At 40.0% G+C, this 72089-nt stretch overlaps 1 protein-coding gene and 1 long non-coding RNA gene across 2 annotated transcripts; one reads left to right on the top strand and one right to left on the bottom strand.

Moving 5' to 3' along the window:
- Nucleotides 1–14972: 14972 nt before the first annotated feature.
- LOC116574458 lies at nt 14973–67836 on the top strand. The gene is made up of 6 exons (XR_004279322.1): nt 14973–15113; nt 17254–17358; nt 32088–32239; nt 55700–55820; nt 65881–66798; nt 67661–67836. It is a non-coding gene; the product is annotated as an uncharacterized LOC116574458 (long non-coding RNA).
- SLC10A2 (solute carrier family 10 member 2) lies at nt 26219–44793 on the bottom strand. The gene is made up of 6 exons (XM_032315217.1): nt 44225–44793; nt 37340–37458; nt 33043–33131; nt 31784–31959; nt 29287–29444; nt 26219–26898 (listed from the first exon to the last, which is right to left on the bottom strand). Exons 1-6 carry the CDS (start codon nt 44599–44601, stop codon nt 26771–26773), a joined length of 1047 nt encoding a protein of 348 aa, XP_032171108.1. The 5' UTR covers nt 44602–44793; the 3' UTR covers nt 26219–26770.
- Nucleotides 67837–72089: the final 4253 nt, after the last annotated feature.

Genomic DNA, 72089 nt, shown 5'->3' with positions numbered 1-72089 from the left:
TTGTCTTACGCGATAGCCTCAGGTTTGCTGACAGAGTACATCAAGGAATGGGGACCAGGTTGAGGACAGTTTGCACTGTCTTTAATCATTTGGTAAAAGCTCGGGAGGATTTGTTCAAATTCAGCTAAGAAAAACCCTCCACTTCACCACGTTCAGACGATATGAGAACCAGATGGGTTTCCACACGCCGCCTGATTGCTACTGTCTGATGTGGACAATCGGAATTCTGCACATCTGTGCCATGACATCAGGGAATGCCGCAGCCCTTCATTCTGCTTGGTAGACCACACTAGAGCAGTTTTTTTTCTAGTTCATGTGGGAACAAAACCATCATTCAGAAGGCACCTTGTCCTAGCCATTTGTAAATTAATTTGTTAATGAAACATTACATCAGGGTAGCACTTTACAGTTTACAAAGTGCTTTCATTTCCTCACTTAATCCTTAAAATAACCTTGAGAAATAGGCAGGGCTGTTGAAAGAGGCTAAACAGTTGAGGAGAAAATCCAAGTGCTACTATTCCTGTCTTTAAATGTTTGGTTTTCACTTATATACAGATTAATGTAGAATCATAGCAAAGAATAAAATAGTTCCCTCCAAATATATTTCTCCCTAAGGGAAATAGCCTCTTCTATACATCATTTAGGGAGCACTGGATTTTCAGACTTTCACATTGCTATCCACAACTTAAGGAATGACTTTGTCTCCCTGGGAGTGGGGGATGATGGGGTGGATGTTTGGGGGAAGAATTTGAATGGCAAGTTTTTAATCTTAAAATATCATATTGATTTTGAGAAATGTTTACCTGTTTATTTTTGCTGCACAATTTTGAGCAAAGTTGCTGTACCAGGAAGATAATCCATACTTATGTGAAACTCTGTCTCCCAGTTCAAGAAACTTAGGTTGTTTAGCCCATAATATTTGTTCAAACAAGAACAAGTTTTCATACAGTGCAAGGGGTCAGCTAACAATATTAGAATAGTATTGGGATGGATTTTCCTTCAGATTGTCTGGGTCTTTAGTGAGGCTTTGTAGTTACGATGATCACACTGATACAATGGCTACCGGAGCAATGGCGAGCTGGCCTCTCCGTAGGGAGAAACTACATATTCTTAGGCTCTGAGGATTGGATGCAGTTGTCCCAAGTCAGGGGCCTGAGCTAGGCCTTGCGGTGGCTCATCACAAGCAGATGTGGTATAACAGGGCACCTCTTCTCACAATTCTTAGAGTGCAGAACTAAGTCCAAATTTCTTTACAAGGATAACAAAAGTCTTCATCATCTGCCTTTCTGCCATGTGCCTATTTTCGTCTTCTGCCACTTGAATTTTTCTCTCCTCCCATACCGGAGTTCCTGCAGTCTCTGGACACGTGAGGATCTCTCACGTTTCTGCACTTTTGCCCATTTGCTCATACTATTCTCTCGAGCCCTCTCTTGCCCTGCTAATGAGAATGGCAAACTCTTCACCCTTCAAGTCTTGCCTCAAGCATGACTGCTTCCTGTTATATCTCTTCCTAACGCCCTGAAGCAGTCTGAGGTGTCCTTCTTTTATGTCTCTGCTACACTTGCACACCTCCCTATGATCCCACACATCACATTTTCATTGCTTGTTGGTCTGTCTCCTTAGTAGATTATTAAGTATTTGAAAGCAGAAGCTCTCTATTGTGGTGCCTGGCAGAGAGCATGCACTCAAGTAGTTGTTGAAGGAATGAATGACCATGTGATTTTGCAGTAGTCATTTCAAAGTGACCTTGCGGAGGTCACCCTAAAATAGCAGAAAAGAATGATATACACTTTGTTTTTCCTCTCAAAGTTGGAACTATATTATTCATTTTGAAAATTATTATCTTGAATATCACAGTCTTAAAAAGTGATTTGGCTGCACTGTTGGGTTCCACTAGAATGAATATTTTGATCAGATGCTTCTAAGAATGTCATATAAAGATAGAAGGAGATAAATGTCTTTACAAAACAAGTTTTAACAAATCGTAATATGCTCACTATGTTATCACCTAACTTATCAATTAGATGGCTTCATTGATAATAGGAATTATAGGTTAAGATAGAGAGATCAAGTTGTAGGAAATATAGTGTCATATAAATAATATGGGTCATTTTACCTAGATTATTTCTTCACTATGTTGTTGTTGGTAAGAATGGAACTAATTTCTCTCCATTCTTCTAAGATATATTATCCACTCACCTCTCCCCTATCCATTCTTCCACTCATATATTATCCATCCATCCATCCATCCATCCATCCATCCATCCATCCCTGCCTCCCTCCATCCATCCAACCATCCAATAAATGACCTAAAATATCTATTCTGGGAAAGCCTTAAATATCAGGAATAGACTGGATATCAGGAATAATCATTTGATTATAATTAAAAATAGGGAGACATCTTACATCATTGGGTAAAATGGTGTACATATTTTTAAAAAGTAGATTAACCATTGCAGTATTTCTATTTTCCAGGGCTTCCGTGAGGATTCAAGACTTAACACACTGAATAGTATAGCTTGGGGTTCTCAGAAGAAAGATGCCAGTGGAACAAAGAACACCACAATTAATGCTCTCAGTAACTTACAGTTATGACCCTAAAGAAAAACTAAAGCTGATAATTCAAGTCTGAAGTACTGAACTCCATAATGACTATCCTCCAGAGAGGAAGAAATGGAAGCAAAGTTATGCCAAAGATGATTTATTCTAAATGAAAAAAAGAAAATTATTTTTGACTGTAATAGTTTCTGTCTGTCCATAAGAATGGTTGAACATTATTGGTTGGCAGGAAGAAACTGAAGCAAGCTGCTGAATTTACAAGTTGCTTTTCAAAAACGTTTTATAGCCCAGGGAATTGGAGTAGTTTGTCTACTATTCATGGTCACTGTTGGAACTTGCATACTTAGAAATGCTGGGAAAAGGTGAGGAAATGAAGTAGTCTTTTAGGCTCAGGTTCAGGAAAGAAATCTACCCAGACTCTGGATGTAATGTCTGATAGGAAACAGTGTATTCCCTCACTGCTTGTGGAAATGCCACTTGATAATGAGTTTTGACCTAATTTCTTTCTTCATTGCAGCATAGTAATTTAAATCTTTGGAGACACATCCTGAAACCTTTTTAAAAAAGTTATTCTGGGGGTGCCTGGGTGGCTCAGTGGGTTAAGTCTCTGCCTTCAGCTCAGGTCATGATCCCAGGGTCCTGGGATGGAGCTCTGTATCAGGGGCTCTTCTCAGCAGAAGGCCTCGTTCCCCCCCCCCCCCCCACCACCAACCCCTCTGCCTGCCTCTCTGCCTACTCATGATCTCTCTCTCTCTGTCAAATAAATAAATAAAATCTTAAAAAAAGTTTTTCTGGGTTAAACAAAGATAGGCTTCTTAATCCAACCTAATATTATAGAGCTTCCCGTTCTCAGTATATTGTACTTGAGATTATTGTGGATTTGACTCACAAAATATTAAAGCTTAGACCAGTTGTCTTATAGAGTTTTCCTGAGACTCTTTCCTGGATGTTATATAGTCATGAAAATTCTATTACCATATTATTTGCAGACCATTTATATATATTCACCTAGATTGATTTTTATTTTCCCTCAGGTTCCTCTCACATTAAAATGTGATCAATAGGATTCTTAAGGCAGTTATTTCCTGACTGAAATTTGTTGATGTTTTCATCCTTCCTTCCTTCTTTCCTTCCTTCCTTCTTTACTCCATCCATCCATCCACTCATTCATTCTGGTGTTGGTTCCCCCACCCCCCTTTTCCCAAATAACAGAAGAAGAACAGGTTAGAAACACTGAGCATTCACACAGGGAGAGAAACTAAAACTTTTTACTCATTTGTGTTTTTTATAAGTAATTTTTTGGAATGTGCAATGAGATTCCCATTTATGTGCGGGCAGCAACATCAAATTTTATAAGGAGTCTCCAGTTTTAATTTGGATTGATTTGGAAGGAATAATTTGAAACAATAGAAAGAGAAAAGATGGGGAAATGTCTTTAGAACCAGTGGGATCCAGTGAAGAATGAATGATTGGACTTGTAGGCAGATGAGAGTTTAGGGCTGGCACTGACACTTTTACCAGTAAGGGTAGTCAAGTCTCAACTTCTGAGCCTCTTCTCCCTTATCTGTAAAATAGAAGTGGTACTTAAATGGGCCAGAGAGAAGGCCACAGAAATGTTTCCCCGTTTGCAGGTGGATAAGATGATGAATCAGATTGCTTTCACATTGATTTACTACCAAACTAGCAAAAAAAAAGAAATAGGAGCAGAGGATATATGCAGTCCTTTGAAGGTCCCTGCTGCCTACATCACTTAGGCTAGCAGTGTGAGGGGGCAGCTTCCCTAATGCCCTTTTCTTCTTATCTTTTAACTTGGCTCTCCAGCTCCTTCTGATCTATTCCTTGGCCACTTTTCATTTCCTATCTTCTGCTCACATGGTCAATGTCAGAGTTGCCTAGGGTTGCTCCTGCATGATGACCTGGCACAATTTGACAACCTTATGTTCCCATGGCTTCCATTGCCACCTACATCCAGAAAATACCCAAATTTATCTATAGTCTATCTCTTGATCCTTGGTGTCCCACTGGACACTTCTACTTAAATATCTCATAGGAAACCTGAAATCATTTAGTCCAACTCAGTCACCAACAGTCCAGACTCAATCATGATGGAGCTATCAACTGCTCCATTCTTGGAAGCCACAAGTTTGGAAATTACCCTGTGTTCCTCACTGCTCTGTCCTGGTTCAGGCTATCTCTATTTTTGCACTAGCTCTTTCTTGAATTCTTCCTATATTGTTGCTGCAGTAATATTTGCAATATTCAGATTAAATGGTATGATTTCTTTGTCCAAAATGCTACTATGACTCTCTACTACCTTTGGGACAAAGTCCAGATTCCAGACCCTCTGTAGTTGGACTGCTGCCTGCTGTCTTGTTATTGTCACCTGATACCCAGTGTATAGCAAATGGTTCTGTCCATGGACGATGAACCCAGTTCCCTGGGCTCAGCATTTCCTCCCTCACTTTTGTGTCTTCCTTCCTCTTGTTCCCTCTGCCTTAAATGCCCTTCTCCCTTTTACCCCCCTGGCCAAATTCCTCTTGTCTTCAAAATCACTCCATGATGTCTTCCTTGTTTTCCAGACTCTTCTTGGCTGGACTCCTATTTTCCTACCATGCTCTTGAAATACCTCTTTCAAAGCATTTTCCCCACTGTCTTTTTTTTTTTTTTTTACAGAAAGGCAGACTGCCCCATACAGTGCATCATTTGGATGTATCTGGAGCCTTGGAAGCTTGACTACCCTACATTCTCTGGCAAATAGAGGATTCTAGCAAGAGAGTGCAGCTACTTGCAATACCCTTACTGAAAAATGGTCCTCCTCTATTAGGGAAAGTTATTCTCTTTGACCAAGCATGGGAGGGATGCACACAGAATGTTGAGGGAGGAAGGGGACACCTGCCTCGCCAGCCAGACCAGCCAGATCAACCCCGGTGATCAATGTGGTGATAGGTGCTGCAGCCAGATCACCTTCACATCCTGCCTCACTGTCTTATAGATGCTGGTTAAGTTTTTTCTCTCTCTCCCTAGATTCTCAATGAGAACCTTGACAACTCATTCATCCTGAGTCCCAAGCTTATTGCCTGGCACATCATAGGAGCTAAATAATGCTTTTTAAAAAAGTGAATGTGTTTAATAAAATATCATCCTGACACATCGCTTGCATTGTTGTTTTGCAACTGTGTCACTATTAACATTTCATTTAGGATAAGGTTGTGTACACAACTACAACAAAAAGTCTGTGTGAGGAATAACTATGGGTTGTGATTTGTCATAGGCCCTCATCGTGTGCCAAACAGGCTCTTGATTTTTCTTTCTGGCAAATGAGTAGATGTTAGGTGCCTTAGAAAGAAGCAGATAGACAATATCACAAGCTGGTCTGAAGCTTCAGCAAGCCACTGTCACTCTCCTCTGTTATTGCTGCTGCAAATGAGGCCGACTTTAAAGGAAAGTCACCTCTATTTATGCTCCGGCTCCTCTACCATGGAAGCTGCAGGAGTAGATGGAGTAACGGATCCTAGGCCGTGGTTCCTCCAGCACTGATTATTAAGAAAACATCAGGAACATTATCATTTCCAAATGGGTAGTTGAGCGTAAGTGAAGGGGAGCAGGTCCTCCCGAGGTGTGTCGATCTGGCTTTATGTGGCTCAGTTTGATCAAGTTGTGGAGAGGATGTGGTGGCAAGAAAAAAGGCTGCCTGTAGGGCTGAATCCTGCTGGAAGCTGTGCAGGCCTTTACCCAGAGCCCAGACAGCACAGATACTTCACATGGTAGGGACTGTTTCCATAGATCTTTTCAAACGCAATTAGATGGATCTGAAATAGAATTTGAAGCTCGCACAACACTTTGACATCAGAAAACCATGAATAAATAAAATTACAAAATCAAAATGCAATTCAAAAGGATTCCATGTGATAATGCCTTTTTCAATAAACGCTGCAGAAAGAAAACTGTGATAAACCGTACCATTTCAATTTTCTCCTCAGGGATTTTATATCCATATGCTTTTATGTGGAAAAATTTGATTAAAAAAAAAGGGCTCTGCCACCATGACTCCTGACTCCCTGATAGGTGTTCACCTTGGGACCAGGTGTGAAGGGGCTGCAGGGGACCTGTGTGAGGCTGGATGCATTTCCCGGTGACATTTTCTGGGGCTAGAACAGTTCTGCCATTCACTGCTCCCTCAAGGGACTGACTGTTGCCTAACATTCTCCCTCCAGGGAGCATTTCCTTAGGTTAAGTTATATTTCTGGGAAGTTCAAGTTAAATTACAAAATGCTAGGAGAGACAAACAGTACACGAATCCGAGAGGCATGAAGACCTTACTGCAAAATTTTCTTAAAATTTGTATCTTACAAACTTGGCAAACACAGGGTTAAATAGGAGCAAATTCTTTTTTTTTTTTTTTTCCTAATTTTTTATTTTTTTATAAACATGTATTTTTATCCCCAGGGGTACAGGTCTGTGAATGGCCAGGTTTACACACTTCACAGCACTCACCATAGCCCGTACCCTCCCCAATGTCCATAGCCCCACCCCCTTCTCCCAAACCCCTCCCCCCAGCAACCCTCAGTTTGTTTTGTGAGATTAAGAGTCGCTTACGGTTTGTCTCCCCCCCAATCCCATCTTGTTTCATTGATTCTTCTCCTACCCACTTCCTCCTCTACCCCTCACTTCTTCCTCCTCCTCCTTTACCCCCTCCTCTTCTCCTTTCCCCTCCCCTCCTCTTCTTCCTCTTCTCCATTTTTTACCCTCTCCTCCCTTCCTCTTTCTCCCCCCGGACCTTTACCCTTTTACCCTTCCCTCTTCTTCAACCTCTTCTTCTTCCTCCTTGACTCTCTCCTCCCCCTCTTCCTCCTCCTTCTCCACATCTTTCTCTTTCTTCTTCTTCTTTTTTTAAAGCTATAAATTTCCCAAAGTCTTTAATGTACGTAGCGTGAATCTCCAAGAAAGGAACGTAGTCAACAAAATTTCCAAAAATTACTTGATCTCGATAAGCTTTTTATTTGTTCAGAGAAACGCAGCTTGGGAAATTCTGGCTACAACCTAATTTTGTAACAGTTAGGTTGTCACACTTGGAACCTGAAAGAGGAGATGTGGTAAATGAAGGCTCTGATGTCAGGTGAAGGAGGTTGGGGGTGCTTCATGCATGGCGGCTGCAAAGGGTAGGCCTGAGTGTGTCTGCATCAAGGAGGCTCTGGGAGCTTGGTAGGGGCACAGAGGAGGGTTTTGAGGGCTAAGAAGGCAAGCTTTGCTTTGCTTCTAATTTTACCTTCTGAGGAAGGCCAGATGGAGGGGCAGGTTGGAGGAAACAGGAGGCACTATTGGTTCTGGACTTCAGTTTCAGATCTGCTTTTGACGTCAACGCAGTAACTGTGTGAGAAATCTCATCTGAGATGAACTTGGTTCTGGATGAATTTGGGACTCCAAATCAACTTTTCCTCTTGGACGGGTGATTGGCTTGGAGCTTCTCAGGAATTTTTAAGCCCAGGTGGGCCTCATCCAGTTCTTCTGGGGTGGCTTTGGGTTCCTAATGTCACCTCCAGAATTATACGTTGGGAAGAAAACAGCAGGCAGTGTGACATGATGAGATCTTTTTTTCAGGGTTTATAAAGGACAGATTCTGAAACCCGGACTCGTGCTTTAGTCTAAACTCTTCCACTTATCCAAGAGATGGCCTTGTGAAATTCCTTGCACTCTCTTACCTCAGTTCTTTCCTTTGGTGAAATATGACTATGTAAGCTTAGGTCTCAATAGTTTCATCTGTCAGATAAAAACATCACACTAGATGATCTGTAAAATGATTTCTAGTTCTAATGTCTTGAGTTAGATTTCATGTATCTATGTCTACTATAAGTATGTGTGTATGTACATATGTGTTTATGTATGCATATATATATGTACATAAGAGTAAGGAGTTCACCAATTTTTAAGTAATGAAGAAATGATAATGTAATTGCTTTTCTCTGTTGAATAGAACATTTTCTTCTGCTTCCATCTCGGATATATTTTGAATGTAACAAAAATGCAGACTCTCAGAAAGTAAGCACAAAACTTTTAGGACTTAAATGTTTTACTTTTAAGTTCATTCTTTGAGTAACTGATGTATAGCTCAATAATGAAATTCTGAGTTATGATTCTTAAGGTTTCTCATAAAAAACTGCTTAATTTTTAAAGGTTAGTTGCTCTGCTGACCGTGAATACTTATTCATAATGGTCGTGTGTCTCAGCATACTAATTGTTATGTTTGCTTGATAATACTTTTGCAGGGTTCCAAGTATTCACATACTCATGTACAAATAAACTTTTGAGATGAAGAAGGGAGTGTTTAGCTCTTCCTATTTTACTAGATCTGGAAGCAGGGGCATGTAGCATGACACTCTGAAGTTAGACATGGGGCTTGGAATTAAGCCAAATTGAGCGTAGTTCTAGTCTCCTAATCTTTGACCAGGCCTTGAATAAAGACTTAGCGCTCTATGAAATAATGAAGAGGAATATGATTATCATACAAATGCTTGAGTTTCTTATTTTGAGCAATTCAACCCACTCATTTCAAACCCCTTTTGCACTTTAAAGAAAATACGAAGACAAGGGCCAAATTTAGGATTCAAGCTGATGCTTCCCTCTCTTTGTTTCCTATCACTGGATACTTTTGTGCATGTCTTAGAAATTGCCCATTGGATTCATTCTCTTCCTCTCAGTGCTATTTTCCAGTCATTGTTTTTATCAGACTATATATGGATTTTAGAAATAGTTTCCTGGCTTTCCTCTCTGCTTTCAGCCTCATTCCTTTCTGTCCACCCTGCACACCATTACCAAGATAATATTCCAAAGACACCCCTTTAATTTTGCCTCTCCTATCAGGAAACTACAGCTAAATCTCTCTAATTTTTGAGGCTTTCCATATTTGGAACCTGTTTTATTCTGCATGGATTGCCACAGGAAAATATTGTAAGCTGGACAGCTTAAACAACAGAGCTTCTGTTCAGAGTTCTGGAGACTGGATGACCAAGTGAAGGTTCCCGCAAGAGAGGTTTTATTCTGAGGTCTCTTCTGTTGTCTTTTATTTTTTATTTTATTTATTTATTTATTTTTTAAGATTTTATTTATTTATTTGACAGAGAGAGATCACAAGTAGGCAGAGAGGCAGGCAGAGAGAGAGGAGGAAGCAGGCTCCCTGCTGAGCAGAGAGCCCGATGTGGGACTCGATCCCAGGACCCTGAGATCATGACCTGAGCCGAAGGCAGTGGCTTAACCCACTGAGCCACCCAGGCGCCCCACTTCTGTTGTCTTTTAAACTGAGGTTTCTTCTGTGGTACTCTTTCTCTGAGTGCTCATATGACCCCTTTGTGTTCATGTGGGCAGAGAACGAATTCTCTGTATCTCTTCTTATAAAGTTACTAATCCTGTTAGACCAGAGTCCCACCATCTTGACCTCTTTGACCTTAACTACCTCCCAAAACTCCATCTCCAAATACCATTACACTGGGATTTGGGCTTCAGCATATGCCTTTTGGGAGGATGCCAACATTCAGTCCTTGGTAGGGCTCCTTCAGTCTCTTCAGCCTTACTTCTGCTTCTCCTGAGGTGTACCCTCACCTCCAGTTCCCTCACTTCTAGCACCTAGTGCTTTTATCTGTATGCACCTGTGTCTGTTTGCCCCCCAGCCCTCTTCCTTCTCTATCCCCTTCCTATTCTTCTCATTCAGAAGACTTTCTTCTTCCCTTGTACGTTCTCAAATTGTACACATCCTTCAAAGTCTACCTCAAGTTGCACCTGCCCCAAGAACACTTTTCAATCTTCTACAATTCATACAGTATCCTTTTTCTCTGAACTCTTATAGTCACAGCATAATTTAGCACTTAGTCATTCTCTAATTCTTTTATAATAGTAGTGAAATATCTTATTGGCATTAATACTGTACAGGGTACTTACATATCTATAGTTTTATGTGGTTCTTTCAAAAACCCAGGGAGATAGAAATTATTGTAATTTCTATTTTACACGCAAGAAGATTGAGGCTCAGTGAGGTTAAATGGCTTACCACTGTTAGAAAGCCAATGAGTCAGGAATGCAACGCTATTTTGTGCCTCTTAAGATTCATGGTCTCTCTACTCATTGCTTACTCCATTTTATGAATCTTTATTTGAGTTTTCTTATTTCTTACCCATTCAAACTTAGGTTATCTTGTGTTTATGAATCTACAAGCTGAATTTTACTCTTTTTCTGGGGGAAAATTAATTTCCATGAAAGATATCATAGTTAATTTCAATTAAGATTCTTTCCACTAAATCATGAATTATGTATTTCTCTGATAAATAGTAGTCTCTCCATTTAATAGTAGTCTCTCCATGAAGAAATGGACAGAAAGAGGACTTAATCTCTGCATACTATCTACTGGATTAGGCAATTCCTCATTATTTTTTTCCAAGTAAAAAGTGTTAATGAGAAGCTCTTGGCTAAGACAACACATAGATTCAACAAAGCAATATATCATTTTTGTTTTGCTATAATTGCAACATGTAGATCTAACTTCTCCAGTGCATGATCTCAGAATATTTTGGCCTCCCACACAGAAGATGAACTCTGAGGTTATAGCCATTAGATGGGGGTGAGGGGGTGTGAAATAATTTAACGGTGGAAGCCCACCAATCACACCTGACCCCAATCCATCCAGACATTAGTGCAGAGAAACCACTTACAAATTCCTTTAGAGTGATACCAAATCAGAAACATTTAACGTGCACTGAAAAAGCCAAGTTAAGAATCAAGTTCAGACATGCAGAGGTGTGATATCTGCAACCAGAGCCAAGTTCGAAAAGGGTTAGTCCTTTCAATGGCCAAATTAAACAAGACACAATTGAGGGTAACTCTTCCCTCTGGGCACTTATAAACCTGCATGTGGGAACTTTTGAAAATGAAGTTAGTGCTGATTGTGTCTTATTTTGCTTGGCCATTGAGTGGGCTAACCCTTTAGGAATTTGGCTCTGGCTGGAGATATCACACTTTTATGTGTCTGACCCCCCCCCCCCCCCAATCCTTTTTTTGGTGTGTATATATAGAATTTTAAAAATCAGATACGGTGTTAGATTTTTAAGTTTAATAAAAATGAAAGATAAAAGCCCAATATGGAAAAGAACAGAATGTGCTGGAATAACAATGTAATTGGACTACCAAGGACATACTGTTTCCCACCTCCCCCCCACCCCCCGCCCGGTATCCTTTATAGTTAAGAGGCAAGTAGCATAGAATTGGGTAAGGTCAATAATGAAGCTACTTGTGAGAGTTCCTGACCCCAACCTCACTGATTCATTGCTGATATATGGTGAAGCAAGGGTGCTTTAACGGGGACAGCTGAGTAAGGAGACAGAAGAAGACACGTTTGAGAGTCATGCAGTAAACAGATAATGCAGTCGAGTTCAAAGATGGCTCCCGTTCAGTTTCCTCTGTGTTTGAAGCTAACAGATTGTATGTCATTGCTGAAAAGCTGGCAGTTCCCGGGGCTGCACACATAGGTGGGAATGAAGATGTTGAGAACCTGATGAAAAAAATGCTTTCAAGGGTGTTTTCCTACCAAGATGTTCTATGTCATATCTGTCAGCAATCTTCCTCTGCTTTGAAGTTGTAAATTTAAATAGCTACTCGACAATGCGCTGTTAGCTGCATAGATTATCAAGGAAAATTTTCATGGCATTTGATTAACTTGTAAATTTTTATTGCAATGCAATAAAGAAGGCATCTTTACTGAAATCCCTTAAGCACCCAATTGTGAGCCGTTATCCCAAGTGACCTCATACTGAGATACATTTTTTATAGAAAATGGTATTTTTGAGCCAATGACCAAGTCATTATACTTTACCCTTATTTTAACAAGACATTCAGTTGAAAGGAACACAAAGCTTACTAAGTTAAGGTATATATTTACCTCATTTGTTTTCTGGAGTTAGGTCCTGCAAATTGCTCTTTCCCTTTTAACATCTATGTTTCTCATCATTACTGGGCCTACGTGAGTAAAAGTCCGAGCTGCTTTTCATGGTCTGATTTAAGATTTTATCCTGGGGTTGATTATGACACAAAACTGGTGAAATGGTATTTTTTACTGTCAGACATTAGGCGAGATTCAATGCTCAGGAGAGGGCGCTATAAATATATGCATTTGACTCTCTTTGCTCAGCTTTCTGACCATTGTGTAACTAAGGGTAATTCTCTTAAAAATTTGTTGGCACTTTTTATTTGGCCGTTTCATGCTGAGGTAAATGTTGGCAAATGAACAAACAGCTTCTGTTCCAGCTTCCCTATGGTTCTGTTCCAGGTCATTCCCAGGATTCTGGCATAATTTGAGAAATTTCTGTTAGTCTCCACCATTTCTGGCCAAGGAGACCTTTGGGAGGCCTGTGTAGAATGGTAACTGCTCTGCTGATCCACGTCTGTTGGATGACTAACTTGGAAACTCATTTTTCTCTGTGCGAATTTCCTGGATCTGTCTACTACTGAAATTCCTAGACAAATGACACCAATTTATGACTTGACCAGTCATTGTTGTGTGTGTGTGTGTGTGTGTGTGTGTGTGTGTGTGTGTTTTCCTTAGGAAACGGGGCTAGTTTTGTTAAGCATCTGTTAAATTAGTCTTAGTCTATATTCTCCAGGACTAACTTCTAAAAATCGAAGACCCCTCTGAAGTGGCTTACACTGCTAAATGACTAACCCTTTATTTTCTCTTGCCACGAAGCCCACACAATTTTTCTAGTACTGTTTAATGGTTTTATAACTTTGTATAATTTGTTTCTCTTCATAGCAAAACTGTTGGTGTGCCAAAATGTACACTAATAGAGAATGATAGTGTATCAGAAAGATCTTCATGTAGAAAGATGAAAAATTAAAGGAAATTTTATGCATTCATCAGGTATTAATTATACAGCTGCTCTGTGTAAGGTGCGTAGTAAATGCATATTTACATTTATATTTTCGAGTAGTCTGGCTATTGCATGACATTGATTGGAATGTACTTTATTCAAGTGGACATTGTGACTGAAACTATGTATAATAGGATTTCATAGGAGAAATGAGTCTGTTGCTTGAATTTGAGAAAAGCAGTCTCAATTTGGCAGAGATAGAGTAGAAAGAACGTTTTCCTAGAAGGGGGATGATGGCAAAAAATAGTGAAATAAAAGTTTTAAAGGAGTAAATCAAGTATGCCTTTGTGGTCCAGAAGCTATGACTAACTGACTTCAGTGAAGGTAATACAGTTGATGTCTTGGAAGTTGGGGAGGATTAGAGAATGGCAGAGAGGGGCTCTTATGGAACCCCTTCAATGACCATGGGCAGGAAGCTCAGTTGACCATATTGTTGCAAGTTTGATTTGAAATTGTTGCAAGTTTGATTTGAAACTCTTTTCTTTCAGTTCAGATTGATTTTCACCAGTGGCAGTGTGTTACTCTTTGATTTGTTAATCAGGTCATCTTAATTAAGTATTGCAAATATAAAAGACAATATAGAGGATCCTGAAGCAAAGCAATTGAACTACTCCCAATGCCTAGCACACTGCCTGGGATATCACATTTGCTCAATAATTAAGGAATGTTTAGATGAATGAGAGCTCAGGAGTAAGTTCACCTCCTGGGTATGAGCATTTGTCACACACACTGAATAATTACTACTCTATATTCTGTAATCCCACTCTTAATCAATTCATAGAAACTCAGAAACTTTTCTAAATAGAAACACTCCATCTGAGTGGTGATAAACAAGATGTTCAAGTCTGTATAATGGAAAACAAATTATGCATAGGAACTGTGGGCAATGACTTAGAAAGAAAAAAAATTCTGACATTTTTTAGCCCACTCCTGCTTCTTTAATTGTTTTGGCATGTGAGAATCAGAGATTCACTCAGGCATGCAAATATTAGCATCCCGGAGGACTGCCACTTGGCTGCCCATATCCATTTTGAGTGTACCTTTACGCTGCAGAAACACTCCAATAGCACAAAACAAGCAAATGTTGTTAGGTTTGAAATGACTGAATGTGGCTTTGAACCTCTTCACTGAAGCAAGTGTCATGGGTTAAAGACTTTGACCAAGACAGCGCTGAACCATAAAATCATCTCCAGAACCCAGCATATTGTTCATAACTAAGGTCGGATGCTCATCAACGATTACAAAGTGATATCTGACAGTAAAGACTTTCGCAGTATCCTTTGTTTGGGGTTTTAGGAGTGAGCATATACATTATAAATGTTTCCTTCCTTTCATTTTTATTGCCTTCCCATACTTTCCTTCTATGAGTCTGGAAGAAAAACGTCAGTAAAATATAGTGATAAGAGCCAGTGAATTTTTGCAGAGATGTTAATGGGACAGTCAAGATTTCTTACATGAAGAGTTGTCTCTCACCACAGACATGACCGTTCTTTGGGTTATGGTTGAGAGGAGACTGCTGGCAACACCACAACCTTGATGATACTGAAAACAGTACCGAAAACAGCTGACGATACTAGATGTCACAGATGAACCAGCTAAGGTTGGTGGAGGGTAAACAACAAAGCCCGTGTCCCACTGCTGCTGCCTGTAAGTAACACAGTGATAATCTGATTCCAGTTCTTTGAACTCTAGACCACTCTGTTGCCTTTATGAAACAGATATCTGAGCGCCCTCTTATTTCTTGGAATATGTATGATATTGCTTGTCTTGGTGGTTAATTCATATAGTATAGGACCTAGCCCAGCTCTTAAGAAGCTGGTTCCATTGTCAGGGACACAAGAAATGTCTATACACGCACTAACTAAAATGAAAGGCTATAAGCAAGATGTGAAGACTTAACATGAGGACCCCATACAAGAGAGTGGAGGCGAGATGTAAAGGGATAGGTAGGCATTTTAACAGGTAGGCCCATGTTTTTGGCCCAAATCACTTGTCCCTTGCAATATAAAACACAGTATCGTTCCACCAGGACAAACACACCTACTTGAGGAGAAAAGATATAGCACTTGCATGAATGCCACAGCTCTGCGGCATTACTGAGGACTCTAATCTGATGGAGGTGGAGACTCCACAGAAGTGGGGCTTGAAGGATGGGTGAAGTCTACATAGGTAGTGAGGCCAGAGGAAGATATTGGAGGTGACAGAAATGGTTCACATGGAGGTGTGGAATCAAGTAGCTATGAAGAAGGATTGTGAAATGTTGAGTGGACTGACCTTTCTGGAGAATAAGTTTTCTGCTGGGAAAATGATAGAAGATAAGACTAGAAATTTGTAATGACCCACAGGGAGCACCTGGCAGGAAGAGGCAGCAGAATGCAGAGGAAGGAGAAGATATACACAGTTCACCTCACAGGATGGCCTCGGGGTGGCTCTGTTCAAGTATTAATGTTTTTGTTGGGATCCTTCCTCAAAAACTCTGATTTTATTATTAAGCTCCAAAGCCAAATGAATGCTGAAATAATTATCTGAAATAACAGGGGATAAAGATTGGGGAATTAGTTCCATAAACAACAGGGTATTTCCTGAGGCCAAAACATGTGAGCTATTTCCTTTATTATTTTTAATACTCTACTAAATGCCCGCTAGACTTTGGAGGGTCAAAAAATAAACTTGATTCTTCAGTCATTCTTCTTATCTTTGAAACTTATCTGATAAGAGCATTTTCAACTTTTGAGTTGCAGGAACAAGCATCCTTAATAAAATTTTATGGTGCTTTCTTTGATATCTGATTTCTATCTCTGTTTATTGTCTTTCTTTTGACATTATTATTACTGAATGCTTTTAAAAAACAGGTTGCACATATTTGTTGTCCTTAAGTACATAGAAAGCCATTAAATTAAATAAACGTCTTTACACATGTATTATACAAGAACAGAAATAGATTTATATATATTTTTTCCCATTTTAACCTGACCACAGATAAAATAGTAAGTCAATTTTGGCTTTTTAGGAAGTAATAATGAAAAAGTAAATTGTTCTGCTTCTAATTTTGATTTTTCACTTGTCCACTCTTCTTCCTGGCTATAAATATAAGCATGTAAAAAGCTCTACTTATAAAGGTTCTCTTGGGTTATATGCTTCCTGTTAATCAATTGGGGTAGAAGGTGCTGTTTTCTCTCCTTTCAGGAGCCTTTTATGTGTAGATTTTGTTCTGCTTTACATTTTCTTTCTTTTTTATTCTTCACAGGAACTATACAAAAGTAAAATGAAGTGTGTAGAGAGTTAAAGAAATGCCTCATCCTTTAAATCATTGTAGTCAGTCAAGCAAAGACCTTAAGACATAGTGTCCGTCTTCCAGGATTATGGAAATCTAGCTGAGGGAAAAAGACAAATGTGTAAGAAATAGTGAAGTGTCAATGCAGATTAGAATGCCGAAATTTATTACTGTTGTATATGGAGTGTTATGGGAATTCAGAGAAGATGGATGGCTAATGGGGGACACAAGTCATTCTAGACACCTATTCAGGAGGTAATAGGGCAAATCTTGCATGTGTGAAAAGAGGGAGGGGTGCTTGCAGAGCTAGAGAAACTCGATTCTGGAAAGAAAGCTACTTGAGAAAGTGCAGTAGTTTGGACACAGTGGACAAAAGTTGGAGTCAGACTGTAGATAGATTTGAAGACTGAGTTGAGACCTATCAGGACAGGGGTGACCATTATGACCTAAATACCTAAGGCATATTTTCTGATAGATCGTTTACCCATTATCCATCCATTCATCCCTTCACAGAACAAATAGTGCTTGACTCCTGCTTGTTGGACATGCTGTCAAGTGTTGCATGGACAGGGTTTTGGAGGGAAAAGAAGCTGGAAGAAGGGAAACCAAGACGCTAAGGTAATTGTCCAGATATGAAAAAATTAAGGACAGTGTTCAAATATGGTGGTGGAACCGAAGAGGAGGAACTAGGTTTAGGAGGTTTCTTGCATCAATACTAAACCTATCATTGCAACTAATTGGCTCTAGGGGAGAAAGTAAAGGGAAAGGTAGATTCTCAAGTGGGGCTGACTTGGAGAATGCTACTGACAGAAAGAATGGGATTAGGTGAACGGATCAACTTTAGTAGGAAGAGCACAGACCTCACTTTGAAGAGGTTGTGCCCTTCATGCTATTAGAGATACAGGACCGGAGCTCAAATTAGAGCTCAGGGTTTGAAATATAGGTATTAGAATCCTCACCTCTGTAATGTTAGAGCCATTAATTTAACTTAATGAGACATAGTACTTATTTAGTGTAGTTGAAGATCATAGAGCCAAGAAATACATTTTTGGAGATGGCCACAGCTGGTATAGGGGACCATAGAAATATGAAGAGAAGACTCATAAGGAACAGAGTGATTGGAGGAAATGGGGAAAGGAAGAGCTTCCGATGTCAATATTGTCAGCAATAGATTTTTGTAGACTTTTATTTCACAAACATCGTTGAGCACCTATTAAGAGCTAAGTGCTATTTTAGGTGCTAAGGCTCCGTAGTTTGAGTTTTGACATCCCTGACCTCATGGAAGGTATGGATTGATGGAGGAGTGTAAGGAGGTTGAACATGCTAATGCCATGCCGTATAATCGTAGACATTTTAAAGAACTGATATGTAATATGTTATGAAGATTCAAAACATGGGTGCAACCTCCAAATAATATAAAAGATATATATATATTTTTTTAAACAGAACATTTTCCCCCTTCAGGTTTACAATTCAGTAATTCCAATGACAATAAAATAGAGTCATAAAATAGAGATAAGATGGAGCGTGGAACAAGCAGAACTTCAGGATTATGACGGATGTACATAGTCATTGTTAGATAGAGCACAATTTCTTTACAAGTCTATAAAATGCTCAAGTCCTTGAAAAAGGGAGTTGCAGAAGAGGTGGGGCAGGGACTAGGTACTGAAGGGATATTACTTTGAGAGGGAAGCTGCTGACTAGATTTTAACTACAAGACAGGCCTTTTCTGAATTGTCAGAGCAGAATGTCATAAACAACAGGAAGGAACTGTCAGGAGACAACAACACATACTAAAGTTATGATCAAAAGCTCTCTCCTTTGCAAATATGTATCTTGCCTTTACAAAGATAGTATTGTCTCTCATGCACGACATCTTCCCCATAAATATCAGGATCTTGTTTGTACTAATTAGGCACATGAAATGCATAATCAGTCAGTTTGCCCTTTGGTAGCTACAGTAATTTCTTCTAGGTCCTTCTAAGGATTTTGTAATTTAGTTAAGTGTGAGATATCCGCTGTAGATAAATGCTTGTTTGTTGATCCAGGAAACACTGGGTATAAACAAGGAGGTATAACTGTTAAGTGGGCTAGTGATACCTATGTGCGGAGCCAAGGTATATTTTATTAGTCATGAAATAATATGTTGTGGGACTAGCGGTTTTGAAACACAGAAGTAAGAAGTCTTTTGCCAGGTGGTATGGAAAAGGAATGAAGTCACTCTGAATCTTCTAAAGATCTATAATACTTTAAAATAACCATTATTCAATGAATATTCATCAAACCCTAACTCTTGATGGGGCTTGGAGAAGGAGAAAGAAAAGTAACCAAACAAGTCTTTGGGAAGTGCCGAATCATAGTGCAGATCACAAGAACTGTGAGAGGATAGAGTAATAAGGAAATAATCAAGTCTGAAAATTAAATGATTTTCACCATCTTAGTTGATGTGATGAGTGTTATGTAAGATGTCGGTTCATGGTGGGCAAGGGCTTTTATTCTCACCTCCTCAGGCTCTAAGTAGATAGAGAATTCTCCCAAAGGGCATCTGGATTTAAACAGTGGACCTTGTCTAGTGGCCTGCAGGAGGCATGACTGGTTTGAGGAAAATTTCTCAGGTTTAACAGGAGAATGCCCAGGCAAAGAAGAAAGAGACCATTTCTAGTGTGACTGGAGAGGTGGGGGCTGGAAGTGTGGGAAGACAATGTATCGGGCATTTAGACACCAGAAGGTAGCAAAGCTCTTTGTAATGTTGGTGAGTCATTCATGGCCCCTTTTATATCATGAGAATTAACACCTGGGTTATAAACTTAATCCTATTTTATCACTTCAACATTTTGTAGAACGTCGTTTGACACAGAACCTTAAAAGTCTCTGACATGGGGCGCCTGGGTGGCTCAGTGGGTTAAAGCCTCTGCCTTTAGCTCTGGTCATGATCCCGGGGTCCTGGGATGGAGGCCCGTATTAGGCTCTCTGCTCAGTGGGGAGCCTGCTTCCCTCTCTCTCTCTGCCTGCCTCACTGCCTACTTGTGATCTCTGTCTGTCAAATAAATAAATAAAATCTTAAAAAAAAAAAGTCTCTGACATAAGGAATATATGACATTGGGATTCTAGTGAGGTCTGATGAATAAATATAACATTTAAGTACATTCCTAAGAATCTACTTGATAAACCAGGTAGACTTACTCTTAATAGGTTGTTCTGGTTGGCTGAATTAATAATGAATGCTTAAAATCACACCTAATGCGTATTTACTCAATAGTCAAAGAATAGTCTGAATGATGACTCCATGGGCAGTTGGAAACCCAACATAATAAATATGTATCTAAAAGCTTTAAAAATGGCTACTGCATGCTAGAATTATGTAGCTTTGATCTTTGTTTTCTATCCTTCCAATTCCACCTGATTGCTATACGGCAGGATTTCATTTTTGTTATAGCAAATAATAAATAGTGTAATTATCCTTTAAAAATTTTAATAACCTAGGGAGAATTAACAAAAATTATGATCATGCCAGGTACAAAATGAAATATTATAACACATAACTTGGGAATAACTGCTTGAAAATAATTTAGAAATATTTCCTATTCCCTATATCTACAACTTCTATTTATTACTTTCAGATTTAAGTTTATGGGGAAGATTCTTTTGGCTTGAAAATGAACAATATTTTTCATAATCTGACTCAGGGCCAATGTATTCAATTTCACAAGTATGTATTGAGCTGCTTTTGTGATAAAAGATATGGCAAATTGAATGTTATATTGCTTTTATGGAACTTGCCACCTTGTGTCCCAAGCAAAACTTACATCAAGAAACTGTCTTGATGGTTCCCTACAACCATTAGCCTTCTCTTGTCCACCATCACTGCTTCCTCAGATGCTTGTATGGGGGACTTTTTACCCACGGCATCTCCAGTTATAGTAATCACCAGGTCTAGAAGTTAGGAATGCTTATAGTTGAGACATATGGTTGTGTTTGCTTGTCTGTGTATTTTATTTCCAGAAAGGGCAATCATTCTTTAGCTTCCCCTACCATCTCTATACCACTGACCAGATTTTCATTTATTTATTTATTTTTAAAAGATTTTATTTATTTATTTCACAGACAGAGATCAAGAGTAGGCAGAGAGGCAGGCAGAGAGAGAGGAGGAAGCAGACTCCCTGCTGAGCAGAGAGCCCAATGTGGGACTGGGATTATGACCTGAACCAAAGGCAGAGGCTTAACCCACTGAGCCACCCAGGTGCCCCCTGACCAGATTTTTAAATGCAATCCTTAGGAAGTTAAGAGAAGGTTAGAACACTAGAATTTAAAACAAACAAACAAAAAAGAAAAACAAAACAAAAAAGAAACAACAAACTAGATTGCATAACCTCTAAATAATTTTTAAAACCTCTGTATACCTTGTACATTTTTAGGTGACATTTGGCATTTCTCATAATAACATTAAATAGATGCAAATTTAATTTCTGACAATAGTTACAAATACAATTTTGAAAATACTGAAAATTTTAATTAAATTGTCACATCACTTATAAATATATCTAATGTATCTAATCTAAGCTTCATTCCTCATAGGTATGATACCCATTGTCCAATTAAAAAAAAATGGACAAGTTCTGCTTTCATATTTGGTAATTTCACATTATTTGTCTTCCTACTTGAATTTATATTACAATTCCATCTCCACTGTAGAGTTTTATTCTAAGTAACACATTTATGAAATATTAAAAATTCTACGTATGTGGACAAATATTATCTAGTGTAGTACTGTGGTCAACAGTACAGGAAATAGAGCCAAATTTCTCAAGTTCAAACCAAGTTCCACACTTGCCACCTGTGTGATATGGAGAAAGTTCCTTAACTCTCTGTGCCTAAGTTTTATCATGTATTTTGTTCCCCTTCTTTGTTTCTCTAGGTTTAAGTGCTGATCAACCTTGTTTCACGTAAAGAGGTAGATGACAATGGAAGGACTTTTGGTATCTATCGCCCCTCAAATTTGAACTTCCTCCAAGTTCAATGCCAAAAAGTCACAGTGGTCTATCCTCAAAACACTTTTTTTTTTTTTTTTTAAATGCAAGAGTTGACAACTGAGTGAGAATATTTTTCAGTTTTGCTGCAAGAAAAGAATTGAAAATACCTGTTTCTCTCAAAAGGTTTCTGGAACTTGAGCTTTTAATTTCTAAGAAGTATATGAACAAAGGCTTTAGTAGACTTGTCTGACAGCTCTTAGAGCCTGTTACCCTTTCACTTAGAGGCTCCAAATTTTACTTGGTGTTCTCAGAGGGTCAGGAAAAATGTAGTAAATTCCCTTGCTACATCTTGGACAATAACATTTTTAGCCAGCTTTATTAATAGTATAATTTACATGGCACAAAATGCACCAATTTAAAATGTACCGTTCTATGCATTTTGACAAGTGCTTGAAATTGTGTAACCACCACCAAAGTCGTGATTTAGAGCATTTCCATCACCCCAGATGTTCCCTTGTGCCTCTTAGAGTCAAGGCCTGCTGCAAGTTCCTGGCCCCTGAGCTCTGTCTTACTGTGCTCTACTTCTAGGAAATGCATAAATATCTAAGAGTGAGTTTGCTGTTGTATGGTTAGTGGATGCTCAACTTTATAAGAAACTGCAAACTGGTTTGGAAAGTGACCATACCAGCTGCAATCTATGGGGGTTACTGTTTATATTCTCACCAGTACTTGCTATCGTTACTAACTTTTCATTTTAGCTATTTTATGGGTATTTAAGTAGTACCTTATTGAGGTATTGCATTTATCTAACTATTAATGATGTTGAGCATCTTTTCCTATATTCATTTGCCATGGCCACGTGCTTATTTGCTTTACAGTCATTCTTTGCCTGTTTGTTCAATTTTTTTTGCTCATTCAAAAAATTGACTTACCTTCTTATTTTTGGGTTGTTAAGAGTCTTTATATTTTCTAGGTCAATTATTTTAAAAATATGGTTTTTGTATTATTATATGTTTTTAATATATTTTTTTAAACCTTAGAGCTGCAGATTTAGCTCATCTAATTTATGAAAAGCTGTCCTTCATATGTCCTAACTGGCAAAACAGGGGCTCTTGTTAAACCAATCAGCCAAATCAGACTTTTTGTCAGAAAAAAAAATCTGACTTCATTTTTTAATTCTAACTAATATATCAATATGGGTTTGGATTATCCTCAAGAGAGAGGTTTTTTTGGGGGTGTGTATAAAACATTGGGGATGGAAATGCTAGCATGTTCGTGGAGATTTTTCTTCACTCCCACTCTAGAGTGTTTATATATTAAAATATTCCAACCCAGGTAAAAAAAAAATACCCTGTTCCTATTAAAAATAGAGCTTCCCTATGACCCTGCAATTGCACTACTGGGTATTTACCCCAAAGATACAGATGTAGTGAAAAGAAGGGCCATCTGTACCCCAATGTTCATAGCAGCAATGGCCACGGTCGCCAAACTGTGGAAAGAACCAAGATGCCCTTCAACGGATGAATGGATAAGGAAGATGTGGTCCATATACACTATGGAGTATTATGCCTCCATCAGAAAAGATGAATACCCAACTTTTGTAGCAACATGGACGGGACTGAAGAGATTATGCTGAGTGAAATAAGTCAAGCAGAGAGAGTCAATTATCATATGGTTTCACTTATTTGTGGAGCATAAGGAATAGCATGGAGGACATGGGGAGTTAGGGAGGAGAAGGGAGTTGAGGGAAATTGGAAGGGAAGGTGAACCATGAGAGACCATGGACTCTGAAAAACAATCTGAGGGCTTTGAAGGGGCGGGGGCTGGGAAGTTGGGCCAGCCTGGCTGTGGGTATTGTGGAGGGCATGTATTGCATGGAGCGCTGGGTGTTGTGCATAAGCAATGCATTCTGGTAAGTAATTAAAAAAATAAAAAAAATACAAACAAAAAAAAATGAAAAAAACCTTTGTTCCTAAAGTCTTAAATAAATATGTATGTAATCAATTAAAAAGATAAGAAGCCTTTCACAGACACTATTATTTTGAATTATTCCTGTAGCTGGTGCTTGAGTCTTGTCTTTTCCCCTGGGCCTCTCCACCATAGGTAGATGAGGGGTGGCTAGAGTAGGCTTTTCCTTTCAAGGGGAGAGCCCTGCCAAGAAAGAGGAGGTGGAGAGGGGGAACCTAAGGCAAGTGCAGCCCTGGGGCATCTCAAGCAGGGGAGTTTGGGGAAAGCACACATATGGAAATTGAAGAAATGGAAACTGATTCCCTATCCTTGCCTGCATACCCCTTGGACAATTTCAAGAACTCCCGGGAGTATCCATAACATAGTATAAAGACTCTCGTGCTACACTAATGTGGTTTTTGAAGAGGCAAACACGTGAGAGGCAATGGGTTGTCAAATATTCCAAGAAAGATAAATTGTTTCCTGCTGGAAGGGAGTCAAGTTTCCTAGAGGGACAACCAGAGTGATGTCTTTGAGGAGTCAGATGAGGCTCATATCCAGAATTTCTTCAATCCAGTTGGTGAGAGATTTTTAATGTACTGCTACCGTAATTGAAGTCTCTTTCTCTGTGTCTCTCTAAATACTTATGTTCTCTCTCTCGCTATATACATGTCCATATATATTCATATTCATGTTTATACATTACGCTATGTATATAAATGTAAAATTTTCATAAAAGGTGATAGTAGTCTTATTTACCAGTACATGTAATACTTTTATTATTATTTTAAATGGTTGTCATTGTCACACTGTTTTTAAGTCTTTGATTAATGTTCCCCCAGTATGATTTGCTTGGGGACAACCTCAATCTCTATCTGTGGGAGACCCAATTATTAGAATATTTAATTAAGAGTTTCTTTCAGGCACTTCTCAGAGAACAATCTAATATTAGAGAAACCCCACCTTATTTATATCTCTACAATTGAACAATGAAGAAATCTTGACAGTTGTCACAAAGACTCACACAGACCAAACATTACAAAAATTATTTTCATTTATTTAAGCCTTTAAAATAAAATATTCATTTAATATGATACTCGCAGAGGCAATAAAATACATAATTTAGTCGGCTTTTCAAACTCATTTAAAAATACAGAGCTGTCATTTTACAAAGCTCAGCTATTTTTCTTCCCTTGAGCATATCAGGAAAAAAACCACAACTCACAAGATACCATTCCATGAAAGAAAGCCAAGTTTTGCTTCACATATCTGGATCCTATAGGGAGGAAAAGTCTGCTTGCTTCAGCTGCTGGCATCCAAACCCTCGACTCTGGGTATGTTGAAATGATCATCTGAATTCACTGTGTGGCTTCAGTACACCTGCCTGTTTTCTGTTTGATGAGGAAAGCACAGGAGGTACTTAACAGACAGACCAGTGTCTTTCTTATGCACCCTCGGAAGCGTATTCTTTGAAACTGCCTAATGGAAAATCTGTACCATCTCTCCCCTACTGGCCTTTAATAAAAATCTTTAGTCCTTTTTAATATATTTGTCTAATGATGAAAAAAAAATATAGGAGCTTTATTCAATTGTAAATGTGACCCTCCTATAAAAAGGCATAAGCGTTACAATTTTAAAAGCATATTCCCTCACCCTCCATTGAAAGCTCAGAGGTGATCTTCGTGTTCTTTGAATGCTGAGGAACACCAGCAGGATCTGAACTCACCTCACCCAAACGCAAAAGGCCCTTTGGAACCCAAACACTCGAAAGGAAATCTATGAGGCAGGGAAAATGTCCAAATGGAAAACAGAACGAAACCACTGTGATCTGAGTTAAGAATGTGCCCGCTTTTGCTGCAGAATGAAGGAAAAGAAATTCAATTAGATCCAACACGTGGCCAGTTGTTTCCTCCTTGACACGGAACCCTGCTGCCACTGATCAAATCCTCCCTGCTTCCTCTGGTGACACCTACTCACAGCGCGCAGACAACCCACTGGGCAGGGCCCACCCGACTTCTGGGCCCTGGGCATGTCCTCTTCTTCAAATACTGTTTAATACCCACTTCCCTCGTGGCTCCCTGGTTTCATTCTTTTTTTTTTTTTGGTAACATCTAACTCACCCTCATCATGCATTTCAAGTGGGCCTTTATTATCGGTATTTTTCCTTGCATTTCCTATCATCTCCCATGGAACTGAACCCACTCACTAGAGCAGGGCTTATTTTTGCAGGACCTCTGCAGTCTTTGAGCCTCCTGGCGCCTCCCTGCTCCATGATGCTTACTGTGGGGTCTTCCCGCGAGCTGAATAGACCTGCCTCCTACAGGCAAACCTTGAAGAAGCCCTTTTCTAGGGCTTGAAGAGCTCTTTGCCAAATTAAGACATGGGAAAGAATTCTGCTTTTCCTAAAAAAAACTAGTGGTGTCATTGGACTCCGGAGGCAGAGCAACCAATATATAGGGTCACTGATGAGTATGGGCCAGATTCTAATTTGGTGATTGAATTCTATTTAGTAACTCTTTTCTCTTATTTTTGCTTTTGGGCTGTCCCTGGAGAAGACTGACTTTTTTTTTTTTAATACAGGAAGTCAGGCATTTGTCCATGTTATACAACAAAGTTATATAAATAAATAGGTTACAACATTTTCAAAGTAGTAATTAATATGTCAGTGGAAGATGTTCATTTCAATCTTTTTACAATCGTAAATACTGAAGAAAATCTTGATCATTTTATAATAATAACAACAATTCATTGCATCTATATTAAGATACGAAAAGTCGGGTTATGAGATTCTGGTTAAGAATCTGTTCAGGAGTTAAGATGTTCTCAATGTCAGTTTTAGTTGGAGGTCCGAGGATATTTCTTGGGCATATTTCAAAGACAGTATATATATATGTGTGTGTGTGTGTGTGTGTGTGTGTGTGCATATATATACAAATATTTGTCACATTAAGGATTTGAACCATCAGTCACTTGGTACCAAAACCAGTGTATGGATTCAACTGGAATTTAAATTTGCACTTTAACTTTTTCCTGCCAAATACCCCATCAAAACCAACAAATCTTGTTAACAGAAGCATGTACTTTTGAGTTTTTCTCTTTTGTCCAGTCGGTGTCTACCTTCCATCTGGTTGAAATCCTTCATTCACCTTATGGAGCGATGACCCGGAGACCATTTCGTCGTCTTTGCTCTCTGAAAATTCCACATTATTTTTTCCATGATATTTCTTGTATGCCACATACGCTAGAAAGTAATACACAGGAGGTTAGTGGAGTTTCATAATAATTAGCTGAAAGCTTTTTTTTTGGGCAGTGATTACAATCTGTGGCTCAAAATCAGCTTGCACTTTCTGTAGGCTGCATGTTGCTTAGAGAAAGTGGAAGACGTTCTTTAGTTCCACAGCCAGCCATGGTGGGAGGGATGGTTGTATTTCCTGGCAAGGGAAGGTGAGCAGTGTATGTGTGTATACATGTGCAACGTGCCCATGAATGGGGTGGTGAAAAGGCGTGAATCAGCCCATGTGGTCGCAATTTTGAGCCATATTTTCTATATAAGTTTTATCTGTAATCAGAGTACTATTTTTTAATCTACACAGCTGATTTTTCTTCTACTTCTCAATTAGTTCCAAAGTCAACAGAGGGAGAGAAAGTATTATTTATTGGAACTTCACACTTATAATAGGTATACTAATATTGTCTATCTCAGAGGATAATTGTGAACCTTCAAAAAAAACAAAACAGTAAGATGCCTAGTATGGCCCTGGGAGAGTAGATACTGCTCAGGAAATGTTCCCTCTCATGATACACAGCTGAGAGAGACAAGGATCTGCTTCAGAGATCTTAATATGTCACAATCCATGTCTCCTTACTGGTCCCTTTAGCAATATATTAATTTTGAAGCCACTGAACTATTGAGTCTATTGAACTGAGCTTGTGGTTCATTAAAATAGTCCAGCAGTTTTATTATAAATTGTTTTCAGCTGGGACTTCTTCAACACACACCACTTATTTTATTTAACCAAATTGTTTATTCTCTTCTTTCCTTCTTCCTTTCCTCCCCTCTCTCCTCCCTCCTTTCCTCCCCTTCCCCTTCCTGCCTTCTGTCCTTCCTTCCTGCCTTCCTTCCTTCCTTCCTGCCTTCTGTCCTTCCTTCCTGCCTCTCTCTGTTTCTTCCATTCCTCTTTCCCTTGTTCCAGAAAAATTAAAGCTTCTAATCCTTTTACCAAAATATGTTTCCAGGCACTGCATGTAACTAATAATGATGACTTCCTCATCTTTATTTTTACTGATAAAAATGTGGGAAAGTCCAAGACCAATACCAGTACCTTCCTTCCCATCATTCCTTTGGCTTATTTATGAGTCTCTTTTGAGTTAGTTATTCAACGAGCAAATTCACTGAATTGGTCTATCAACCAGTCTGCTTTCTCTGGCTTTCTGGTAGACATCATTAGCTAATTATTCGGAAAAATCTCAAGGTGTACCGAATTGGATGTATGTCTATCATACATGACAACAAGGTTATTAGACCATGGACTTCTGTCTCCTGTGTGAGTGATAGATCAGTGGAAAGTTTCCGAATGGATCCGGAGAGTCTTATATGAGAAGGAAAACTCTGCTTTGAGAATAGTGTTCTGGACAGTAGCACAGAGAAGAGTTAGTGCTTACGGGCAAGTGCAATACCTACTGGAGTGAAAAACAAAGCCAAACCAGACACAAACAACACTGGACCACTGGACATTCTACAACTTAACACTGCCATTATTTGTGTCTTTCACCTTCACTACATAACCCTCCTTAAAAATCAACGAGCTTAAGGTATCAGTCTCTTTATTTAGAAAAAAAAAAGTAGACTTTAAAAATAGAGGTTAAACATATCAGTCCCTTGAGAAGAAAATGCAAGGCAAGCTTTAACTAGGTGAAGGCAGCAAGTAGCAGGTGCTAAGGACTAGAGCTGGAAACTACAGTAGAGGAAAATGAAAAACCAGGTTAGTTATCCTCAGGACTTGAAGTAAGGATGTGTTTGCTTTGACTGTTTCAATTATATGGATATTACACAGTGTAGGCACACATGAACACGCACTCATATCTATCTTCCAGTATAACTCAGCCTGATAAATATCCCTTGTATACCACTGTTTTGGATAAATAGCCTATATTTACAAAGCATATCAAGATGATGATCTGGAAAAAATGCCCATCTTGGGGTTTCTGGAAGCATGTAGAAAGACACAATAAAATTCTCCTAACAGGTTAATATGTCTCCCTAATTATTGAGTAACAGAAAGCTGATGGAGAGAATTGACCTCTATTACTTATCATTTAAAAGTAATAACTGTATAGGGTATATAAATATAAAAATACATAAATATATAAAAGTTACATAAAATATATAAAAATAAATAAATACTCTTTACTAGAACCTTCTGATAAAATTGCAATCTTCTTGGGACGTCATGGTAACATTATAGGTGGCTTTTCCCATCCATTTTTTTTTTTTTAACTACCAGAAGGGAGTTTAACTTATGTCATTCACTGCCACAAAATATTATTTTAAAAAAATGCTATCTTAGCCCCCTGAGGCTTTCTCAAAGAGCAACATCATCAATAATATGTGATTCGCATTACTCCTTACTTCCTAGGAATATTGCTGCGAAGGCAAGCTGGAAGATGCTGTAGATGAGCGGGAAGGTAAACACGAGGTTGAGTTCCTCCTGGGTGAAGGAGAGCTGCACGATGGTGGAGCACAGCTGAGTGTTCTGCATCCCTGTTTCCAAAGCAACTGTCCGGCACCTATGAGACGTGTTAAGAGGAGTTACCCTTTTGTTGTCAGTAGTTTTTACTTTGTTATTGAATAATGCTGGAAGCAGATATAATGTGGGAGCGCCTGGGTGGCTCCGTTGGTTAAGCCCCCAACTCTTGATTTCAGTTCAGATCACGATCTCAGGGTCGGACATTGAGCCCCGTAGGGCTCCACGCTGGTTGTGGAGACTGCTGGAGATTCTCTCCCTCTTTCTCTGTTCCTGCCCCTCTTTCCCCTTTGCACACTTGCGTGTGTGCTCTCTCTCTCTCTCAAAAAAAAAAGCAGACGTAAAGAGAACAAGTACATATATGTGTATATATTCATACCTGCTTTGAATGTATATATTTATTCAATATGTACTTTTACTTAAACTACATAGATATATAACTTTTTAATATATATTATTATATACTATATAAATATTCTTTATATATACATAGATAATATCTGGCCCTAGTTACCGCTTCTTCTTTTTAAAGATTTACCCTTCCTTTCGACAGAGAGAGAGTGCGCATGAGAGTGCGCGGGAGAGAGGCAGAAGGAGAGGGAGACAAGTAGACTAGCTGCAGAGCAGGAGTCCCCATGTGGGCTCAATCCCAGGACCCTGAGATCATTACCTGAACCGAAATCAAGAGTGGGATGCTTACCCAACGGAGCCACCCAACTGTGCCCACCCTACTCACCTTTTATGGTTGTTATGATATTGAGAAAATGGATATAAAACTTTACAAAAGTTAAAAAAGCATATGCAAATAAAACCATTGTTGTTACTGTTTTCTCATTAAAAAATAATTTAAAGGTAATTTTTTTTTTTTGTCCAGACAAACAAAGAACACCGACTCACTTATTTAGTCCCCTGAGCAGTGGAATAGATCTATATTTGGGTCTATATATTATATATCTGTGTATATCTTTGTATCTGTACATATGTGTGTATATGTATGTATATATACTTATATACAAAGACTATATTATGGCATAATCTTCATTAGTAGGTAATATATTCAATATAAATAAAATTACATTTTGAATAATACATATACATTTAAAGCAGACATTTATAAATTAAAAATACAGGTATGAAAAGAGCAGGATCATTTACATTAGTGTTCCATAAATTCAAAGTGGGCTCCTTTCACTCTTTTCGATTATGCCCTTGGTAACTGTGCAGAGCACAGAGCAGGAGCTGAGAAAACACTCAAGATAGAGTATTTGTTAGAGTTCTTTCAGTTTTAAGTTGGTATTGTTTTTCTGACTAAATCTTGATTAAAAAAAAAAAAAAGTCTGCCAGGTAGATGTTATTGGCCCAGTCTGCAGATGAGAAAAGTCAGAGGAAGAGTGAGTGCCTGTCCTGAGGTCCCAAGGTCAGTAAGTGGTAGGCCCAGGTCGGCTTGATGACATATATGTAACACTCTCCACTACCCAGTCCTGCGCATCTCCCAGCCTCATACATGCCCTGACGCTGACACCTGCTTTTTTTTTCTGCCCATGGATTCAGATGGGCTGGTAGGAGAGGAAAGGTTTCTACTTGGGACCAGACTCATACATGCTAACCCCAGTTCTAACATCAGTGCCTTGGGATGGTGAGTCCATCCTGCCGCTGGCTGGAGGAGCCCTTGTGAGTGACAAGGCCAGCCTGAGTGCTTTTGCTGAAGTTACTGTGTTTGGAAAACAAGAGTGTGAGTCATTGAAGGGGTCAATCTTCATTGTGTGGGGAATGGTCCCCAAGCATTTGAGCAACAGAGAGGCTGTCAGTATTTTCTTTCTGGGGGGCTTATATAATTTAGAAATGAATGAGTCTATATCATGACATAGTCGGAAACGGGGTGAATGTTATTAAGGGTGAAAAATTTCGAATTTTTAGCAGTATTTACAGCTATTATGGGTTGAATTGTTTCCTCCCAAATGGATATGCTGAAGTCCTAATGCCCAGGACCTCAGAATGTGGACTTATTTGGAAATACAGTTATCACAGATATGCTTATTTAAGGTAAAGTAATGAGGGTGGGCCCTAATCCAGTACAACTGGTGTCCTTATCATAAGGGGACATTTGAATACAGAAACATTCATAGAAGAAAGACAATGTGAAAGCAGCCATCTATAAGCCATGGATACAGGCCTGGGACAGATTTCCCCTCACAGCCCTCAGAAGGAACCATCCTTCTGGCTTGCTGATCTTTGGACTTCTGACCTCCAATACTAAGTGAAAGTAGACTTCTGTTGTTTAAACCACCCTGTCTGGGGTACTTCCTTACAGCAGCCCTAACAAATGCATACTACAACTCTTACAGAAGAAAATTTCCAGTCTGATTTACCAAAACACCATACCTGTGCCAGGGTTGACCAGATACTCTAGCCAGTAAAAACCCTAGAGAGTATCCGGCCAAAGGAAATAGCGTTCCTATGATCCACAGTTTGGGAGCGATGATCCAGGCACTCTGGTATAGGATTCCTCCAACGACAGCTATGAGCACAATAAGGATTGCGCCTGTGATGGACCCGATCTGGAAGTAAGACACAAGCAGACCCAGCAGCTGAGACAGTGAAGTCACTGTGCAGTGTATTCCCCTCCTGATGACTGTGGTCAGCTCACCAGAAACTGCGGTGTTTGTCCTATGTTCTCATTTTTTAGAAAATATCAAGACCTCTAATGTCCATGCTCCATTAGCCTGAAGAAGACGTTCTAGCTTGGAAATGATCCTTGTTGGAGAGGAAGAAAGCCAAGTCAGCAAGAACTGGAAGACCTGGCCTCCAGATTCAACTCCTCCTGCTCTCCTTCCTTTGGTAAGTCATACAACTTCTACTAGTCCTGCTTTCTTCATCTGTAGCTGAAGATAAAATGTTGCCCTAGACTCTTTTCATGATGATGATAGTGAGACAAGGGATATAAAACTCTACAAAACTTAAAAGAGCATATGCAAACAAACTACTGTTATTACTGTTTTCTCCTTTTCACATTAAAAAAAAATTTGAGATTATAATTTTTTTTTTTGGTCCAGAGGAACAAAGAACACTGGCTAGCTTATTTTGTCTCCTGATCAATGGGATATATGTATGCCTGCATCTACATCTATCTATACCTTTATCTGTATTAGTATCTGGATATTTATATCCTCTGTGTCTTTATCTTATCCATCTCACCTAGGTAGAATACAGCAGGTGAAGGGGAATGCATGGTTACTGATTACTAATGGGTACTGACATCTACCAGTTGCCAGGTGCTGAACTGGCCATATGGATTCAGAGATAAGAAACAGATGATCTATTTTCAAACAGCTTTCTTGGTCTATTTTATAATACAGAACCACAGAACAGAGATCAGAGCCAAGTGCCATGCGAGTACAAGGTAGAGTAAAATCAGGAGGCAGTATTTGAGTTGAGTATCTCAAAGTGGGCATAGAATTCTGCCCTGTAGTGGGATCAGGAAAGGCATTCTAGAAGAGTGGATGGCATATCTAACAACATCAATTCCCCCTAGATGCAGGATTATAATATGATGAGAAAACTGATTTAGAATTCACCAGAACCAATTTGGAATTCACACTGTGGAGCATTTGATTTTTCAACCTATGGCATGGAGCACTTACCTTAAGTATGATCTTGGCTTTATGGGGCCATTTGTGATTAACAAATATTCCAATGGAAACAGGAACAACAAGAGCGACCAAAGATGTACCTAAATATGACAGAGGAGACATTTCATCAGCAGAACACAGAGCACAGGACAGAGGAAAAGAAAAGAGTAGCTGCTTGAAGAAAGCTTGGTCGGTCTCCCTTCTTGAACACCCAAAACAGACTCCAGCAAAACAACAATAAACTCTCCATCTTTACCCACTTCGGTAAATAATTTCATACTGCTGATACAGCCTTGATAATAGGGATGGTATAAATCCTTTTTGGTGCTCTTTATACTGATACTTTGTTAGTTTCAATTTATTGGAATCTTGGCTTCTTTGCTCTTTGGATCTTTATATCCTAGGAAAAATACCTCTTTAAACTTTGTGTATATGTTGATGTTTGTGGGGTACACACAGATATTATACATCTCCCTGTTACTTCCCCATAGTAGAGATAAAACAAAAAGTTCAAAATTCTCCAGGCATTCCATGGGCTAATGACTTCTGGCTCAGACTGAGCTCGGTTATTCAAATCTACGGCAGAGAGGTGAGAGAAGAGGTTGAAAAAGCGTGCTTTAAATTTTCTGTGAGATAATATATTTGGCGACCTCTCAAGTAATTATAATTCTTTGCAGGAACGTGCTCACCCAGCCAGATAAAAGAGTCGTACTTCAATTTCTCTGTGTTAGATTTACTGCTGTTCCCATGACATGTGGTTTGTTCCCCCATGTTACTTAACACTCATTGGTCCAATCACTGCTTTTATATAATATAGTACCAACAACTTCGAACTTCTGATGGGCTGTTTCTTTTTCAAATATCCTTTTAAAGCAGTAGGGGAAAGTGGAATGGAATAACGAAATTTCGAAAGTGGTTTTTACTTAGCATTGGAGTAGATTCAATGAGGACTGGAAAATGGATTCTAGATTGCAGGGCTGTAAATATGAATTTAAAATGAACACAACAGTGATGAAGACATAATTTCTTTGTAGCCTTCTGGTCTTCCTGGCAATACAAAGGTCAGCAGTTACTTTTTCCCAGAAATTACTCCAAGGGATCAAGGCATGGCCAGGAGTACCTGCGGCAGGAAAAAAGGAAGACGGGGGACACATGGGGAGAAAATGGTGGAACACAGGATATGGAAGAGTTGTTGGTAGATAGGCTGCTGAGAGCTCCCAGAAAAATCCCCTTTGGGAGGAAGGAGACTTCTTCCCTGGGGTGTCCAGACTATTCTCTAAATTGTGTGAAGTTTGTAGGCCTTAAATTACAACCATCTTGATATGCATTGCTTGTAGTGTGGTAACTTAAATTGGTGCAAATGCTGTGCTTGGAATGTCAGTGTGGTTAGGTTTGGGTACTGTGTACTTTAAACGTATTGGCTCTGTGAGGGGAACGACCCTCTCTCCCCCTGCCTCACCATGGTCGGGCCCCTCATGCTGAGCCTTTATCTCCTCCCTGAGGCTATAGGATCTCCAGCCTAAGGCTATAGGATAAGCCTGCAAGCAGGACGACCTGCCCAAATCGTGTTTCCTCTCCTCAACAAAGGAGGCCAGGGACAGTTTTTCCGGGACTAGAAGTTGACCAGAAAAGACACTCTTTGCCCTTCCTTGCGCTCGGAGTGTGCGCGGCTCCCACCTGAAGAGGTGGGTTGGTGTGACTCTTGACTCCCCAGTGGGGTAAAGATTCTCTTTCTTTCTCAGGGCTGTTTTCCCTCTTCTTTAAGTGCCTGCACACCGCCACCAACCACCCCCCCCCCCGCCCCGTGTCAAAAAGGCCTGTCCAGTTCCACCCGAAACCACTGCTTGCGGTTGCACCACCTGAACCATAACTCGGCCTTGACTGAGTTTACAGAGCACATATAGGAGGAAGGAAAGGTGGATAAACGCGAGAGGGGGACAGTCATAGTGGGGTCGTGGAGCCAGGTTGACTCAGAGTGGAGCCCTACAGGCCGTGGGGAGGGTGCAAACCGCCCAGCCCCTCGGCGCTCTGATTTCCCCCACTTGTGAAGTGGGTAGAGTTATGTCTAGCTTCCGCTGCTGCTGGGGGAATTAGGTGATGAGGCAGGTGCACAGTGCACGGCGCTGGACACCGTCCAAGAGACCGCGGAGGGGGAGGCAGGAATGGCAACCGGTGGCAGCTCTTTTCAGCGGCGCCGACTGTGGGACTGCCCTCCTCCACCTCCACACACCCATGGGAGAGCTTAGCGAGGGTGTTTTCCCTTCAGAGCGAGTGGGCATCGTGGGGGGTCTGGGTTTGGGGTCCTGCCCACAGAGAGCATGCGCAGCCCAGGGGCACTTCCAGCTCCTTGCTCATCTGGGACAAATGAAACCTTTACCCTGGGCCTTAGCTCCCTTCTCTAGAAAGTGTTGAGAACAACTTGTGAAGTAATCAGGTTCCTTGTTTTCTTAAAGGTCTAGACAAACCAATAGCAGGAAGGTTAAGTTGGAAAGCAAGCCTGGACAAAATGGTGAATAAGCAGAGTTAATATTTTTGTTTCTTCAAATTCATCATCATTATTATTATTATTTTAATATTTTCCTCTTCTTTTCTTTTGTTTCCTATTTTCTTTTCTTTTTGTTCTGACCTCTTCTCTGATGACTTTTACCTCCACTGAGGTGCTAATTACTCTTTCTTATGTTTTTGTCCTTTCAAAATTTATTCACATTAAAGGGTGTGGTATAAGTCATTCATACTATAGTTCAAATTATTCAATATTACCATGGAATGTTTTCCAGATGGGAATGGATATCTAGAGGAGAATATTTTAAAGCTTAAAGTATTTTTTAAAAGATTTTATTTATTTATTTGGCACAGAGAGACACATATTTATATATTTGACAGAGGGAGACACAGTGAGAGAGAGAAGCAGGGAGAGAGAGAAGCAGGCTTCGCACTGAGCAGACCCTGGGATCATGACCCCAGCCGAAGGCAGACACTTAACTACTGAGCCACCCAGTTACCCCAAGCTTAAAGTATTTTTTAAAACAATAAGTAATACAGAATTAAGGTCCTTACTCAGCAGACAGATTCTTTGGGAGACCTACAATGCACACCATGCAAACAGTCTACATTGTTTGAGTTGAAGGAAGATGCCCTCCTGGGGCGTGGACTGAGAGTTAAGGAGCATGAGGCCTAGGAGGTGACTGATTCTGCAGGGTCACCCTAAAACCAGTTTGTGGGTGATTATATCTGGTATGATGGAGTTGCCCAGGTCAGTAAAAGGAACTTGTGCAGAGAAATCCCATACTGAGGAAGATATGCCAATACAGGTCGTCCCTGATTAGTATTTTCAAAGTTTGCTCAAATTCAGTTGTGTAGGCCCCAATCCCATTTTTATCATGGAAACAATCTTTTGTAGAAACAAAGGATTTTCGACACAGCTGTCCAGCTTCCCATGCCAACAGGAATTCCTTTACAAACATCCTTCTGAGTCCTGACTTAGCTTCGTTTACACGAAGCTCCCTTCAGTGAACACCCACACCTCCCGAGGCAGCCGGTCAGCTGAATAATGACTATGTAGTGTGCCGCGTACCTGGCGATATGTACTATCTCACCTGTATCTCATCTTTTATGACTATAGCTCTGTGAGAAATGCCTAGTTTGGGAGGGCTGGGAAGTAGTTCATCTTACCCTGGATCCCATGTTACACAAATGACTTAATTTCCCACTGTCATCCGCTGTCCCAGAAACAGAACAACAGCCCCTTTGGGGTGGGGGTAAACATCTGGGAGCAACATGAGTGGAGACAGGGTCATGACTAGCAGACTTGACTCCTGCGCTATGGTAAACGCCAGTCACCTTTCCCTCTTCACAGTGGCTCACAGTCAAGTGTGATCTACAGTATGTCTCATCTGGTAGTTTCCAAGTGCCACACTCATGATTGCTTACTAGGTGCCCTAATTTCAAATCATTGGTAGATTTTTTTTTTTTTTAATATTTCTTCGATCTGAATGTCTGGGAGCAAACTCATGTTCCCACGAGCTAATTGTACTATGGGTTAGGTAAAGGACAGAGCCTTTTGTGTCCCAGCCATCTTGGCTTCCTGAGGTCCAGACAGCTAAGTCTTCAGTCAGCCCCTCTACCTGATGATTTCGATGGAGGAAAAGCAAGTTTTCCTGTGGGGTCAGGGTTTGGCGTTGGATTCTGCCAACTTGCATTGAAATGCGGCGTGAGTTGTAATGAAATCGCAATAGGGCTGGTGCAAGCTGGGGCTGAGCCTGGCCTGAAGATAAACAGAATAGGAGGGGGATATTCATGACTTACTTACCTATGTTATTAAAGGGAATGACGATCGTCCCAGAGTTGACCCACATTTTGGTATAGATAAAGAGGCACAGCGGCATCATTCCCAGGGCAAGCAGCGTGGAGCATGTGGTCATGCTGATGCTGAAAGGAAATGGGCAGGTTGATTCGTCCACCTGGGTTTTCTACGGCAAGAGCTTGCTTCTTGGTGCAATTTGGGATTAGGAAGTCCCACAAAAGATGCTCCGACAGCAGCAGCATCCAGGCTGATGGATGGACACAGACATGCGCCCATCTCTATGCAGGTCCCAGCCTTGGGTAAAATGCTGAGATCTGGATTTGTTTTTCTACTTTGTCTTGGGTCATTCCTCCCTCCCCATGGGTTCTCAAGGATCAGAGAAGATAGCTAATGTCTGCTTTAATTTATTATTTAGAAAGGTGCAAAGTGCTTGGACACTCCACCGTTTGGACTTTCCGCCAGAGAAGAGCAAACACATCTATACCAGCCAAGACTTTAGGGGCTTTGCTGTGTTTGCCTGAACTGAGACGAGTTGGGTCTCCCTGGACCTTTGGAGGAGAACACATACCCAAGAGAGGGAGCCTTGGTGTCTTTTTTGAAAGCAGACAGATTATTTTCCCAATGCCTGTGGCCTGAGAAAGAAAGAGGAACTGAGCAGGCAGGGGAGGCCTGGATTCTATTTTGCACTAAGAAATTTACCAAACGTGTATCCAGAAGAACCAGGGTTTGGTACTGTTCCTCCTGAGAGCATCTGGGTTTCAGTGAGTGGACCTGGCTGGGTAAGCGGACTTTGGCTTTTGACATGGAAAAATACATGGAATGGGGCTATTTTCAGCAATGTGACAGTGGACGGAAGAGAGGTTTTTGGGCAGTGGGTCTTCCTCGTCCCGTCTAAGGGCCATGAGCCCAGAGGCACATTCTCTTCCTGGGATACTGAGCTGTTAAATGTCTGGGCCGACATTAAAGCCAGACACTCTGGGTTGGAAGCAGGCGTGGCCACTTACTACACTATATTCTTTGGGTAATTTACTTGACTTCCTTTTGCCAGCTTCCTTATCTGTGAAATGAAGATAAAATTGTCGCCACCTCATAGGCTGTGAGGACTAATGACCCAATGAGTCCAGTACTTAGAGTAATGCAAGGCTTTTATTAAAATTCAGTTACTGTGTAGCCATCCAGCCATTGTGTGTATGCATGTGTGTGTGTGTGTGCGTGTGTGTGTGTGTCCAGCCATCCAGCCATTGTGTGTATGCATGTGTGTGTGTGTGCATGTGTGTGTGTGTGTGTGTGTGTGTGTGTGTGTCCAGCCATCCAGCCATTGTGTGTATGCATGTGTGTGTGTGTGTGGGGGGGGGTTCTGGCATAATACAGAATCAGGAAACTGGAGAAATTTTTCTGAAAGTTCTTTCTCCAAAAGTTGTAGCATTGGAGACTATCAGTGTAGTAATTTCTTAAAGATATTATATGTGGACTTGAAGGAAAATGTGAAATTATTTTTATCACCTGTGCCCTCCCATTCCCCTGCCCCCCACAAACACCAACAACCACACTACACAAGTGTTAAGGGAAACAGCTGGAGGTAAGGAATTTCATTTTAACGTATGAAACAGTTTTGGCATGAAAATAAGCGTTGTGGCAATAATGTTTATCGGGGCTTAACTTTCTTAATAACCATTAAAAAAAAAGCTGTAGATGATCTCACTTAAAATGTGTTTAAAGATTTTAGGAAAAAAAAGTACTAGTCTTAGTGCAGCTAAAATAATATAACACCAACCAATGCTAGGGATGCACGTAAAACATTTCCAAGAAGTTCCATCTATTTATGGTGACAGGTTAACTTAATTGAGATACAAAAAAGGGACGCTAAGGCAGAATCCAAAACCAGAACAATACTTTTCAGGAACAGTCCTACTTATAATTAAAATACTGGAGTTTATAAACTCTCTCCCTTCCTTTGACATTATCTTTTTTATTTTTATTTACTTATTTTTTAAAGATTTTGTTTGTGACAGAGAGAGACACAGCAAGACAGAGAACACAAGCAGGGGTAGTGAGAGAGGGAGAAGCAGGCTTCCCGGGGCGCAGGAAGCCTGAAGCAGGCTCGATCCCAGGATCCTGGGATCATGACCTGAGTCAAAGGCAGGTGCTTTACGACTGAGCCACCCAGGAGCCCTCTTTTTTATCTTTTATTTAAAAAACAAATTAGAATGGATTTAAGGTTAGGGCCATGATGACATCCCTTTTATTTCAGAGTCTAGTGTACTTTCCAGAGTGAAGAGGACAGGAGAGGGTCCACGAAAGAAAGTGTTTTCTACCTAGATCAGAGAGCCAAAAGGGGGCCAAGAATTTTCTTGTTTTAAACTATGAGAACAGCATTTCAAAGGCAGTCTGTTTCTTTCTTTGTTTTTTTTCTTTCAAATTTCTGTGGGAAAGCTTCAATTTTGAATTATTGCTAAGACAACTTATGAAGTTGTATCATGGTTTTGAGTTTAGCAAGAATAGTTTCTTAAAGAACATGAGGAAGGACAAGTCAACAATTGGAGAACGGAATGGTCTAGCTTTGGTGGGCCACCTTGACCATGAGGCATTGCAGAGGTACAGGAGACTAGATGGCCCAGAAGTTGATGCCATTTAAACTAATATGAGAACAATATCAAGCCACTCAAAATGAGATTAAAAACAATTTAAAGGAATAGTTTTAGGGAGCAATATAGGGGGATAGATTAGCAAAAGAAAAAAATCATTTTACTTGAATGAAATCTGAAGTTTTATAAGAAGCATAGGTGTCAACATAGAAATACTACCATGAATTTTTATTGGAATGAGGAAAAACATAAGAAAAGCAAAAATGTCTCTTGTCTTTAATTTTTGGGTTTAGCTCTATTAAAGGTTTTCTTTTTATAAATAAAAACAATAAATGAGAATTCAGTAAGTGTTGAGGAATTTGGTGACGTTAGTGATGAGGAAAGCCAAGACTGTTATCATATTTGAAGTGAAACACCAAATTTGAAAAATCAAAGTGTATACAGATAGTGCTAGTAATTGGGGATGTGGTAAGTGATAGAAACAATGTTGAACAGAGGTTAAGAGTCTGGGTAGGGATAACTGGATAAGTCTGGATCCAAATTATAATTTTGACATGTACTGCCTTTGTGACTTTGGTGAAGGTTATGAGCCTTAATTTTATCATCTGTCAAGGGCAGAAAATCATAGTATTATCTCAAGAGGATTGTCTTGAGGGTTGAGTACACCAATGTATATGGAATACTGGTACTGTGCATGACTCCTAACAGTGCCTGGTCAATGCTGGCTAGTAAAATAAAAATAAATGCTACATGAGAGAAATAAAGTTTGGTTATCAGGAAAAACAGAAAAAGTCGAGTACTGTTAGGTTAGCTCAGAGTAGAGAGGAGCTGGACATCTATGTGGTCTCAATGGGAGAGATTGCTTCACATTTATGATAAGCCAGAAATGTGGCTTATCTTGATCTTGAACAACTGAATTAACCATGAAAACTGATCTGGAAGATGAAAAAATGCAACAGTCTTTAGTCAGAGAACAAAGGACGTGGAAGAAAAATCTAGAAAGTATTAATATTAGAAAATAGCTAAAGGGAGCGTAGCTAACAGATGGCAGGGAAGGAATTGGGGGCAGTGGAGGAAAGGACGCACGAGCAGGGATTCTACAAAGATGAAGTCAAAAAAGGGAAAATAGAGGAAAAAGTCCTTGCATGGTGTGGCTGAGATCATTGCTCAGAAAGGAGGCTTGAAAATGGGGGATCTCTGGGAATACAGCAGGCACAAAGGAGACAGACGTCTCTGTGTCCCCTGAACTCTGGGTCCTGTCCCCAGCAGATTCACCTGAAAATGTCACCTTCATTTCTCCCAGAAACATTTTGCACATAGGATACCCACAGCCCAGCTAGAACTGGTGAAAATACTTGTACGCTAATGAGATTCTTGCAACAATTTTCTAGGCTGGAGAGATCTGAGAAGGAGCTGAAATATCACTTGCTCTATTTCAATGAGTACAGTCCATAATTTCGTTAGGGATGGCCGTCTGCTTTTGCTGTTGTTGTGTTGTTGATGTTTATTCTTTTTCACTACAGGTTGCAAAATGTAGCGGCGTCCTAGGTTCAGATGAGGAGGGATGAGGAGGAGAGGAGGAGACAAGGGTGCGAAGGGGGGACAGTGGGGACGGGGGATGGGAGTGGGAGTGCGAGGGGGCAATGGGGGGAGGGGCGATGGAATTAGGGGTGGGAGGGGGGAACAGGAGGCTCTGGGGGGAGATGATTTGGTTTCATCTCCCAGAAACCACAACCAGGAAAGTTGCTATAGATGGAGTAGTTTTGTGGCACTGTGTGGTATCTGTCCGAGCAGCTAGGAGGCAGTACAGATACCTGTTGGTCTCAACAATCCTATCTTGGTCGCCATTGCCGGAGTTCCCAGTTTAAATGGAGAAGGTGAAGTTCTCAGAAGAACGGAAGAATGGAAGGTGTTGGAAAACTGTTTCCCAATCGCTGAGGTGATAATCTCTTAATTTGTTTTAAAGAAATATTTGAACGGTTTTTCCTTTAACATGTACGATGCATAAGGTCATCATCTTACGTAGTGGCATGATTGAACTCCTTTCAATGATCATGAGCTGTCATGATAGGCATCATGATGTGCTCTGCTAAAATATAGCAATGTCCTCTGGATGGTTGTGTTTATAGAGCCACTGGGCTCTAGATGAAGTGATGCAGAGGCTCCTGTGTCTTGATCGCTTTGCAGGCATTTTTTGGTCTTCTCTCTTGAGGTCAGGCTTTCTGGGTCACTTGCTGCTGTGGGATAGGCCTTCCCCTCTGGTGCCTCGTTCCCTGCTCTTACCTCTTATTTTCACTTATTTCACTTATTTCAGTGCTGGAAAGTAGCATGATAGAGCTCTAGGACTAGGGGATGAAAAAGGTCCTGTGTAAGGAACATTTGTCAGATTAAGCTGGATTTATTTTGGCTGTGTAGAGTCTTTTCCTGGGTCTTGTTTGAGTTCTGGATAGGTCGAGTTGCCGGCAAGGTGACTGCTGGCCTGGAGAGCCATTGGTGTTATTTTGTTATTGCAAGACAAGGGGGATCTGTGGAGTACACATTTTCTAGAACGAAAATTAAAAATTCCAATGTCGTATGTCCCATTCAGGGATAATTCTGACTTGTTGCACCTTTCGTATACACTGATTCAGCTGGACGTTTTCTCCCAAGGTTTCATATTCTACTTTGGTTGGGTTTTTTAAAAACACATTTTTAATTTTTTGAGGAGTTGTTATATAAGGTAGGTAGGATTACATAATCATCTGTTTCAAGACCAGTAAGATTTCCTTAAGACCACAGAAAAGTGTAAGTTGGAGCTTTTAGATTAGGTCCCTACAGTTGTAGCCTGCAGAAAGAAATCTGTTTCAATAGCCAAATAACCCAGCACCGTGCATACTTTTCCATCTTACAAAAACGATTACACATGTGGCATTATCTTGAGGTAGAAGACTCTCCCATTTTGCTCAAGAGTTACAAATATTATGGAAAAGCTGGTCAGCGGGCGTCCAAGTCCCATATTCAATTCAGCTCACTCCCCGCGCTGTCGTGGGTGCTGGCTTTGAGACTTGAACAATTCCAGAACAAACTAAGGTGAAGTCTAAAAGGACCTTATTGCTATGTGGTGGTTCACAGATTAACTAAACCTGAACAACAGTTGCCATCCTTTGTTCTTTACAGGACTTCCTTAGGGGAAAAAAAAATCTCTTGCAAGGAGGATATGGTATTTCCTTAAGTGAAAAATACGTGAAGTGCAGACACATCATTTGTGTGGCTTTTCTGAAGCGTGAGACGGAGGCTCCCAGTTACTCAGTAGGCACCGGATTAACATGGAATACAGTTGTACACTTTGCAGCGGTTACATTTCTATACTTTAAGCTTCTCTCTTCTGAGTAGAGTAGCTGGTGATTAACAGAGCTGATTACCTACCGTATAGTATTTAATAAGCACTCGTTTCATTAACTCCTGGCTGCTTTGCAGAAATGCATACCTTTCCCAGGAAATGAGGAATTGTCAGGGAAGGAAAAAGACATTTCTTTATTCAACTTAAAGCACTAACTTTCTTGGTCTCATCACATTAATGCTTCGTCTTACTTCCATTAGTTTTTTTTTTTTTTTTTTCCTCAGTGCTAGTTCAGACTGGCACGGGAAGAATTGGGCAAACATTGCAATTTAGATTACTCTGTGGGAAGCAGAGAAACCATTTTCTGTTTATTTTATAGTAAGGTAAGCATAATTAAAAAAAAAGCTACTGTAGGTTTTTTTTTTTTTTTTCCCTTTCTTTTCTTTCTTTAAATGCCAGCAGAATGAGGCAAATGTACAAATTCTTCCTTAGGCTTTATACCAGGAAAACGCTTCTTCAAAGATCTGGCTTGATTTGTGGAGTTGACCATTGTCTCAGCACAGATTCTACTGTTTAATGAACAATTTGATTTCATGATTGCGCTCAAAGCTTCTCATCACCACAGAGAAAAGCTGTTTTGTTTTGTTTTGCTGGTACCAACAAGGAAAACTTTTTCAGGTACACGTGTGGCTCAGAAAGAATCTCTTTTTTGAAAAACTCTGGATCATTTCCCAAAGATAAACAGCAGTTATCCAAATGCCTGTGGGCTGAGTTAGATTAAAAAGCACAAGTACAAAGTATAACTCCCAAATTCCAACAGCTAAGCAGTTGTACAGGAAGGTGAGCGAATCCATTTAGTCTCTTCTGTTTAATTCCTCAGTTGTACCCTAGATCAGTGGCAGATCAGATGGACATCACAGTGACATAGGCTTCTGAAAAGATTAATTCATAATATGATCGCAGTATGCAGAGCTTTAGATATCTTACCTCAAGTCCATGTCGCCATCAACCCAATAGGCCAAGATATTGGAGGCGGTTCCTCCGGGACAGCATCCCATGATGAGTACCACCACGGCTTGGAGCGGGAGGATGTCGAAGGCCACTGATAGGATGAATCCTGTGAGGGGCATGATTCCAAACTGACAGAGGAAGCCGACACAGATGCCCCACGGCCGCTTTATGTGTCCTAGGAATTTCTTGATTTCCACGTTACATCCCATGGAGAACATCACCATAGCCAAAAGGACGGTCAAGACAGTACTCAGTACCACACTGAGAATGTCATTGAAGTTTTTCTTAGTTACCACACAGGACGTGCCATTGCACACAGTTGCACTGGCCGGACAGCCCGTTGAATTATTCATTGCTGGATTTGCTGCTCAGATGGTCACAGAAGTCCGCAAAAGCCCGCAGAAGCCCACAGAAGCACCAATCTTCTGCTTCTCACTAGATAAATAATGCCTAATCCAAGCACATCAAACTTTTAAACCCTTCTTAAACATGTGTCACTTGGTTTTCTCTTTCAGAAGCCACCTGGGAGGGGCAATAAAAAACAATAAATGCTAGCATGTCAGTTTTCAGAGGTAACATTACAACACAGCACAAGTTATGAATCATACAGTTCCTGCCAAATTATTGGTCCGGTTGGAGAATTGTAATTAATCATTTATTGGCATGATAATGAACCACGCCGTAGAAAAAAAGCAGTGTTAATGTTTAATGCTGGGAAGGTTTGTTGAATAATGTCAGTTAAGTGACACTGAGAAACAACTCAGGAAATGACAGAACATTGGAGGGTTAAGCCAGTACCTTGTTCACTCACCATTCTTTGAATGGGGGGTGGTGCTGGATCTTGAAAAGTCGAGTGTCCTATGCCAAGTTAAATTGCAAATTAGTGTCAGGCTCTGAATTGGGACCCAGACCTCCAGTTTCCACCCCGAAATCGTCTTCCTACCGTATCAATCAGTCTGCTCCTACTGGTCTATAGTGTTCATAAAGTATATGTAAGTTTGAGAAACACGTAGGGTCTTGGAGCAAACCTATGGTAGAGGAACATGCAGGAGCGTAGAATGTTTTCTGTCTTGTGTGGTGGGGAGGGGGCTGACTAGTGGAGTCACCCTCAATTACACAAGCGATTATGTGTGTGTCGTCATGGTAACAGAGTGCTGTTTGAGATAGAGACAATACAATTATTTAGAGGGATGAACCTCAGAGGATTAGGTCAGAGTGACAGGAGCTCTTTGTGCTTGGAGTCAGGAATTGAAATCATATTTTTTATTTGTGGTTGGGGGCAGTGGTTGGAGGTTCCAAGGGAGGTTGATTTTTGTAAATGTCCAATAGTAAACCTCATTGTAGGCAGAAAACTGTACTCGGTATGTAAAGAAGATTAAAAAAAAAAAAAGGTAGAAGAGAGATTGTTCTTGTTCTCAGGAGTTATAATCCAATTATTCAGCCAAGATGCAGCGTAAGAATAAAACCGAATATTTCAATCAGGATTCTCAGTTTATAGGACGAATTCTAATTGGTTTACATTAATCATGTTAAATCAAGTAGGATGAGCATGCCCGTTTTACAGATGAGGACTTGAGGGTCAGGAAATGAAGTGCTTTAGTCAATGTCACCCAGCTGACAGCCGGACCCTGCGAAACTCAGTCTGGCTTGGTGAAAATTAGGAGAAGTACCTGAGAACAGAACTTCTCAAAACACATGAATCGTCCAGGGATCTTGTTACACTGCAGATTCTGATTCTGGAAGCCTATGGTGGGCCCCAGCATGCCTGCATTTCCAGCATGCTCAGAGCTGATGGTAGTGATGCCGATCGAGGGGACCACACCGTGCGTATCAAGGCCATAGCACACCGACGTCAGGGTGACGACCATGGCACTGAAGCTGGTGGAAACTGAGCTTCCTGGTTACAACTGAGAACAGCATTTACAGAGCAACTCAATATGGGGAATTACCTTTTTCGTACTGTGAGTAAACGCGGGCAGTGGGCACCAAGCCGAGGAGTCAGCTGTGTCCGAGGTCTCCCCTCCCCACTCCCCCACCCCCAGCCCGGCCCAGTGCTGGGGGCCTAGAGATGCTGTCCCTTTAATCTGGGATTGTGCTACTGGGAAGACGTCGTGCCATGTCCCTAAGGGGGTGACAGGGATTGGCCCTCATTGCTGGTGCAGCTCCTGTCCCAGGAGAGCCCCCCTTCAGCTGTCATGCTTCACGGCTGCCTTTGCCGGCATGGGTGGGCCGCCATGAGCGCTGTCTGACTTCATGCCAGTTCCTGGGAAATCCTCTCGTCCCTGTCATTACCCTTTCTGCTCCCACAACGAAATGATTAGCTAGATAATTCCCATAAGGACTCCCCTGCCACTCCCACACGTGGAATGACTTGGCCCTGGCCTGCCAGGCCCCGGCAAGCATCTTCTGGGACTGACCTCTGACCCACGTTCTGGTGAACGCTCCCTCTGTGGCAGCACCCTGGCACCTGTCAGTCCTGGCTCTTCCCACGAAGCCCATGTGAGGCCGTGTGCACGGACGGGCTTTCAAAGCAGCTGCCCTGCTTTAACCTCAACCATCACTTGAAAGTCAGAGAGCGAGCTTAGGACCTGCCCACCGACGGCCGCTTTCACTTCCCCGGGTCTGGCCTGCGGGGGGGAAGCAAGGCTTTTGGATTGGCCGGTGATTTGGCTTGGTCCCTGGGTGGCCTTCCTGTTCCGGACCCTGCTTCCTGCCGGCTGCCAGGTGAAATCTGTGCTTAGCCTTTTGTCCACACTGCTGGAAGCCGAGGAGAGAAAGTGAAGAGAGGAGAGAGCAGGTTCAGAACAAAGCTGTTCTCAAATTTCAGACGACTTGCTAAGGAGATTTGAGGCTCCCAGGGGCAGAACGCTTTGCATATAGACAACTTGCAAATGAGCAGTCTGTTTGACTAGACAGAATGCTACATTTCTGGTTAAAAAAATGTGCCAATGCATTTCTAATTTTCACATTGTTTTTACATAAATTTGCACATTAGGCTCGAGAGGCCTCATATTCAAGTATTGGAGTGATTCACAATTAATTAGTACCCTTAACTTCAGCTGCATTCAAATTCAGGCATCAGACCAGGATAAATGGAAAATATCTAAATATGTAAAAATCATCCTTTTTAATGACAACACAGAATCAGGGAACAGATGCACACCTGAGCGCACTGTCAGGGAAATGGGGCTTGATTCCCACTGTCATCCTCCTTGGTCTTTTCTGCTCATTTTTTCTATGCACTGAGCTCAGGTACAGACCGTCTTTAAGAAACCAGCAGCAGGTTCCTGCTCCTGGCCTCCTGGTCGGAGACGCAGCAGGTCTTGGGTCTATTCAATTGCTTGGGCTTCCATTTGGTGTCTGTGGATCACACTGGAGTAGTGAAGGTTTAACAGCTTTCCAAGCAAAGTCTTTGCCCTGAAGATCACTTGAGAAAGACAAGCTTTCTGTTTCCTCTTGTGGCCCTATTCAGATCAGCAGTCGTTGGGGATTTGGGTGATTTTGTTGAATAGTTCCCCCAGGCTGAGATGAACTCTCTTACTCCTCTCTCCCGTTCCTTCCCACACTCTGAACTTTTATGGAGCCTGCAAGTCCTATAGTCAGTGGCGTCTCCACTGACCCTCTTAGAGGCAAAAATACCTTGGGGAGTATAGACCAGGACCAGACTAGCTCTCGATTCATTGAGTGGGATCAAAGGCTCCGCCAGGTGCCCCTGTTGTATGTCAATCATGTCAGGAGGCTCGTGTTCAATGGCACTTTGTAAAACAAAGTTCAGGGTAATAATCTCTTTAATAAAACCTATGCTGTCTAAAACTGCCACAGCGGGGTTCCGGTAAAAGATCTCTGCAAGTGGCAGGCCAGCTGATTAAGCAGATGAAGCAACAGTGGGCTATGCCCTTTGGTCGTGCTTCCTTTCTCCGATTTTATCCCTTCGTTTCGCCTTGGAGGACCATACCTTCGCTGCCTCTTCCCCATCTCCGTGTACTGGACCTCCTTTCAAACTTCCAGCTCAAGGGAACACTCAAACAAACAAACAAATGGACAGACAACCCTTCCTTGTTTTCCTCCGCACCTCTGAGACAGGTTGGGCTTTTTCAAAGGGAACTTCAGTAAAGACTAAGAGAGCAGAAAACAAAATTAGCAAAAGGCAGGAGAGCCTACCATGAGCAAATTGTCTGGACTTTTGAGAACCCAAGCCTGGAGCAGAGGCTGGGGAGAGATGGGGACTGAGGCAGGAAGGCGGTCAAGGGCAGATTCTCAAGACATCTGAGCGATGGGTGGAGGAATTTGGACTTCCTCCTGCGTAGGGTATTTGAGCGCAGCAATGGAATTGAGGAGCAGAATTAGATTTGAGATGCTAATTAAAATTAAAAACAGAGAATGCTTGATAACTAGTACCTTGTTAAGACAGGAGTCAAAGATAAATTTAAATATCAAGTTGCAATTTGATAAGCATGCCTCATCCTTCATGACCCATAAGAAAACAAGGTTGAGGTAAGAAGGATTAAGGCCGGTCCTTGAGCTACTTTTGGGACATTTGGGGATGGAGCTAACTCATTAAGGAAGGAAGTAATTTATCGTATAAATTTCACTTTATAATTTTTACTACTGATAAATATTTATTACAAAAATTTTACTTAATGAAAAAAAGATTTGAAGAAGGAAATTTTAAAAAATGCCCAAATTGTTGGGCATTTTGTTAATACTAAGGGATCATTGGTCCAAATGTGTCCTTTTGCAGATAAATGAAGGGAATGAAAAGGTTGGTCTTTCTGTCAGTATAAGGTAACAAGCTTGTGACAGTGCCATCACATCTGCATGCTCTGGTAAAAATTAGATGTATTAAAATAATGGCATATGAATTTAACAGAAAAATATCAAATAAAGGAATGATATAGCTTCAGATAAATATTGAGAGGGTGTTATGGAAAACATAAGATGTTGAATGCATTTAAAAACATATACTGAATTTTATGCAGTGTTAACTCCCTAGCATACAAGAGAGGAAAATGGACATTCTCACATTTCTTCCCTGTTTGCCTTCCAGCTTCCAAATTGTTTGAATTCATATATGTTGAGGGCCTACTCTGAACCAGAAACTCTTAGGTGTTTGGGATACATCCGTGAATGAAATGGATTCTTGCCTTTGTGGAACTTACAGTCTATTCAGAGGGAGACTGGAAATAAATAATGAAGGCAAACATAATAACAATTTAGTAAATAAAAAATAAGCAGAAATAGAAAAACAAGGGTTCAAAGGACTAGGTGTGCCCTGTGTGGGAGTGGCAGAAGAAAGTTGGAGTCCAACCATTCGTTACAAAGGCAAGGTGGGAGAAAAGGGTGAGTGGAGTTCGTCAGGTGTCTGAGGTAACCATTCTAGGCACAGGGAAGCTAGAGTGAATCCCTAAGGAACGCCTGGTATGTCCAGAAACCCTGGGGAGGCTGGCTAGGCTGGAAGAGAGTTGACGAAGAGCAGAGTAATGGAAGAGGAGCGGAAGTGTGCAGGATGGAAGGTCACATAGATCTCTTGTAGGCCATTACTGTTCTTTTTCTCATTGCAGTCATTATAGTATTTACATTCTGCTTTGTAACTATAATCTTCACAGATGTTTAGTCTTTAAGAATGACTTTAATGCTGAATAGTAATCCTTCTGGATGATCTGGAAGGGAGCTGTGAGAAGACTTAGCCGCCTGGAGAGGCCTTCATCTCAAAGGTTGCTAGTCCTAAAAGGCTGAGCCTAAAACTGGCACAGTACCATTTCCGCTGAAGATTCCAGGTAGAAGGAAGAAAACTCCCATCTTTCTTTGTAGACAATGAAAAAAAAAATTATAGCCAATTTTAATTCATCAGAGTTGACTTCTCTATTATTTTTGAGTTCTCTTATGTTTTTTTCTTAATTTTAATTTTAATTTTTGATTGTGTGTATTCCACAGACTAGTTTTATCTAGAAGGACTTTAGGAGTTTGCATTCCCTGTGCTTTTCTATTTATGAATGTGTGTTTTCTTTGGCCTTCCTATTGAAAAGTAAAATATTCTTTTTTCACATTACTTCTTAGATCTTTATGGACATGACTATATTATCTTCTGGCATTGAATGTTGCCATAGAGAAGTTTCACGCTAGATTATTGTTTTCTTCAGTGTTTTTTTTTTCCCTACCTGAATACTTCAAGAATTTATTCTTTGATTTTGAAGTTCAGGAATCCAATCAGAACATGACTCTGCAACCCTCAGTTTGTTTGTGAGATTAAGAGTCACTTATGGTTTATAGCCAAACTATGGAAAGAACCTAGATGTCCATCAACAGATGAATGGATCAAGAAGATGTGGTATATATACACAATGGAATACTATGCAGCCATCAAAAGAAATGAAATCTTGCCATTTGCGACAACATGGATGGAACTAGAGCGTATCATGCTTAGCGAAATAAGTCAAGCAGAGAAAGACAACTATCATATGATCTCCCTGATCAAGGAAGTGGTGATGCAACATGGGGGCTTAAGTGGGTAGGAGAAGAATAAATGAAACAAGATGGGATTGGGAGGGAGACAAACCATAAGTGACTCTTAATCTCACAAAACAAACTGAGGGTTGCTGGGGGGAGGGGGTTTGGGAGAAGGGGGTGGGATTATGGACATTAGGGAGGGTATGTGCTTTGGTGAGTGCTGTGAAGTGTGTAAACCTGGTGATTCACAGACCTGTACCCCTGGGGATAAAAATATATGTTTATAAAAAATATATTTTTATAAAAAATAAAAAATTAAAAAAAAAATCTGAAGGTAAAAAAATATAAGGATATCACTTCAGCTTGCTTGGTTCCATATATTAGTGACCAATTTTAGGATATTGCCTCCTCATTATCAGAGAACAGATAGCTGTCGGGGAACAGGTTTAGGAGCCCTGCTACAACAGGATCTAGGGTCTTCTTTTCCTCACCTTGGATCCTACATGTTGAAATCTTAGTTTTGGCTTATGTATCTCTACTTCTTTGTTTCCAGATTTTTTTTTTTTTTTTTTGGTGGGGAGTGTTGGACCTTACTATATTTTGAGGTAAAAGGAGACATTTTGAGGTCTATTCCTAGGCATCATTACTTTTCCTCTTGAGTATGGGTCACATTTTCTTGTTTCTTCATGTATCTAGGCTTTGTTTTCTTCAGCATATGCTGGACATTGTACACTGTATGTTGAGAGACCCTAACTTAGGAATCATCTTCTGAAGAGTGGCAGCTCATACAGTTGACCAAAATGGCAGTTGACTCAGTGGGGAGCGAAATTACTGGCTTTTTACATTGAACTTGTATTGGCTTTTCACTCTGCAGGGATGAGACTTTTGGTTTTGCACTTAGTCTAGTTTGATGGTTAGATTCTTAGTCCTGAGTCATAGATTTTATTTATTTATTTATTCTTATTTTTTATTTTTATTTTTACTTTTTTAGCATTAAGTGTATACACACACACACACACACACACACACACACACAAATTGTGTTATGTTAGTCACAACATAGTACATCATTTATTTTTGATGTAGTGTTCCCTAATTCATTGTTCGTGTATTTTATTCTTGAGGCATGGTCCTTCTTTCATGAAAAGCCTAAGGTGTTTACAATACCTCTCTAATTTGTAAGAATTCAAATCCAATATTGTGTCTTCTCTGATGGGCAGGAGTTGAAATCTATGATCAGCTCTTTCAGACTTCCAGCTCTTTCTGCTTTACTCTTTGGAGTCTCTCTTGTTCATGAGCTCCTCAGGGGTCAGCCAAAGGATTTAGGGAAAATTATATGCAAAACTGGGGAATGTCCCCATCTCTTCCTTCTTCCTGGGGTTTCTCTCTTTATTTGTAGATTCTCTGGCAATTGCAGACTTTTTTCTCTATCATCTCAAGCTTGTGTGGCTTTTTACTTTAATTCCACCATACCACACAGCATGGACTGATGGCTGCCTTGAGGGAACGAGCTTTGTAATCATAGATCTCACTCAGAGCGGTTCTCTTTTATCAAGGATCAAATACCTTCTAGTTTTTGTTCTGCCTTTTGTTCATTACCTTCAAGTAGTTCTTTTTAATATTTTTCCCAGAATTTATAATTTATATCTGTAAGAGGATGAATTCACCATAAGCCCCTGTGTCATTACCAGAAACGGTAGTCTGTGATTCCATTTATTTATCTATTTATTTATTTTTATTATGTTATGCCAGTCCCCATGCAGTACATCACTAATTTTTGATGTAGTGTTTCATGATTCACTGTTTGTGTGTAACACCCAGTGCTCCATGCAATCTGTGCCCTCCTTAATACCCATCACCAGGCTCACCCATCCCCCCCTTCCCTTCTAAAACCCTCAGTTTGTTTCCTAGAATCCACAGACTCTCATGGTTTGTCTCCCCCTCTGACACCCCCCTCTTCATTTTTCCCTTCCTTCTCCTCATGTCCTCCATGCTATTCCTTATGTTCCCCCCAAAAGTGAAACCATGATTCCGTTTATTTAAAAAAAAAAAAAATCCAAACCATACTATGGTCTTTAGGGAGGCATACTTGGGTGACAGAATATTAAAGAGAAACAAAGATGTGATTACCTTGAAAGTGAAGGTCTACTTTGCAGAGAGGTAGGGAGTAGTGGTTGGGAAGGTCCATAAACAGGCTCCTGGGTGTTGGTGATATTGTATTTCTTTACCTGAACAGTAGTTTATGAATGTTCACCAAACATAATTGCATTGGGGTTTAGTGCATCAACATATGAATATGAAAGGACCAAACCTTTCAGTCCATCATTCCAATTTTAGTATATGTCCATCATAATACAAAGGCATAGATTGGTGAAACTAAAAGGTGGAAGATATATTAGACTACCAAGTATAAGAAAGCTCATTTGGCTCTATTAATATCATTTACACTGAACTTAAGAAAAGGAGCAATATTATTAATAAAGAAAATATTTCATGAAGATTTTATCTATTTCGGAGATGTAACAATCCTGAATGTGTATACGCCTACTAACGAAACTTCAAAATGTATGAAACAGATATAGAACTAAAGGAAGAAATCCAGAAATACTTAGTGATTTTAAGATCTCTCTCAGTAATTAATTGATAGAACATGAAAAATTAAGTAAGGTTGTGGAATATTTAAATAACATTATCAGCCACATTCACCTAACTGGCATTTTAAAAACCCTGTACCCGTAACAATAGAATACATGTTTTTATTTCCTAGTGCACTGGAACAGTCACAGGATAGATCAGATAACAGGTCAAAAGATACATTGATAAATGTAAGAAGATCAAACCTTATGTAGTATGTGATCTAACCACAGGATATCAATTATAAGTAAGTACCAATAGAAGAACTGGAAACATTTCAAAAATTTAGAAGTTAAAGAAAATTCTAAATTATCCATGGGTCAAGGAAGAAACCACAGGAAATATTTAAAGCATTTTGAAATGTATGCAATTGAAAACACGCAATATCAGACTCCACAAAACAGTGGAGTTACTAGCTTCAAATGTTTGCAACAAAGAGGAAAAGTTTAATGATCCAAATTTTAATCTTAAGAAGACAAAAAAGCAAAATACTCTAAGTACTAACAAGATATTTATGAAAGAGAATAAAACATTAGAGAAAGTGAAATTTGTGTTTTGGAAAAGATCAGTGAAATTGATAAATGGCTAGAATGTTAGAAAAAACGCTTGATGATAAGCATCAGGAATGAAAGATAAAATATCACTATTAATCTCATGGAGATTACAGGGATGATGATAAACAAATATGAAAAATTTTATGCCAATAAATTAGACAACTTTGATGAAGTGGACACATTCCTTAAACAGCACCGTTCACCAAAACTAATGCAGGGAAAAATAGAAAATACTGATAGTTCCATAGCTACTAAAGGAATTACATTTGTAATTAAAATCTTCTCACAGAGAAAACTCCAGGCCCAAATGGCTTCACTGATGAATTATTTTAAATACTTAAAGAAACACTCTCCAAATACATTTTATGAGGCAAGAATAAAAGCGGCTGTAATTTTCCTATTTTGTATACTTCTGTGTCCTTTCCTTGTCTCTTGAGATAGACGTATAACCCTTCTTTTCCAACACACACATTTTTACATCTTTAGTTGCATTCCACAAATCCTGATATGCTGATTTCTAATATCAATGAATTAAACATTTTTTCTAATTTTTGTCTTAATTTTTCTTTGAAAACAGATTTATTTAGAAGTACCTCATAGTACTTTTAAATATGTTCAATGTCTTCCTCAATTTTGACAAAGTATCAGTTACAGTTTTGGTGACTATTACTTCTGTCCCATAGTTTTGCTCAGACACAAATTACATGTACTGTAGGCTTCTCATTGTGACTTGCTCAATCTCTCATGTTATTTTCCATAGTATTTTCTTTATCCTCTATTTTCAATCTTTTCTTCTGGACTATCTACCAGTTCACCAATACTCTTTGCATTTAGTTGCTTAATTCTGCGAAACTGTTCATATTTTTCTAATTTTAGTCATCATACCTTTTATTTCTGGAATTTTCATTGTTTCGAGATTATTTAGTTTTCTGATGATAGTTATCAATTTTGATTGCTTCTTATTGAAAACAGTAGAAATACTTTAAAAAATATATAAACTAATATCTGGACCACCATAGATTTGATTTTATTGCTTTTTTCCTGCTCTCCACCCCCTACCCCCACTGGGTTTCATTTAGGTTGTCCTGCATCTTGGTTATTTTTTATGACGTGCCGGACTCCAGTCTGTGTTCCCTCCCTCAAAATCTGTGGATCATGCAGCTAATCCCTTTGACTCTCCTCCAGAATTGTATGCACGCCCCCAACACGCTTGCTTAACCTCCTTTTACCTCTATATTTCCTCTTTCATTGGCTTTTATATTTTCAAGTTTTTATATTTTCAGGTTTTTAAAAAGGTGTTTACACCTATTTTCATCTCACTGGAGTGTTGGCTGAAGTTGCTTATTTTGTGGTAGTAATTTTGTGGTACTTTTATGTTGATAAATTATCAAATATTTCTTTAGTCTTCCTTTTTGCTCTTCTCTTTTATTGGCTGATATTTATATGTGAATTCATTTCTGTCAATGAATTCATCAATTTGGAATTGGAATTCATGTGCAAACTTTGTTTTTAAAATACTGTGGCATGGAGCACTGGGTATTATACACAAACAATGAATCATGGAATGCTACATTAAAAACTAATGAAGAACTGTATGGTGACTCACATAAAATAATAAAATAAAAAAAATAAAATAAAGTGGCAGCTTGTTGTACCAGTATGTCCCACCTCAGACCTGACACTATGATTTATCGTTATCGCTGTCTGCTATCTTTCACTCTTGTAACTGTATTTTGCTTCATGCTCATGTAGTTGCTAAATATTATAGACATGAATGTATTTAGATTTTATTTATCCTATCCTCCTTATTTGACAGAATTGGATATGGCTATTGAATACCTTGAGAAGATTAACATTTTCTCTTTTCAAACTACCCTTCACTCATCCTCAAAAATGAGCTCATACAGGAAGCCTGTTTTCAGCCTCACAATTGACAGGTAAGAGGGGTTGAGATGGGAAACTTCTCACTTTTGTTAGGAGTTGACTGTTTTTGGTCTTCTTATTACATAATCTATCAGTAAACTCACCTATAAAATATGTTGATATGAATGACCCACAGTGAGAAACCATAATTCTCCAGGTTCCTACAAGGAAACATTAGAGAAGCAACGAGGAATATGATATGTGATTTAATGCTATGGAGAGCAAACTTTTTAATTTTTATGCATTAACTGTACTCAGTGTTGTCACTATTGCTAACCCTTCTGGCATTTGGGACATGTTAATTGAACCTAATTACAGAGTGACTGAAGCTGATGATACGGTGTGAGAAGGCCTCGTTAAAAAACATTGTTGAGTTCTGGTAAAATGTATACTTTCAAAAATCAATGGATGTCAATTCCCATAAAGAGATGTGGAGGCACCCCGACATACTCACACATGGGCTTGATTTTCCTGTGGCATATCTTGTTTCTACAAGCAGAAAATCTCATTGATTTGGAAGTCGTCCATCAGAACGCCCTTCCCTGTTCCTGAGGACTTAATAGAAAGAGCAGAGCTTCTCAGATGTGGTAAGAACTCCAGAAATCTGTGCCACATCTTGAAGAATATTACTTTGGAATTTCGGACTGTCTGGAAAGTTGCTGCAGCATCAATAAATGTTTAAATATTTGACTATAATTCATTCCGTCTGTTTCACTGAGAATTATCTTAACATTTGATAATTATTGAGGGGAGCATTTTGGATTTTTGTTGCATGTGTGGCAGGATAATTTTTGAGATATTACGTTTTTTTCTGTTTTTGCTGTAAGAATTCGATCTTCATTCCAAGCTGCTGGCCACTTTTTGGGTTTCTAATCATCAGGAAGTGGTAGAGTACTTGCCCTGTTAAGCAAAAACAAGTGTGATGAGCACTGGGTGTTATACATAACTAATGAATCACTGAACACCACATCAAAAACTAAGGACGTAGTATATGTTGGATAACTGAACATATTAAAAACAAACAAACAAACAAACAAACAAACAGGGGTGATAGCCATGGCAAAAGAAAGGTAAATTTTTGTCTATGGATCTTGCCTTTTACCTTATTTTCTCAAAGCAGGTATTTGGCCTACGAAGTTTCTTTTTTTGATTTTCTTTTCCCTTGGGCTCATCCGTTTTTTTGAAGAACCCTAGGGCAAAGATTAGATTAGTTGTATATGAGAATGGGACTGAGTTGTGTAGTTTAAGGGTTATGGGACAAAATGTTAAAGAAATATAGTGTGATTTTGTGTATCCTTGTGTTTTTTTGTGTGTATGACTTCCCCAGGCCTTTTCAGGGTTGCTGGTAGATATTCTTGATACCTGGTCAACACGAGAATTCAGAATCCTGGTCATTCCTATCTATGTTCACCTCAGGGAATGAATACCACAGCCGCCTCCTCCACTCCTCTCCATCAGTGACTGCCAAGATGCCGGAGAAACAAAAATCTTCAAACTAATAAAACCCCAGAAAATGAGATAAAAGCTGCAGTCCGTGAGAGATATCTGTTACAAAATTCAGCCAGAGAGGTCAGAACTATCTATAATCTGAGTTTCGGACACGCCTGGGTTTTTGATTCGGAATTTACCTAGCCTACCTTCGTCTAGCATCCCTGCTGATGACCTCATCTGTTCCCTGCCAATTGGTCACTCCGACACCTCTACCGCTATCCCATGAGATCAACTCACTGTGGTGCCTTCTAAGAAGTTGAGAATTAAGATATGAGTCACTCTAGGAACCCCTTAAGCAGAATTAAATTCATATTAAAGTATAAATGACTGATTTTATATATATTCCTGAAAGTTGTCCCTAAAAAGGGAGAGGAAGAGAGATTCTCATCCAGGGATAGTGGGTGGGGATGGCCGACAGGATTCTTTCACTGACTGGGGAGGGCTAAAGGGTGTCAAAGCCATGTTGTCCTGGTTGGTGCTGTCCCTCCCATCCAGCCCCGCCTATCATGGCTTGGAACTATTGAAATTATTTCTTCATTTTTTGGGGGTATCCTGGGTTTAATTATTGTGCTCATTTCCCAACTTAAGCTTTTATCCTGTTCCATTCTGGTTTCTGTCCTTTATCTCAGGCTGAAACAAGTTGTATCTTTATAGCCTGTGGTAGATCTTCCTACTCAGCTTCATTCTTTACAGTGGTTGGAAGATAGATAGACACACAGAGAGATAGATATCCTTTGCTTCTACATGGAAGTTAGGTATCGAAAATAAACCTATGCTGGGTCTCAGCTGCTCACGGAGTATGCCTCTGGTGTAGAATTTTGGAGCTCATCTGTGAGTGGTCTTGTCTTCTAGTTTGCTGAGTGGATGCAGAGTGGCTGGGATTTATCAACGTTCCAGAGACTGATACCTTAAACCAACTCACAAGAGAGTGATGTATAAACATAATGACAAACCATTATTGACAATGGAGAAAATTTATTTCCAGTGGCCTCAATCTGATGCCTCCTTTGCACTATCAGGGTACTTTGGGGTACTCAAAATTCTGCTTGTTGATGTTGAACGAAGAGAAGGAAATCACCTTGAGGGTTGTTTTTTTCCAGGCTCTGGAAGATTCAGGAAGCCCTCCCTGTTTTCAGATTCTCCAGCTTTAGAAAGAGCAGCATGTCTCTACCTTGGGTTCAGTATTGCTTTTTTTCTGAATCATTCTCGGCAAACCGTGGAAAATTTCTCTACTTTGCGCTTGTCTTTCTTTGTTCCTTGATGTTCACAGTGCTCCTGCAGAATAATAATTCCATCAATTAAGCAAAATTTTCTTGATACCCCGTTGTGATGGTTACTATCATGTGTCTGTTTGAGTGGGGATTGGTTACCCAGACTCAATATTGTCTCTGGTGGTGTCTGTGAAGGTGTTTCTGGATAAGGTTCATATTAGAATAGATGGACTATTGACACCAACTGTGGGTGGGCATCCTCTAATTGTCTGAGGGCCTGAATAGAACAAAAGGTAGAGGAAGGAGGAGTTCATGCTCTCCCTCTGCCTCGGGTAATTAAGCTGGGTCTGTCTCATCTCATTTTCTCCTTCTCTTAAGCTGGAACTCGCACCATTGGCTTCCCTGGTTCTCAGGTCTTTGGTACTGAATTATACTACTGGCTTTTCTGGGTTTCCTGCTTGTGGATGGCAGATCTTGGGACTTGGTCTTTAGAGTCGCACGAGCTAACTCATCTTAACTTCTCTCTGTCTTGGTTCTGTTTTTCTGGAACATCCTGTCTAATACATGAGTCAGGTCTTCATTAGGCTTCATTAGGCCCTGGTTTTTCAGAGTTCTACCTAGAAACATCAAAACTTGCCTTTTTCCTGATGGGTTTATTCAGTAACGTAATTCACAGGAGACACCTGAATTTGAGATTTTAGGTGGGCACTACCTAATTCTGTAAGTTACATTCATAAATTACTATACTGCATAAACAACATATTTATACACATTTCATATCAAATACCCCAAAGAATACTTTTTTTTATACTAAAAATATCTATGTTACTTTCTCCAAAGAAGAAGGGAAGGAGATCATTCATTTGAAATAGAAACGGTTTTTGTGTTCCTGATAGGTTTTCTTGAGATAAACAAGAACTCCTTAATTATTACAGGAATCCATATAGACACCATCCTAAAAGAGTAAGAAAAGAATAACTGGTCTGGGTTTTATCTTTGGAGGATCATGTAGAGCAGTGCAGAAGAGACTTGTTCTCAGTATTGGCACTAATCTGTGTAGGAGGAGTCAGAGGAAGGTTGTCGCCAGATGTCCCTTCCTAGTATTAGGTGTATCTTCCCAGGAGGTAGATTTGGACGGACTGGCAATTGAAAAGAACACATAGCAAATACTTAAAAAAGGGAAGCCTGGAGATGTCCAGAAAATTCAAAATAGAACTACCATATAATTCAGCAATCCCACTTCTGAGTGTACATAGAAAAGAGCTGAAAACGGGATCAAAAAATGTATTCGCACATCCATGCTCATTGCAGCATTATTCACAACAGCTGAGAGGTGAAATCAAACTAACTGTCCATCCGTGAATGAGCAACTAGAGAAAAGATGGACTATATGTACAATGTAATATTATTCAGCCTCAAAAGAGGAAGAAATTCCTTCACGTGTTGCAACATGGAGGAGGCTTGAGGGCATTAGGGTCAGTGAAATCAGCCGGTCATAAAAAGACAAATACTGTATGGTTCTTACGTGAAGTGTCTGAACTAGTCAACCCTTGTCAAGGGAAAATAGGAGGGAGGTTGCCAGAGGCTGAGGAAAGAGGAAGAGGGGGTTGGTGTTCAGTGAGTGCAGGGTTTCAGTTTCGCAAAATGAGAAGCTTCTAGAGAGCTATAGTTGACACTAACATACCTGTAGTTAACACTAAGGTACTGTTCTCTTAAAAATTAGACAAAATGGTAAATTTTATGTTATGTGTTCTTTACCATGACTGAAAAAAAGAAGTCTCTGATCACAAGGCTTTTTCTCGGCTCCAGAGGATGGTGAAGGCAGTTCCTTCTTTCCTTGAGAACTCTGCACTCTTTCCACTGACCTGCTCACACACATCTGTGCTCAGCTTGCCCTCATTTCACACCAGTGTTCCTGCCTGTGGTTCTCAGTTCACCCCGTTGGGCTTCCTCAGTGGCCCAAATTCTTTCCAAGTCTTGGAAGACAAAATTGCTGGAAGTTAAAAGAAAAGTTTGTTGTGGGACAGGTCCCTTTTGAAGTCCCTGCCCAATCTTGGCTCTGTTCTTGTGTTGTCAGTAGGTCAATCTCAGTGATGGTTTTGATGGAAACATAGGTACAAACTGCTTGGTGATACAGTATAGTGTATAGTCACTTGTACTTGGGCCAGCGCTGCCTAGATGGGGAGAAGATGCTGGAGAGTATATTAAAACTTGGGGGTGGTAAACTCAATAACCTTTAAAGTTCTTTCAACCTTTGAGATTCTATTATTCCCCCAAACCGATTTATCTTTTATTGTTATAAACACAGACTTTTGTGACATGTTTACTCACGATGTCTCTGTTTGACATTTTATATTTTTCCAAATGTCACAGCATTATCAATTATATATGAAGCTCCCATTAATTTATATGGCAGAAAATTTGTCCAAAGTAAGAGAATTTCATATATTTTTGAGATTTTGAATTTTTGGATTTATATTAAGTACTGAATTTAATTTACTATGATAACTTCCCATTTCTGCACTGTCTACTGACTCAGAAAGTAAAAGAGGCCATAGACAACATTTTAGTTTACAGATTTACAAAAAAATAATACTGAAGTCTTAGCTTTGGTATCAGAATGCCATGTAGGGACAAACAGCTCTTCTTAATAATTTTACTTATTTTAACATCATAATCTATTAGTAATAAGTACACTGAGTACGCTGCACCAAACTAAATGGGATATAACACTGAGACCAGGCCACAATAGCCTCTGTTATTTGTAGAGGGAGGTGATTTCCTGAAGACAAAAACCTCTGCATCCCATGTAGCTGAAACTTAAATAAGAACATATTTGCTTGAAGTCCCAATCATCAAGAAGAGGGAAGGGACAGTGTCCTTTTTAGAGAGTTTGGGTTTGCGTGCTTCCAAATTAATCTCAAGTTTTAAGTATCTTCATTCTATGCAAATGGAAAAATGGTTATTTTTAACAATCATTAAATAGGCTTCTCAAGGTCACATTTTAGAAGTCATAAGATTTAGATCATTCAGTACACTTAAGTTTGTATTTTTACAAGTCAGGTAACAAGGTTATAATACTCCATCCTAAGTATGTCTCTTGGCACCATGTTTGATTTTCTTTAAATTTTCTGCCACATGTTGAAGAATGATTTTGCTTTTTCTAACCACATGATAACTAACCTTCAGTGAAATAGTTCCTTGAAAAGGCTTTCATGACTCTGCTTCCTTAGATGGATCAGATCTGCTGTTGTCCAGTAGTAACTGGGGATGTGCACAGTGCTTGCTCTTGAATCCAGGCTCTAGACTGTAGCACAGACCAGGACTGGGGTCGATAACAATGAAGGGAAAGGTCGTAAACTACCTTACGCTTTCATCATGTGAGTTGGCACTGTGTTAGCTTCCTTTTTAAAATTTCTTCTCTTAAATTGTATTGGAGCCTAAGTGGTTCATTTGTGGATCTTTAGAAACAGAAAAAGGATTATTCTTTCTAAAAATAAAAATTAAAAAATAAAAAAGAACATAGTGTCCACAGAAAATTCCAGAAGCTTATTTACTCTTAATTTTTAAAATCACCTCCATCATAGTGGCAACACGGCATTCTGAAGGCAGTCGCCTGGGTCTGAATCTCAGCTTCACGTTTATTATTTGTGTGATTTGGGGGCAAGTTAATGAACCGTTTTGTGTCTTTGTTTCCTCTTCCATAAAGTGAGATATAAAGAGTACCTCATTCACTGAGACAGCGCGAGGATTCAGTAACTGTGAAGTACACGAAGTGATGCCTGGCACATTTAGTACCTTGGAAAATGCATGACTTCTCACTGTGGTTGAAGTGAAACAAACCAAACTCAATCTTGTGGTTATCTTTCTAAAAATTCTAAAGAAGAGCAAATGAATGGGGGAAAAAGGGCTTCATTGCACAGAACAAATAGAAGTACCTACTATAAGCAAAGTATGATGCCAGGCAGAGGGTGAGAAGTAAGAGATATAGTTCCAAGGGTTAACATAAGGTAGTACGAGATCGGCGATGAAGGGGACAGATAACCTGCAGCCCTACAAGGAGGCTTGTGTATGGATTTTCCGTGGCACCTTGTGCATCTCTCTCTCACGACCCTTGTTCCTCGGGTCATTATTGCCTGCCTTCGAGGCCATCCTCTGCCTCTGAGCTATAGACCTTGTTTGTTTCTTTCTTTCTTTGTTTTTATGCCCAGTACCTAATACAGTTCCTGGAGGAAAATAGGTGTTCAATACATATTCGATTGGGGAATAATGAATAAATGCATGAATCCTTTCAAAATAGGATGGATATGAAAGCATTCATGGAAGAAATGGGATTTAATCTGGGCTTGAATGATAGGAGAATCCACCTAAGAGCCGTGCTGTCAGATAAAATACAGCAGGTCCCGTTCAGTCTGAACTTCAGATAAAGCACAGATAACATTCCAGTTTAAGTATGGCCCATGTGATATTTGGGACCTACTTATATTAAAAAAATGATTCATGGTTTAAATTTGAATTTCAGATAAACAATGAATCTTTTTTTGAACCTATTTCTGAATATTGCATGCATGGAATATACTTATTACTAAAAAAAAATGTTACTTCCTGAAGTTCAAACTGAGCTGGATACCTTGTATTTTTATTTGCAAAATCTGGCAATCCTAATATGAGGAATAGAAAATAGAAGGATTTTAAGTTAAAGGAATGGCAAAAGAAAAAGAGGGAGGCATTTTGCTTTTAAGAAAATTTGAGTCTTTGAAGTAAGAATATCTGAATGGAGAATTGTGATAGAAGATGGTGCCTAAAATAGTTCCTTTTCCTTGCTGATTTTCTTTAAAAATGTGCATTTTGTTTTCTGAACACCCTTCACCTAACCTTGTTCTTCTCTGGCCCCCTCCTCCACCCCCCATCCCCACCCCCACCAGCTTGCAAATGCTATATAAGGGGGAGGACAAAGGGTTTCTATGTCACTTAGCTCTTTGGTCGTTGAACCTGGAAGGATACCTCACATGTCACTGACGGTAGCACACAGAGGTACATGGCTATGTGTTCAGGAAATAAGCGAGTTAACAATAAACATCCATTTAGACATTTCAAGTGGTTTTATTGGAGCTCTTTAATGTAGAAACCGACGGTACTGCTTTCTTTAGATAGACTCAACCCTGGACTTTGACAAGCGCTATGTAAGTTAGATGAAAGTCTTCCCTTTGCTTTTTCAATTTGCTTATTATTATAGGGACAGCTTGAGCTCACTCTCCCAAGGTCAGCGTTTCTCCCTTCTTCCCTCCTACCTTTCCTTTCTTTCTTTCTTTCTTTCTTTCTTTCTTTCTTTCTTTCTTTCTTTCTTTCCTTCCTTCCTTCCTTCCTTCTTTCTCTTTCTTTCTTTTCAACTAGTTCAGTGATTCAATGTCTTTTGAAGAATCAGGAAATAAAAAATATTGATAGTTTTTACCTTTATGACACTGTCTGTATTAAGTATCATCTGTTTATTATAATATGCTGGGCTCTGATGAACCTTATAAAAGTTCATTTAAGCAAAAATAGTACAACCTTCTAGGTGCTCCTGAGAAACAAGATGGCACCTTTGAGATGGCTCAAATGAAGATTCCTTTGCTTTGTAATTAATGTGTTAATTACAAAGTCACTGTACCCAGCCAGCCTTGTAAAGGTCATTCTTCTCATCTTTTCCACCTTCCTACATTCTTTTATTTTTATTTATTTATTTTTAAGATTTTATTTATTTAGTTGATGGACAGAGATCACAAGCAGGCAGAGAGGCAAGCAGAAGCAGGTTCCCTACTGAGCAGAGAGCCTGATGTGGGGCTTGATCGATCCCAGGACCCTGAGATCATGACCTGAGCTGAAGGCAGAGGCGCAACCCACTGATCCACCAGGCGCCCCTCTTTTATTTTTTTAAAGATTTATTTATTTGATAGAGAGAAGGAGAGAGAGCGCATACGTGCACGAGCAGGGGGAGGGGAGGGGGAGAGGGGACCTCCAGCAGACTCCTCACTGAGCTGAACGCCGAGCTCCATACAGAGCCCTGAAATCATGACCTGAGCCAAAATCAAGAACCAGATATTAAAACACTGAGCTAGGTGTCCATCCACCTTCCTGCTTTTTGATCTTAAGGCATTTAAGAGGCACAGATCCAGAGACAAGAAACCACAGAGACCGAGAAGCCAGGCTCAGGGAAGACAAAGAGATAAGATTTATTTTCTATCAGCTTCCAGAACTTCTTCCTGTGAAGCTTAATTTTATTATTCTACATTCGTGAAGTGAATTGTTTACAATGAAAAAAGTGAGAGAAAGCTGACTTTCAGGGGGATGGAAAACTAGAGATAAACCAAAGGATAATTGAGAAGTACAGTCTCAAAGGATAATAATATAAACTAGCTTTTAAAATTTCATTTTATTCCGGCAGAGCCATAGCCTCATGCAGTATGCAGGTTATATGAGTACATGAGATGCTTTTGAACTTTCCCCTGAAAATTTAAAAAACATGGAGATTAAATACAAGGCCTGATTCTCCATTTTTTGTTGCTCTTTCTGCTTTTTTGGCTTTTGGCATCTACACAGCATATTGAGAATACTGTTCATTGCCAGTAAGAGGAACAAAACAGGGGAAAAGCAATATTAAGTTGATACAGTCAGTAATATTTGCAAAATAAAACAAAATAAATTTAAATAAGTATAAAGTAAATCAAAGGATATTTATCCACAATGCAATCTTTAATTCAACATGAAAAATATTTACTCAGTGTTTTCAGCATGCCAAGCTGTGTTTTAGGCCTGGCAGGGGATACAACGATACAGTCTCTACCCTCAAGGTGAATACGCCTTGATGGTGGCAAAGGAAACAATTCAATATGTGAATGATTATAACATAGAGTAGAATGGAGTAAGGGCCCAGGGACAGGTACAGCCATGGTGCTAGGAGAGGTTAGGTGGAGAGAGATTATATCTTGTCGCAAGAGTGGGAGGACACGGTGATTGTGCTCAGGGAGGAAGTAAAATCTGATATGGAAAAGGAACAAGGCTGAGGGAGAGATGGGCAAAGAACTTTCTTGTGGAAATAAGATCACAAGTCATTGAGAAAGATCACTGGGGAGCATCAAATAACCCAACCTTTCTGGAGTGCGTCATGTGTGTGGATCATCAGAGGAGATCAGGCCAGAAAGGTAGGTCGAGGCTAATCTGTGAAGGCCTTCGCAGGAAGGAGGCGGGTGGTAGAAGTCATGGAGAGCCGAGAATGTATGGTGTGCGGGTGCCTGCTGCTGGCTTTCAAGGAAGCTTGGCTGGACTCAGCCAGTCAACTCATTGCTGCTTCTAGGAGTATCTCATTTCTTTTCCAAATGTTTCCTCCATTCAGGGCTTTCTGAAAAGCAAGAAAGTGGAACAGGAGTTCCATGAGCACATGCCAAGGCTGCTCCAGTTGGTGGCGGATCTAGTTGGTGGAATCCAGTTGGTGGCAAATTTTCTTTCTACTTGAATGTCATGACTGTAACATTCAAAAATATTATTTCTCATTCTTTAAACTGCAAAGTGATGGAAGAAAGACTGAGTTCAAACAAGCTCCCAAGACGCATCTGTGCTGATTTGCTTCGTGCCTGTCCAGGATGTCCTCCCAGGATGCACTGGAGCTGGTACTTCTCGTGCACAGGCACCTGCGCATCTTTGTTTAGTCAACTTCGGGAAAGGTGTTATGAGGGAGGCATTGGAGGAGGGGTATCGCATGAAGTTACTCAAGATAGAAGAGATCCAAGCCAGAGGATAAGTATAAAACCATGTCTGTGGAGAGTTTGAGAAGTGAGACCACAGAAGTTAAGCTTGTCATCATGCCAGGGTGCTGGAGGTGATGGAAAGTCTAAAAAGTCAAGAGTGAGCTAATGGTGGGGTATTATCAATGAGAGATGATGTAATGAGATAAGAGTGTCCTGAATCGGGATCCCTGGCACATGGCCCTATTGGATAATAGGGCCTATTGCTGACCTTTGGCTAAGACTTATTTAATGTTCACTATAGAATATTGAAGTCTCAGATATTGTAACCTGATTATTTTTCTCTCTCTCTGAGGCTGTCTTCAACCCAAAAATGTCATGGATCTATGCTTGCCTCAGTTCAGTGTGCTTTTCAATGTACTCACACTTAAATTCCTTCAGCTCACTCCATAGGTGAGGGGATGGCGGCAGAAGGAGGTGAAGTGACTTGCTCAAGTTCAGAGTCTGGAAGTGGTCAATCTGGAATTCAGCTTACAAAGAACTTTACAGGAAAAAAGGCAATTATGTAGGTAAGTAGTCTAGGAGGTTTAAAAAATAATAAAGCCAACGTTTCAATATTAAAGTCATAGAAATTCAGGTAAAAATTGCACATGGATCTCATCAAGGACCCATTTTATTAACATAAATGAATTCGATTAGGAATTTGCAAAGATTAAGATTCAGTCTTGGAAACAGATTTTCTTTTAATCAAACTAGATGCACGAGCATGTTAAAATTGGTGTAGGGGGTCTTTTGTGTAAATGTGTTTGACCCTGTGACTTTGTTGGGCTTGCTACTTTGATTGAAGTCATGCTGAGGCCATAATAATACAAAGATATTTTTTCCCTCTTTCGGTTTCCGGACTGCTTGACTTTGCCTGCAGCTCTGTAACAGGAACAAATGCAATCCTCTCTTCAAAAAATGGGCTCAGCTACTGGGCATTTGTTTGGCAGGACGTTCGGGATGTCAGACTCATTAAGTGTGGGCCCTTGCACATCCGTCTGAGTCAGCTCCGTAAGGGCGAAGCACTCATTAAAGAAACGGGTGCCGAAGACAGCTGGGGCATAACTGTGCTTTGGGAGCTGCACGGAGCCGGGGGAGGGAAAATGCTCCTCTGTGACTATAAAGGGATCCCCGGTGTCTGAGAGAAGTAACTGTGGAGTAGTTTCCTTGTTCTTGTAGAGAAAGAGTTGGACTCTCTCCCTGATAAGCCAGACTGGTACTTTGCGCTAACCTCCAAAGGGGCCATGGGTGTCAAGTTCTCCTCCAGAGTGTCATCTGGTAGAGATAACTGCACCCGATAACAGTATATCTACAGTGTTCCTTCATAAACTAGGCACTGGGTAAACATGCTTTTTCAATGCGTTTTCATTTAACATTGACCTTTTACAGAAAAGCTACTGCTTTGAACAAAGAAGTGTCTTCCAGAACTGACAGGTGGAGTCTAGCTCCAAGCCAGCTGTGGAAGCCCATTTGCCCTCTTCTCTAACCTGTGAGTAGAGAACCTTAAGGTAAGCTGGGTCTATCCTCAAGACGGTGAATTACCAGGCAAATTTCCAGGGACATCAGATTTGTATTATTTCTTTCCCCTTAAGAACTACAAGTCCCTTTCAAAGCTGTGATAATTTCTGACTCTTCTCACGGAGCATGGCTGTCTTTTCTTATTTCTCTACTTCCTTCTCCCACTTGAACTTTCCATATAACTTATCTCTTTGCTGCTGTCCTCCTTCGAGAGTGAATGACATTTATGAGGAATCCACAGAGGCCGTTGGATTAGTGGAGGTGGGATGCAGGAAGTGAAGGGTAAACAGTAACCTACATCCCAGAAATGGAAGGTATGGTTGGCCCAAAGGTGAAACTTATGTAAATTAAGTGAGCATGATGAATATGAAATGGTTTAAGCAATTTATTATGAATAAAGCTGTTCTCAAAAGCCCAGAAAGAGAAAGATGTGCCAGTACCCTCCCTCCATCCATATCCTTGGTTCTGGAAACCTTTCCAGTGCAATGCTTTAGCGTCATGTACCTTAGGTTACAGATGGGACATGAGCTGAAAATGATTGGCGTAGTGAACAACATTGTTTCTTGACCTGATGGCACATCACTTATCATTATCACTGTGGCAAGTCTTCCTGTTTTCTTCATTATAATAGGAAGTGCGGTTCGTTCTTATTTATTTAGGGAATGAATATTCATTTTGGGGTACACTAATCTCTTTTCTTCTTCTAGTTGACCTATTTTGATGATTATTTATTAGCATTTCATCTATAAACATGGTAGTAGAAATAGAAAGGGATCAGATTTTAGTTAGTTGGGGTAGATGTTGTGGCAAAGAGAAAGGGTTTTGGAAAATAGGTTGGAGTTATTAGATTGTTAATTTCAGTTATGTTATTACCTGTCTTCACAAATAATTAAGTCAACTGTACATAGGAACTTAATACGACAGAAACATTTTTAGTGAATGTCTACTCACAAGGCTTACCATTCTTGTATGTAAGATATGCATTTTAAATAATAATAATATTAATAGTCCATCTAAAGTTCTAGTCATAATCAGCAATTAAAATTTATTTGCAGTTAAAAGGTTAATCCAACAGCTGAAGGCATATAGCTTGCAGTATGAAACTTATGACATAAGCCACTATCTCTTTGGATATACACGGTAATAACATCGCTAAAACCACAGTGTGAAAAGAGATTCATGTTTCACCAAGGTTAAAGCTAAAGGGGTAGACTAAGTATGAAAAGAAGACAGTTAAGTGGAAAAATGCTCCAATTGACATTTTTTTGACATGTTATTATTTTTATATATTTTGTACCAATAAAATATCAGATGAAAGTTATTTTCTACTGTATAGGGCCAGAGTAGAGCAAGAAAATCAGGTTATATGATCTAAGGCCTACGTGATCATAGCTGCAGTGACTCCAATGGCCAATGTCAAGAACTATTGGCTGATTGGTGGTTGGTATAGATTTTTTGGTTTTGTTTTGATTTAGAAGGGAACGTTTATTGAACATCTACTGTGCCAAGTAGTACACCAAAGTGATTTTTCATCTGCTAAATTATTTGATTCTTTTAATAACCTTGCAATTACTTACAAATGAGAACATTTATTTTTGTTAACAGTCACTAATAGATGTAGTCAATGTTCTTGGTAGATGTAGTCAGATTGGCCAAATGTTGGGATATTGATTATAACATGGAGATACGGATCTGAGGAAACAAACACTATACTCAGATTGTAACTGAACCAATGTTAGTTTGCTTCTTGATGAGTCAGAAGCTGCACCATGTGGAGGTGTCACACAAAGTGAACTTTATTTGTAAAAAATAAGGAGATCATAGGGAATAGCTTCCAAAGTCATGACTCCCCAAACCAGGGAGGACAGGTTCTTTTTATTTAGGGTTAGGATGAATATTTAGATAGGGAAGACCTGTCACTGTAGGTGGGCAGAAGGTCATGCATGTACCTTATGGAAACATGCCTATCCACACATTGTATGTTATGTAAATGAGGTTTGTGTTCTTCCTTCGGTAGAGATTTTAGTATTATAATGAGGTCAAGGTAGTTGCTAATCATTCTAGAGGTCACTCCATTTATGCTGACAGGAGTCGGAGTTAAGCTCAAACTGGTCAGTGTGGTCTGGGCCCATTAGAGGTCTCTTCAGAGCAGTCACTATAGCTCTGAAGTGGTTTCACTTTCCATTTGCCCAAGTTAAGAGGGAAACTGGCAAGAAGAGCCTAAGGAAAAATGTGGGACCAAGGTTGGGGAGTACAAGCAGGTGGGTAGTAAAGGTCAGGTCTTGGGGTCTAGCTGGTGGTAAGAAGACTTCAGAGTGCTTTCCTTGACATTATACTTAAATCTAAAACCATGTGTGAACCATTTTTGATAGTACAATACAATAAGACAGCTAGTTGTTGATGATCATTAGTTTACTGGTTCTATAGGATTATTAGCATCACTCTGTTTCACCTACAGACTCTATCCCTAGCAATCTTACCTGTAAATATTTATTCTAGGAAACTAAGGAAACCAGGTGTGGTTTTAAAACCTTCCCACAAATTCTTTCACACTTTTTTGTTCAAAAAGTAAAAGAATTTTGCTTCTCTTGGGTGTGGGCCAGACTTAGTGAGTGTGGTGAAAATAGTGGTGTGTGACTTCAAAGATTATGTGATGAAAGGAATTATAACTTTCTCATTGCTCTCTCTTGGATTACTTACACTAGAGAAAGCTGGTGGCCACATTTTGAGAACACTTAAGCAGTCCTATGGAAAGATCCATGTGGCCTAAGGAACTAAAGCCTTCTAAGGCCAAGAGTCAGTGAGAAATGAGGCCTCTTGCCAACAGCCATGTGAGGGTGCCATCCTGAAAGAAGATTCTCCAGCCCCCGTCAAGCCATGGATGGTTGCAGCCATGGATCGTATCTGGACTACAACCTCTTGAGCCAGAGCCACCCAGCTAAGTCACTTCTGAATTCTTTACCTACAGAAACGATGAGATAATAAATGTTTATTGTTCTAAGTCACTAAGTGTAGGATAATTTGTTATACAACAAAAACTAATTAATATACCAAGAAAGAAGATATATGTGTCAGCACCAATTAATCTGTATTATTGAAGGGAAACAAGTTGTTTTAGCCTAAGAAAACAGAGCCTAAAGTCAAGATTGCATGCTTTTATTATATTGGAGACACAATCTTAAAGGAAGCCAGAGTGAAGGAAAAAGAAAAGTGAGGTGAGGAAGACAGGGCAAAATTCAAAGTGGTGCTTAGCAAAGTTGGCCCCAGTTTCTCAGGATGATGTAGTTGATTGCTGAGTCCTAGGAGGTGTCTTCAGAAGGGTGGGGAGGTGATATGACACCACTGTGCCTTAGAGCAATCAAGTGGGGAGGAAAGGAGAGGAATTTATCTGCTAGCTTCCTCCAGTCTGCCTTAGGTCAAAGTACTCCCATGGGACATTAACCCTTTACGCTCCTCAGTAATATAATTTTGTCCCTCTTGACCACTGCTGGGAAAGCTAGACTCTCCAAGGGTCTTGCCATGTTTGCTGTGGGTGCTGGGACTATGTAGTTCTGGCAATGGTGAATGCACAGAAGCCATGACAAAGCCTGACTCTGGTGATCTGAAGAGACTGAGAATGTTGTTGGAGTTTAGAGACAGGAAGAAATGACTATAGAAATACAAGTCTCTGCTGGAACCATTTTGGCTAGGAGATGAAGCAAGGAGCAGAGACCGAGGGGCGGATGGAGCTGAGTGGATGTGGGAGGTGTGTAAACTGGCCTCATATCCAATTAAAGACACACCATATTCATGTATGAAGACTAGAGCATTGTCAGAGGACATAAGATTATTCTTGCAGAAGCAGTAACTTGCAGCAGGTAGGGGTGTAGGTTCTAGGGTTTGAATCGCTCCTCTTATGCTTCCTAGTTAGGTGACCTTGCATATACTGGATAAACTTTATGACCCTCAGTTTTCTCATCTTTAAAATAGAGATAATAATAATCCTCACCACCTCAGGAAGTTTAGATGCGTTAATAGACATAATATTTGCAATCGTGTCTGACATAGAGTAGGTGCTAGATAAGCATTGGCTCTTCCTGATATCACTGCCTCACCAGGAGCTTACGCATCTGAAGAACAGACAGACAACAGCAGAAAACATGAAACTAGGAAGTGAGGGGACAAAAACCCTTACAGTGACTAGAGATCAAAGCCAAATTAAGACTTTTGCATGTAAAAAGCATGTATGTAATTAGAATGGCAAATTAACCACTGCATGCTTCTCTTACTTTGTATTTGGGAATGAAAATGTGGTGGATTC

This window comes from Mustela erminea, chromosome 15 (assembly GCF_009829155.1).
Source record: "Mustela erminea isolate mMusErm1 chromosome 15, mMusErm1.Pri, whole genome shotgun sequence".
In the NCBI taxonomy this organism is placed as follows: Eukaryota; Metazoa; Chordata; class Mammalia; order Carnivora; family Mustelidae; genus Mustela; species Mustela erminea.
Note: the sequence above shows the minus strand (reverse complement) of the source record. Positions and strands in the feature narration are given on the sequence as shown.

Bases quoted from the DNA above. Each gene is read 5' to 3' on its own strand.
- SLC10A2 (XM_032315217.1), bottom strand. From the start codon at position 44,601: ATGAATAATTCAACGGGCTGTCCGGCCAGTGCAACTGTGTGCAATGGC. The intron at 37,459-44,224 runs GTAAGATATCTA...ATTTCCTTTCAG, and splicing joins GATGGCGACATGGACTTGAG to CATCAGCATGACCACATGCT. The intron at 33,132-37,339 runs GTAAGTAAGTCA...TGTCATATTTAG, and splicing joins CATTCCCTTTAATAACATAG to GTACATCTTTGGTCGCTCTT.